Genomic DNA, 72089 nt, shown 5'->3' with positions numbered 1-72089 from the left:
AATAAGGACAAATCCATGCAGTAGTGGATACACAGTATCAATAGAATCTTAAGCTAAACTAAACCAAATAGGTATGTAGGAATATTCATCTCAAAAAGGTATTAATAAAATTCACATTATAACATTAAACAATTCATAGTGTAAAATTTAAAAATATTTTGGCTATTTTGGAGTAACGTGCATAATTGCATACTTAAGCCTCCGCCACACATAAAGCGTTTTGATGGCGTAGCGTTAGCGGAGCGTCAGCGGAGCGCAATGATAGCGGTGCGCCGTCGGAACGCTGGCGTTCCGCTCGCAATCCGCGCTCGTTAGTTCCCGCCGGCGTCCGCTGGGCGCAACGCCAGCGTTCGTCCGGCGCACCGCTATCGTTGCGCTCCGCTACCGCTCCGCCTACGCTATCAAAACGTTCATGTGTGGCCGAGCTTTTATTCCCTATTGTAAGCTGCAACGCATGCAACTGTAAAGCAAATTCGAGTCGTCTTTTGCAGAGCGACATTGCCTAAATTTGATAACGGAAAATGCATATTTCCCGCACGCCACGGGTTGACGCAGTAAAAATAGTGTCAGCTGTCATGTCTGCGTGACAGCTGGCGCAAGTGTGGTTGCATACAAATGTACCAAAATGTGTCTACTTTCCTACGTACATACATATATGTGTTTTACCTACTGTAAAAGCGTAGGTGTAGCTTTTTCATTTCAATATTTTATGTTCCATTAATGAAGTTCTATAATAAAATACCAATATTGTAAGACATGTATAGATACAATTTTTTTTTTAAAGTGGAAAATGTCTGCCTTGGGTGAGACTTGAACTCAAGAGTTCAAGTCTCACCCAAGGCAGACATTTTCCACTTTTAAATTTATTCTAAGCCTAACGGCATCGATTGCAGACGTTTCTGCTAATCAGAAGTTAAAATGTATAGATACATTTTTATAAATATACCACTCTTTAGAAATCGCACTGATCATGTTTATACATATACGGATCACTTTCATATTTTAATTTTTAACTCAATTAAAACTTATAAATTCACATCATATAATGTAATATCATCGGGAAAATCATGAAAATGTATGCCCGTGTAGGCCGGCACCAATTTTATTAGATTAATTTAATACTCAGTTAGATTGCTACACTAATTTAAGTATACATATTTACCAATCTTACACGAAGCCTGCGCTGCTGATCACGATCTATTTTGTTTATATTGTATGGGTTTTGGGTTTAGTTTTAATTTAGGTTTTTTTTATTGTATTTATTTTGAAATTTGAAATGAATAAATTAATTTAAAATTCATAATACATTTTACACATATAAGTGAAATATTACGGATCAAATTGACAAGTGACATTCTAAAAGTTTAAATACTTTGTCGAAACTTAACTGTAACTGACAATGAATCGAATGACTAGGTATAAAATTCAAATTTCCTTCATTCTACTTATAGCACAATATTATTATGTCATCGTGATCATCTAAAAATCATAAATACTTCCTTCCATGTCTGTATTTCGAACGAGAGGAAAACAAAAAAACGAATTTGCGATATTCGCCTCTAGATTGGGAATAAAGAGAACTCGCTAGGCGCGACGATTAAGTGGGAACGGATTGAATGATTGATTCATTCGGATGGTACTCGTATGCTGCCATCTGTTATACGGCACATGCATCAACCTTATTACAAGCGAATGAATTACATTATGTACTGTCAATAGGCTACTTGACCCTTTTTTTAAGTTTGACTTAGGTATATGATTAAGTACTGTCCAATTAACCGAAATAAAATATTACCATATTTTATTATGATCTAAAAACAGCAAAAAATATTTTTAAAGTATACTTTTACGTAATCAGGCAAAAACAACACAGTCATGTTAATCTATATCTGACGTGATTATCTGTGCATATTAAAACACAACATTTTCTGACTTTTAAGTATGAGGCATACAGTTCATTATATCAGTGATTGTTTTGACATGAAGTAAGTACAAATTCGATGACGTCACTACATCGCTGACAGCGTTTTCGGTGACCAAAATGAATAAAAAATTACACACATTTTTAATCGAAAATACGTAAGGTAACGGACCCAATCATGGACAGTTTAAGACAAAATTTTCCCTATTTTTGATATTTCACTGATACATGTAAAAATTCTACCGCTACGCGTGTTAAAATCTGAATGTCGTATCCTTCTTTTACATTTCAAGCGTATTGCAGAATATATACTCCTATTGGTTTCTTCATAGTTAACAAATTAAAACGAGGTGTTTTTTCTCCAATCATGGACAGCAGTTCTCCAGTAATGGATCCCCAATTATGGACAGTGAAATAAGTTTAAAATTTTACTTTGAAAGCCAACTGATACTCAATGAGCCAATTTTATATACCCCAAAAAAAATTTGTTTGTACATTTTGGTTTCGTAAATTGTTCCTTGTCCATCATAGGAGGTACGCAGTTTCCCGGTTCCAGTAATAGACAGTCGCAAAAGAACACTATTTCTTCTTATTTCTGGAGTAACAAACTAATAGTATGTTTTATACCTTATCTTATGGTTAATGCAGTAAGTAAAACTCATTCAAGTTTACATCGAGTATTATTTTTTTATTGTTTTATACATGAACTCAACTCTCTTTAGCAACATTATCATTACTAAGAATTCGTCCTGATATTTTTTTCAGTAAACTGATGACTTTTATCTTGCTGCCAAATCTTTCAGAAATAACCGAATTAAATGAAACTTCAAAATTAAGCAGATCTACGACTCTTGTTTATGGTACAATGCCGTCAGCTTTTAGAAACTTATTTAAAATACTTATTTTTAAGCATTTGTTTTTTTTTTCGATAATGGCATCACCGTCCATTATAGGGTATTTTACCATAGTCATCATACACTTTTGATACCCAAAATCTATAAATATTGGTTTTTTATATCAAATACAGACATGAAGACAATCATTTGTTGTGCCAATTTCGATATGAGTCTAGTAGCCTATTCATTACATGATTTAACTGTTGATTGCGATTGTCATAAAACTGAATTTCGTGTTTCAGGCAGGTTAGGAATGTAGAGAGTTTGAGACATAAAAAATCGTCATCCTATTATTCGGATTTACTTTTATATCCTATGTTACATGTACAGTATAAAGAAAAAATATATAAACTCAATCTCTACACAGAGGCGCGTCATTGTTACTCGTATAAATCAAAAGATGCCGACTTGAGGGGTGCAACCCTCTCCCTCCAAAATCTTGAAACGAAGAAAACTCGTATTTTTTCACCAAAAGTTTCGAACCCCTGCTGTAACCGACGTCGTTTGTCCCATATGTCCTCTACCATAATACCTTCTTATAAATTTAGGAAGTATCTGAGCCTCCAGTGCATGTGCGGACACTGTGACTCTCGGGTGAATCCAGCTTCGTTCAACTGAGCATTGCTACAGAACAATTATAACAATTATAAGAGGTGGACTTGACGTCCCTTTGCGTGCGCTACCACATATAAGAGAGTGCTACATCTTGACTTATTTTTAAGTTCTAATCAGGCCGTGATGTGACTCACAACTTGTGATACAAAACTACGAGTACGACCGTGAAATGCCCGCACGCTACAGTCGACCTCAAAAGGCACCGAACAAATTTAGCTTCGAATGAACTTATTTAAACCGCTGCGGCATTTTGCCCTTCAATGTATCAGTACCTGAAGCAATATTCCATTCACATAAAACGTCTCTTACTATCAAATCTAATATAATTATGTTTTTACCGATTTCTCATTTTGCGCCAAAAAAATAGTATATATAATAAACGAACCTATCATAAACTAAGTAGAGAATGAGGGTGAAAGTAGGAATAAATAAAATTGGAGGTAAACTGTTACGTAAATCTGCAAAATTGTCTAAGGTCAGTTGGCAAGCTCCAGTAAGGAAGAAGAAAAATCGGCCCCGGACGGACCTCTCTATCCTGTAATCTAACCCTTTACTTGTAACTGCCTTTTATAAAAGGCTCCAACACATGAATGCCCATACAACAACTGTTAAAATAAGACAACTTTATTAATATAATTTACTGACATCATTGTTTTATCTAAAAAAAATATAAATAGGTAAAAACTTTACGCTTTTTCAATTCAACGGCTTTATTACTCTTTTTTTATAAGCCATACAATAAACACCTGTAACGCGAACCACTTTTTCAGCATAAAAATAAAAATAAAACATGACTATTTTGTCACATTTAGCTGCATTCCATCACGGAATTCATAAACCTAAGTAACTATTAGCAATTAGTAATGAAAACTTTTTCCAATAGTTGAGCTTAATCGAGACCGACTTTTGTGTAGACTCTGCTGGCGGAAAATAAATTGATATTACCTATAGTATTTTAGGATTTCAAAAAAAAGAGGCATTTTTAAGCTCTTTTTTTAGAGTTCCGTAGCCAAAATGGCATAAATGGAGCCTTTATTGTTTCATCATGTTATCAAGCTTCTTTTAACTTAATTTATACATATATTTCATCCACAGAACATATATTATGTGCGTGTTTGCCTGTTTTAGTTTTTGTTCAAAAGGAACTGTCTAGTACAAACGATAAACCGATGTGCCCAATCAATTTTATTTAAATTTGTTCCCTAATTGAGCACCGGGACGTCAGCCATCTGGTAAATATTATCCTTAATATTGACAACTAGCCTGGCCAAGGGAGCAGTTACCTTTAACCAATGTTTGACCACGCGTCCCCTGGGATACAATTACGGCCCGAATCACGGTATAATCGATTGTTAATCGGTACAGAGATATATTGCACCTAATTGGCATTAAATTATTAGTTTCGCACATGTGCCACATCTGGGTATCATTAAATTCATGAATTGCTTATGTTTATTAGGTTATGTTGATTACAGCGTGGTAGTGAAAACGTAATTATAGCAGTGATTAAAGTAGAGTAAAAATACGCATAATCAATAATCATATCATTATCCATGGAGGAATATTTAAATAAGAATATTACTGCATCAAAAATATAGGTACCAATAATTTGATCCAGATTCGACAATCTTGATGCAACGCTTGTTACCTACTCGTACTAAAATTATGCAAATAATATTCAAATCCACCCTAAATACATGAGCTCAGAAACTGTCATCCGCACTGTTCTCAAAGATTTATTCCTGGTACTTATTCGTCATGATAAATTCATCCTCGCAGACAAAACCTTCACCAAAGAGGTCGGCGAAGCGTGACCAGTTCAGCGACGCGCACCGGACGGTAAAGCCCGCGTCTTGCCAACATCACTACCCCTTAGCAGACCCTATCTCTTTACAATAAGACTTAAGATAGCAAAACGACTTTGTCGATTATAGAAGCAGACGTCAAAGAATTAAAAGATACGTTTACAGCTTTGAGCCTTATATAATTGTAATAAAGGTGAAAAATGTAATTTCGAAACATGGATTCCTATAACTCGTCCTCACAATTCCCAGTATTATTACGCGAGATTTTATACCTCAAACCCTACCTAATGGTCGTCCGGCGAAGCACCTAAATGTATATTAAGTATGTGTAGTACTATATTAGATTACCATAATGGGTTTTCGTATTTAGGTCCTAAATATCAGTCCTATACAAGGTGACAGACTGAATCTGTAGGTGTGTCAAATTAAGCCTCATTTTGTCCAGGGGCAGGTCCTTTTGAAGACTCCCAGACTTCAAGGTACGTAGAACCACAGAATATATAATAGTACAAGTACAGAAGGCCCACTGCTTTGATGTTCACGAAATGCCGCCTTTTTAAATACCTACAAAATTCTTACAAAGAAACGAGCCGCACGTGCGCGGCGCCCGGCGATAGGGAACCACCAATGGATTCAAACGAATTAATACTCACATAAAATGTTATACTATTATATTTAAGTCTTGGGTACTTTCTAGGTATACGTACTGTATTTATAGATTTTTGTTCAAGTTCCAACATCACAAGTCTTATTAAACTTTTCCGTGGGACTTAATCAGTAGTAGATCTGTGTAAGAATGTCCTATGGTATTTATTTTATTCAATATGTCTATTTAACTAAATATTATTAGCATTCCACACGCGGACATCGCTTGCAAAAACCTCGCGACGTATTTAAAGTAACAATAGAAAGTGCGAACGTTCATTCCGTGAGAACGCCCGCCACCCCTGAGGAGGCCGCGAACTCGCGGCCGCCAGGATGTACTTGTAGCGCGGTGATAGTATCGCGGAGTGAGCCGCCCCTGGTAGAACCTTAAATCGACCTCTTGAATTAATTGTGTCATATTCTGATTATATTACCTGCAATACGAATAATTGATACTCTTTTACAGTAGGATCGTGCAGGATACATATATACCCCACTATCAGATATACCTCAATCGGTCTGCAGCATGTGCCTCTTCATTAATTCTCTTGACGACCGGTCTGGCCTAACGCGTAATGACCCTGCCTGCTACGCCACGGTCCCAGGTTCGAATCCCGGTAAGGGCATTTTTTTGTGTGATGAGCACAGATATTTGTTCCTGAATCATGGATGTTTTCTATGTATTATATATAAGTATTTGTATATTATATATATCGTTGTCTGAGTACCTGCAACACAAGCCTTCTTGAGCTTACCGTTGGATTCAGTCAATCTGTGTAATAATGTCCTATAATATTTATTTATTTATTATTTATTAATTATCAAGGCACATTTGATAATTAATGTTTACGTTATCAACTGCGTGAACTATTATCGCACATTTCACAGATGCACAGATGGTTTGGTGGGATACAAAGTAACTTCTATGGACTCCACGGAGTCTCCAACCTTAAATGTCAAGCGTCAACTTGTGATACGGCCACTAAAGTGGAAAGAGTATGCCTCAGTTTTTTCTCTTCCATGTAACTCGTATTTGTACTTTGTAGTTCTAAAATATCTTAATCAAACTATAAATTAAAACTGATCTTTTCACTTTGCCTACATCTAATAACTGGTTACAATTGTAAAATAACGTCAATTACATGACAATAATACATTATTTTACTCCAACACATTAGGTAATACCTACCTAGACAGAAAATTTCTATAAGTGCTGCACAAACTCCGCAGCACAACAAAAAGTTATAAATATAAATATTACTTTTATAAGACAAAACTCTATAGTAGACAGTGTATGATATAAATTATTATTATTCTAAACGCTTGATAATTTGGGGTACAGTCAGCCAAAACAGTGGTTTAACACTTTTCGACCTTATGTGTTTAACATAGAGTCGAAAAGTGGTAAACCACTTACTTGGCTGACCGTACATACGACAACTCACGACGTTTCTAAGGTTACAAGCGATCAAAAAGGTTACCGTCGAAACTCCCATCTCCGGTCTCCGGGCTTTACTAAACTAAGTTCGGACACGGAAGATTTTCCACTTGAATTCTGTCCACCGGAGAGTAAAAAAGGTTTCGAAAACATAGTTGTTTTTAGAAAACTTTAAATTAAAGTGCTCGCTAATCCAGCGCGCTTTCAGAATGGTTTACAATTTACATTTTATCAAAATATCAAAACAAAGCACAAACAGTGGCGGCAAAATTACGACGGAGAGAGCCTTACACGCAGATATCTCTACGGCTATTAATTCCACACTATCTAACGTAAACGAAAGTTAACCGCAAGCAAAGCGAAAGGTAGATCTCAAGTTATGCTTACTCGCGACGAGTTGGGGTAAAGCTATTTTGGTTTAGCTGAGGAACTTCGGTTAGTAATGGGAATACAGTTCTCAGTGACTACTCACCACAAACTCCGCAGCACAACAAAAAGTTATAAATATAATCAAATATTGACGAGTGGCGGCAAACAGGGGAGGCCTTTGCCCAGCAGTGGAACACATTATAGCCTATTAAAAAAAAAACTTAATAGGACAACTATTATAGGACATTTTCCAAGCAGATAAGACTAATATCACTAGTACAATTTTTTTCACTCAAACGAAGTTACTGTTCACCAGTTCGTTAGACGATAATATCAGCCTGCCTTTACCTTTTGCGATTTAGTGACAGGCTGATATCGTCCGGTGAACTAATATTCTGTGGACTCTAGGCCGTCATACATGTGGGCTCAGGATTGGTGCCTATGGACTGGTGTATTTGTTTTTAATGATATAGGTAGTAAACGAGCAGACGAGCCAGCTCATAATAAGCAGTCATCGCCGTCCATGGACATTAACAATACCAGGGGAGCCACTAATGCGTTTCCGACTTTTGAGAATTCTAAATACCTGGGGGCCGATTTTTGAATGTCACGGCGTTCGAATTCAGAAAATTGTCACTGAAAATAATAGGCAATTCATGAATTCACCGTTTTCAACCGGTATTTTAGTGACAGTGAGACTCAAAAATCGGCCCCCTGCTTCATGAAGAACCCGATGTCATAGCGCAAGGGAAACACCTCAGAAGGTAGCTCATTCCACAACATACAAGTTTTGAGCAAAAACGAGCGAGAGGCCTTATATTACCTAACAGGAAAATGGTCTGTGACAAAGCAAGAATGGCTTTACGCTTTCTTGTCGTAACGTTCCCTCTGTAACGGACTTTCGCTGACGAAGTAATGTTTCCCCAAACAATGGGCCCTCGAGTACCGATCTTGATAGTTAAAATAAATATTTGAATTGTATTTAGCTCCTCCATAAGCTCGCGATAAGTTTGTTCTGAAGAACCTCTTTATCTTCGCTGGCATTTATTCAATAGCTTTAGAAAGAGCCACACTGAGTCTTCAAGAGTTCTGTTGCTTATTGAAAATATTTCACTTTTAGGGACTGTACATCTAATCTTAATTATAAACCGAACCAGATGTCATAAACAATAAGAAACCAAGGCCACTGGAGAGAACCTGTGCCCCTTTGGGTGCAGAAACATAATTACTTAAAGTTTAAAATAGCTGAAAGGGTTGTCATGGGTTAAAAAAGGTAAAAACTTCGGTTTATTTTTTTATTTTTTTTTCTGCACTGGCTCAATGACGCCTCCAAAACACCATTCAACAGTGTTGACAGTTGACACCGCTGATGCCGTACTAGACTAGCTCTTACACGTCCGTTTCGACTTCAGCCTCCGCGACTGGATATTTTTGTTATTTTAGAGCTGTGAGATATTTTAATTTATACACACATTCATAACCAACCATTGACGTAATGTAACTAATTAACATCTCCTTTAATTTAATAATTCAAATTGTAACTGAACTGGAATTGAATAAATTTTTTGTGTTAATATTATGTATAGCTAAATAATTTAACGTGTAATATTTCGTAACATTATAAATAATTGACTATGACAATGATTAAATCAGGTTTTTGAAGTATTTAAGCTGACTACCTAAATTATAAAGTAGAGATTACTCGTACTTTAAAACGTAAACCAAATTTAAAATAAATAATAATGTGATTTGTTTCCTACTGTGTAACTGATTGAAATTATAGAAATATTTTAACTAATTTAGACTGTTTTATATACGTAGAAAATGTATTCAATCTCCTCAAAAACTAAACTAAACGAATATTAGGTAAAATTCTTAGGCTCAAAAGTAGTTGGTAAGTACTACTAGCGAGAAGTTGGACAATACTGTCAGCCAAACCATTTCGAAGTTAAAGTTAGAAGTGCCCAGTGTTGAATATTTCACGTTTAGTTCAATTAAACTAGCGAAATTTGCAGAGATTTTAAGAGCCTTTGTTTGTTCTTTCTGCGTTATGGTAACTTTTAATAAGCTTAGGTAACGGTTAATTATAACATAATTGTTGTAAAATTATTGTATAACCAACCCGTTATAAATTGACAGATAAATATGCACATATTGACCGGGATATAAACCGTGATTACGTTTTTGATTTTTGTCGAGCTCTGTGTGAAAACTGGACTATTCCTATGTAGCCTAGTTTACCCTCTGAGTTGGAAGGTGAGGAGTGTAACAGAAGTGTAATGACACCTACAATCATTTATTTACCGTCTTAGAATTGACTGAATCGATTAAGATTTAATTGCCGTTTTCCAATTTGCTCCTTTAATAATATGTGATAATAAATATATTTTTATCAGTTTTTATTAATTAGTTATGCGACTACTCAAAACATAAATTTAATAAAATAATTTCATTCGTTTCTATTTTGTCTTAAAAAACTTTGTTTTCAAATTTTGCTAAATAATTATTAAGTACTTTTTTTGTAATATCTGATTTTGATGACAAAGAAGCGGGGACGTGGCTGGCCTAGGCGAAGTTGGCGGGACGACTTGGACACTTTTATGAGTGACTGGCCGGAAAAAGCACATCAGAGGGAGTTGTGGAAATCAAGGGGAGAGGCCTCTGCCCAGCAAGTGGGACACTATAACGGGCGAATTAAAAAAAACACTGGTTTTAGTACCGACGGACCTCACATTCTTAGGTTTGAGGTTCCCTCTGAAAATACGGGCAACCTCTTACTTAAGTTGTGTTAAGAGTGGTACTTCATTAATTGTTATTCTGCTTACTTAGAACGTGTGAACTAATAAATAAATAAATCTCGCATTAAGCTGTAATTTATTGCCATGATGGACAAATTTATAAGAGAAGGGACAGTAAAATATAACGCCTCCATCTACAGGTACAGTTCCAAGGATCACTTTTTAATGTATGTGTTTTATTATCCTTTTCCTCCTTGCTTCGTTTTTCTCAGTGTACAAATTGTACCTATTTAGCCTCCTGACGACCTCAAAATTGGCAGTTTAATCCTCTGTCAAATTGACAAAAATTCAAAACTAAATTGGAGTAGGAGTAGTACATAAGGTACTACGTGTAGGACGCGGGTAGTCAGGAGGTTAGAGAAAAAATAGCGTCATTTCCATATATTCCATTCTTTCATCCTGTTATCATCTTACAAAGTCTACGAAAATAACGATGGGAGAGGACACTTTTTCTTGGTATCAATATTGAACTAGGTCCTCGTTGCATTAGAAACATTTAACACAAAATAAACCAACAGGTAAAAAGTGAAGAAATTTTGGATTAAATTAAATTTTATAAGCATATTTTTACGTTAAAACATAATATTTTCCAGCTTTTCGATCGTTCGGAGCAAACAATAACTATTATCCCACAGTTATTATCGTATCGGACGAGGACGGAAGCAAAAGTCACTATCAACTTTGACTGTCTGTCGATAAAAAGTTAAGGTGAAGTGAGTCGAGGACGATACGTCAAGAGTTTTCGATTAAATTTTCTTCCAGGTTTTGTAGTGTGTCAATTCAATATGGGCGAAGCATTTATCTGCAGTTAACAATATTGAAATTATCAATGACATTATACAGGGTGTTTAGCACATAAACCGACAAAAAAATTTTGGAGGGTTCGTGATGTCATTTCCTTCCATTCCGTCCTTCGAACCTTGGTCATAGGAGTCACGGTTCTGGAGATACGATTTTTTAATTTTTCTTCCTAAATCATTAAAATTCGAAGACCCATAACTTTTTTTGTAGTTGAGTAAATGCATAATTTCTTTGATAGTCTTACAAATTACAGCATAAAACAAACACATAGGCCATTACAAATATATAAAATAAAAATATAATATAAATATAAAAAATATAAAAATAAAAAGCCTTTTATTTCATGCAAATTCGTTACAATTTTTGTTAAACATAAGAGAAAGAAAAAAGTATAATTATATATATTATGGTAAAATGTTGTCGTGTTTGTGTATCTTAGCTATGTAAGGACTGTATCGTTAAGTATAAGGACAAAACAAACCTCGTCTAAATGTTGACATGTGCATAATTTTGTATTATTATGTTCCGAGAGTATGATCTGAAGGTATTGGTAAGCACTATTTGATATAAGAAGGTCTGATATTTTTTTTATTTTAGGGCCTTTATGGTACTTTCATTAAGGTCTAGCAAATAAATTTCGGACAACCCCTATCTGGCTGTGGAGTGCAGGACTGCGCTCGTTGACCGGCGTAGAAGCTTGTAGACGCGCTGACAGGAACCTCGTACCAATTACCATGCTACCAATACCAAGGCTACCAGGGTTACCAGGGCTACCAGGGTTAGTAAGGTAAAGACATGTTAAGATGTTATGCTCGTGAGCGTAGTGAGCGGAATGAGGGAGCGGAGGCGGCGTGGGTGCTTATGTAACAGCGCGCCCCTCCATGCCGTGTAGCTCCGCCCCTTTCACTTCGCGCGCTACACATCGCGAATGTATTTATTAATCCAAATAACCAATCATGATACAGTGTTAGATTTTAAGGTTTAATACAAAATGATTAACTTATTCTATGTTATTAAAACTAGTTGCATGCCAAAAAGACATTACAACAGACACAAAAATACAACACATAAGCAAAAATATAACACGAAGTAAACACAGACAAAATAAAACATACGAAACCTATTTCTATATACAACTACCTTAACCTATTCGCGACAATCTCCCCCACGTGTGCTAACACCGACATCATGGGAGCGTAGGTGAAGGTGTCTGGAAGCTGAGCGGCGAACATCAACGGTGGACGGGTGTACCATGGCTACTCTTATGTGGTCTTCTGGACCGTGAAAGAGTGATGCGTTTTCGCTTCTAGACCATGTACCGTATGGCACCGATCCGCTACGAAGAATTGCTTCGTCGCTGTCATGAGGTTTCTGGGTGTCTTCGTGCTTAGCTATCGCGGTGCAATAAGAGATATTCGTTCGAGGCCTTTCTAATGGTAAGTCGACGATCGGGACCGTGAGGTTGGTTCCGTCGTTAGTTCGACACCATCGGCACTTAAGAGTTCGATAACGAATAGCACCGCGCAGAGCGACTATGTGAAATTTGTGTTTCAACTCGTTAAGTAGTGACGAGTGATTGCCGTCACACAGAGCGTGAAAATGACGAATCAGCAGCCGGGTGAAGTCTTCGCTGGCGTGCAGAACGGGTACTCTTCGGCTTCCGTCGTTCGACACGATGACTCCATATTCATCCAGTTCCACTGTGATTCTTGACAAAGGAGAGTTCTTAGATGGCGCTCGCCCAGCTTCCAGGGACTTCATCTCTTCCGGAAAGGCGGCTAGTTGGCTCCGTCTGATTAGCGATATCTCTGCTAAAATCAGATTTCCCTTATTCATTTCCGTTTCTGTGTTCTCGTATGGCAATATGGCGTTTTCAACCTCAGCGGCAACCAGAACTTCGGCCGTGGACCTAACTAACTGAGCGAATTCGGAAAAATGCTTTGCCTTCGGTAGGCACTCAAATCCGTTAGTTGGTACGAAAGAGCTTACGGGCTTAGGATCACGCGGTCGCTTATGACCTTTCGCGGCGGTGATGTCGACGGGTGATGCACGCGTCGTCGGCGATCGCGGCTCGCGTTCGTGATCGAGTTCGGGTTCTATTATCCATCGCGTGGTTGACGCAACGCTAGCGGGTTTGTCGCGGTCGAACGAGGTATTGACTGACCGCTCCGTCGGTACTGTCGTGATAGCGGGTACGTCCCTAGGCGTAACCGGAGAGCTCTCGCTCCCCCACGTAAGGGGCGTATATGCACTCTCGCTACTATTCAAAAGCGACAGCACTGAGGGTTCGTTCGGCGCGAAACTAATTGTATTTATGGCGTACGTAGGACTACTAACGTTCGCGGCCGCGACCGCGCTTCTTCCGTGTAATAGCCTATGGTGGCGGGCTTCGCATTGACCTTCGCCGCATGCCACGTACCTACACTTAAACGACCTAGCGTGCGCGTTTAGGCATAGTATACAAAGCCGTGCTTCCTTTACCAACTCCCATCGCTCAGAAATCGATGCCTCCGTAAATTGAATGCACGTGCTGACTAAATGGTTCCCTCTACATATGGGACACGTGTCACGGGACGACATTAACTCTGCGGATTTCTGGCCGAGTTTAGATTCGGAAGGCGCGGGTTCCCTACTTTCGCGGCGTTCCGCATGCGCGATAGTGGGAAGACTAATTCGCGGTTTTACTTTGATAACGCTGGTATGCACCACGCGTTTGTCGGGCTCGTTATCTTCCGACTTTGGACTTCGATCGCGGGCAAGTGCGGGGGCGTGAGATCGCGGGAGAGCTTCATTCGATCGCCGAGATTCGCGCGCAGTAACTGCCGCATTTGCTTTCTGTCGTGACCTAATTCCTGCTTGATGAGCGTCGTAATTAAAATCGGACGAATTTGATGACTCCGAACCGGTACTACGATCGCGCGCGGACTCGGGAGCATAATGCCTAGACGGTCTAGACTTGCGCTCTACGAAAACCGTGTCGGCGGCGTTTCGAAGTTTATGCGTCGGCCTTCGGATAATGCGTTTCGCGGCTATGCTAATCTCGTTTAAAAACTCAGAGACCGCGACGAGGTCTGGGGAACTGGGATTAGCACGTCTGTATTTCGACCACTCATATCGCACTATCAAATTTAATTTGTCAACGATTCTATTTACTAATTCCGGCGCGTGTAGATACTTGTCCTGCCCGAGTGATTTTATTGTAGCCACGGCGTTTGCTACGTGCGCTGCGAACGACGCAATGTTACTATTGTCTTCTGCCAAACGTGGCATACGTTTAACACTATGCAATTCGGTTAACACTATTTCGTCCGGATCGCCGAACTGACGCTCTAACGCGTCCATTATCACTCGCGGGTCTTGAACAGTATACATAATCGATTTCACTGCCGTTCGTGCGTCTCCTTTGAGAGCACGCCTAATCCTACTCACGTTGTTTACGTCACTGAACATAGGCGAAGTGTCGTTGAATTCCGCGCGGAAAGCTATCCATTCTGTTACGTTGCCGTCGAAGCTAGGCAACTCAGGAGGTTTGTGGACTATCGGCGCGAAATGACTACCGTACGGTTTAGGACGCTCGGGCTTAACTTCAATTTTGCTAGTCGGCGCGGGAATGACATTCTCGGTTTTCGCGAGCTCCGTATGCCTAGCCTGTCGTTCTACCCAACTCTTGGTGCGCTCGTGAGCAGCCGACGAAACGCTCGCACAGTCAGATTGCGCTTCACATTGCGCAATCTGCAACTTAATCTGTGCGGTTTCGTTCTGCCTCTGAGCAACAACCAAGGCGGCTTTACGAACTTCGAGCTCGGCCATTAGAACTGCTAACTTACTATCCCTTTGCGACGCGGCGCAACTACCTTTCGCGGACGCGGCGCGACTACCTTTCGCGGACGCGGCGCGACTACCTTTCGCGGGCGCGGCGCGGCTTTTACTCGCGATTGGTTGCCCGACCAATGTGCCTTCACGACTCCTAACCGTGTGGTCGAATTCTACGGATTCGCTATCACTGACTACACGCTCTTCGTCTGGGTTGCCGCCGGTGCCTTTGCTCCACGTATTTGTCTCCGCCGAGGTGGTGAGACCCGACGACGGAGTCGGATTTGACGACGCGGGGGCAACCGTGCCCGGTTTATTGCGGGGACGAAGGTTTCTTCCTGCTTCGGACATCTTTTTCTTCTCGTACTCTTGCTGTCTTCTTTTTAGCACACGCGGGGGTCCCTAACTATCACTGACCTACCTATCGCCTATGTGCGGACGCTACAGAACGCAGCGTCGACACCCCTAAGCGTAGATCCCACGATGCGCCGAATCTCCCGTAATGGCGAGGTGCAATGCCTATTACGTTCGAAAGCGGCGTGATGACGTCACCATGTGACGCATGCAACTAAAGTTGCCAGGATACGTGAGCGGAGGACGAGCCTACAACGCAGCACGATCCGACCAGCAAGCTGGTAAAGGTAAGGTGAGGATACTGAGCCGAGGTGGGACAACCTCAAGGCGTCAGCGCGTACTTGTTTCTTTTTTCTGATCCGGCTCTCGAAGGACCACGATGTGGAGTGCAGGACTGCGCTCGTTGACCGGCGTAGAAGCTTGTAGACGCGCTGACAGGAACCTCGTACCAATTACCATGCTACCAATACCAAGGCTACCAGGGTTACCAGGGCTACCAGGGTTAGTAAGGTAAAGACATGTTAAGATGTTATGCTCGTGAGCGTAGTGAGCGGAATGAGGGAGCGAACGAACGAACGAGTCTTCATCGATCTTCCTCAGATGAGGATATCGGTGGCCTTTCCATCCTTGGTTTTGGATTTTTGGCGGTTTCTGCCGCCGCCCACGACAGTGGGCGGGTCTTTTCATTGCCCTTGTGAAGGGCTCAGGTAGCGTTAAGCTTCTTCAGGCCAGGGGTGGCCTTTCATGGCTTATGTTTCTTCTTTTTCTTCTGTCTCTACTCCTCGTACTCTTCTTCAGGCATCGCCAGGCTCCTGGGGAGTGGGCGCTGCCGGCAGCGGTACTGGAACTCCGGTGGGCGGGCGTGTAGAGGCGCGATCCCTTGCAGATGTGGGTGCCGAGAGATGTCAGCGCGCGCGAACATCTTTCTGGATAGGCTGCGTATGAAGGCATCCAGGCTTTGCCAGTTTAGTCCCCGGCTGATGTCAACGTTACGCACGTAGCGGGGGGCCTTTACTATCATGCGTAGGGTCACGTTCTCCTGCGCACGCAGACGCTTTTTCTGGGATTCTGCCACCAGCGCGTACCAGGCGGGCGCCGCGTACGTCAGGTGGGACCGTATGTATGTCTTCGCTATCCCCAGCTTCGTGCGGCGAGGGAGGTTGCTCAGGAATATGGGTTTCAGCTTGGCTCTGGCAGTTTTCGCACGGCTGATCACGTCGTCGATGTGGGGCTTCATGGATAGGCGCCGATCGATACTGACTCCCAGGTATTTTATCTTCGGCGCCCATTCTATGTTCTCTCCATTGAGTCGGAGACGTGGCGGCGGTTTGTTGGTGTTGCCGGTGAGTAGCGCCTGGGTCTTTCCCACATTGATCGATAACCTCCACCTGGATAGCCAGTCGGGCAGTGCGTCAAGGGACCTCTGAATTTTCTTGGCCGCTTGCTTAGGGTTCATTGACGTGGCAAAGAGTGCCGCGTCATCAGCATAGAGGCCCAGCTTGACTCCTGGTTCGACTGGCAGGTCATCGGTGTAGAGGGCGTAACAGGTCGGTGATAGTACGCTGCCCTGTGGAACTCCCGCGTGGATCGGGTGTTCTTCCGAGATGGCGTCCTCCACTGCTACTTGGAAGCGGCGGTTTGTCAAGAAGGAGGCCACCACCTTGACAATTCGCCTGGGTGCTTCGGTCTTCGACAGCTTGTAGGTAAGTCCCTCGTGCCACACTCTGTCGAAGGCCTTTTCCATATCAAGGCATACGGCTGCGGTGAACTCCTTCTTGTTCATGGCCTCGGTCATAATGTGTATGACCCTGGTCAGCTGGAGCGTCGTGGAGTGTCCTTCCCGGAAGCCGAATTGTTCTGGGCGGGGCTCTACATAGGGCTGGAGTTTGCCCAGTAGTAGTCTCTCGAACACTTTGGAGAGGGTGCTCAGCAGGGTGATCGGACGATAGCTCTCCGGTCTTCCTCTTTCCTTTCCGGGTTTTGGGAGCATGATGACCCGACCAAGTTTCCACGGTGTCGGGTAGTGGCTCGAGCGCATGATCCCGTTAAACAGGCGCGTCACCGCCACAACAGTGTGTTGCGGCAGGTGTCTGAGCGCCATGTTTGGGATCTCGTCGGGGCCCGGGGCTTTCCTGGGGTTACAGCGGTGGAGAGCTCGCTGCACTTGGCCGGGGGTGAAGAAGACCGGATTGTCTTCTGCTGCCAGCGGCTGCTGGAAGTATCTCTCCAAGTGTTCGGTGACCTCTGCGACGTGCTGGTGATCTCGGGCTGGGTTCGGCTGGAACTGTCGGCTTAGGCATTCGGCGAAGATTTCTGCCCTATCTTCTGCCTTGTATTTTGGGTGTCCTTGGGAGTCCTTGAGTGGGCGAATCGAGTCTTGCGTCGTGCCGAGTTGACGGCATAGACGGTGAATGGAGGGAACATCACCGTCTATGGACGCAATGTGATTCTCCCAGCTCGTTGCTGCGTGGTCGCTCAGCTCCTTCTGAACTCTCTTCACCAGGGAGTTCAGTTCGGTCTTGAGTGTAGGGCATCTAGTCACCTGCCATCTTCTTCTCAGGACGTGTTTGCGCTTTATGAGGTCCAGCACCCTTTGAGGCAGGGGAGATATTCTCCTGCTTCGCCGGGTGGTGTGCGCTGCGGTGTTGAGTGCGTCCTGGATGTCGCTGGTGATGGCTGTGGCTGCGGTTTCCACTTCTTCTGCTGAGGAGACCGCCATGGTCTGGGGTTTCCCCTCCATGGCTTGGACGTAAGTCTCCCAGCAGATGCGGCGTCCGGGTCGTGGGTTGATTTGGACTGGGAGGTCCTCCAGCGTCAGCAGGATCGGGCGATGGTCCGATGGCAGGTCGGGGAGGGCCTCTTGTCGAATGGTGGCTGTGATGTCTTTGTAGACCGCAAAATCAAGGATGTCTGCCCCGTGCGCGTCGTAGTGCGTCGGCTCCTCGGGTCCAGACACCTCGAAGTTGTGGTCCACTGCTACGTTGTAGATAGCACGGCCAGCGGAGCACTGCCTCGACGCGTGCCATGCCGTGTGCTTGGCGTTCCAGTCCCCCGCCAGGAGGATCGGCATTGGGGGACTTAGAAGCTTCAGCAGGTCTCGTTGGAGGTGGCGAGGGGGCCGCCTGGTCTGTAGACGGCGTACAGTCGGAGGTCGTGGCCCGAGACTCTGATGTCGACTCCCAGGGCGTAGAGAGAGTCGAGGGGCTGGTATTCCACCGGCTGGTGGATGATGGACCTCCGAACTAGTACTGCCAGGCCACGGTACGCTGTGCCGTTCTGTTGCGTCTCCTCCTTCCTGTACACAACGTAGCCGGGGATCTTCAGAGGGGCGTCGGCGCGCAGGAAAGTTTCGCTCAGCAGCATCACGTCCACGTTCTGCGCCAAGACGAAACGGCGTACGAGTCCTATCTTGGACTTCAGCCCCTGCGCATTCCAGTGGATCACACGTAAGTTTTGTGCAATTACTGTGATTGCGTATGGGCGAGGGCATCTGTGAGCGCCTTGGCCACTTGCGCAAGTTGGGCCGCTATTGCGGCGAGCTCGGGCATGGCGGTGGGCGGTGAGGTGGAAGCCAGTGCATGGCTTGGTTTTTTCTGCTGGGCTGGTCCTGGCTTGGCAGAGGGGGCTTCAGGCGGAGAGGTCTTCTTCTTCTTATTGTTTCTTGGCTTTTTGGAGCCCTTTGCAGCTGTTGGTTGTGCTGCTGGTGCCCCCCTTTGGGTGGGGGGGTTGGCCGGGGCCATCAATGAAGCTGGCGCCGATTCTTCCACCGTGGGAGTAGGGACCGAAGCTCTGGTGGTGGGGCCCGGGCGTAGGGGGGCCAGGAGGGCAGTCTTCCCGGCCTTCCACAGCCTGAAGGCCTTTTTGTAGGCTGGGCAATTTCGATGGTTGCCTGGGTGAGGGCCCCCGCAGTTCTTGCAGGTGGCCTTCTGGTCGCGGGGTCTGGTGCACTGGTTCGCCAGGTGAGGCTCGGCGCAGCGGACGCAGGCGAGTTCGCGATGGCAGCCGTGGGAGGAGTGGCCAAAACCTTGGCAGTTGTGGCACTGAGGGGGCCCCTTCTTCCCCCTCCATGCCTCCACCTTGATCCCCTGGATGTGGAGAAGCTCGTTGACTCCGTAGATACCCGCGTGTTCCTTGGCGGAGCCCTTGAGCTGCACGAAGTAGATGCAGCCCGAGCGCCCCGCCCTGGCGTTGATCTGCTTCGCGTACTCCACGGGATATCCGAGCTTCTCCAGGGCTGCGCTTAGGGTCTCGATCGGAGTCTTCACTGGGAGGCCTCTGATGGCCACCTTGAACCGCTTCTCTTCCTCCAGCCCGTAGATATTGAAAAGCGGCTTGGTGACGTCAGAGGCTTTCCCCTCTTTTTTGGCGGCTTTGATGGCGGCAATCGACTCGTTCTCCAGCTTCGTTAGATGCCGGATGATGAGTCGGTACTCGGTGTCGGAGTGCGGGGTGAAAATCACCCCTTCCCCTTCGGCTTCGCGTTCGCTGACTCTCCCAGCTCCGCGGCGATGTCCGCCAGGACCGTCGGCCAGTTCGGGAGTACGTCGGCGACGATGGGTGGGTATTTGAGTTTTTTGGGAACTCTGCTACCCTCCATGTCGCCGTCGCTGCAAGGCTGCGTGCTGTCATTGCTCTTTTTGACAGCTTGTGTATTATTTTTTTGGGTGCTGTTATCTTTTTTTTGTGTGTTGTTGTTTTTTTTTTGATTGCATGCAGCCTTGCTTTCGACGGGCCTGGCGGTCGTCGTGGAGCCTGGGGCCGAAGGGATGGCCGCGGCTGAGGCGTAGCTGGTGCTGGGGGCTGCTGCAGATGGGAGTGTGGGCTGCTGGGCGGCTCCTTGGCGTGCGCGGAGCCGCGGGTCGGTCGGCGGCGAAATGTTGTTGCAAGTCCTCTTCAAGGCCTGCGTGGCTGGGGGGCTGTCGTCCTGTTTCCTCTTCAGTTTTAGGGGCTTGAAGAAGTCCTGCGCTACAAGCTCGTCGAGGATTCGGTGCAGCGGGGCGTCTTGGGGTTTCAGCTCAACCTCTTCGCCGATGACGAGGGCTTGGAGTCTTAGGAATGTGCACATCCATGTGAAAAATGGATGCCGCATATACCCCAACTCCCCTAGTCTCGATACCAGAATACTAGCGTGATTCAGTATCTCGACGGGTGAGGCCTCCATCGGGATCGGCGAAAAAGTGCGGCCGGGGGCCGTGTTGGTGGGCTCAGGTGAAGCGGCGCTGTTGATGATGTTGTGCATAACTTCCTCAACATGTTCCGTGGAGTCGTCTGCTTCTTGCGGTATGTCGGAAAAACCGCTCGCCTGGCTACCGTCCTTCTCCACATCGGCGGAGCGGTCGGCTGCCTTCGGCAATTTTTCCGTCGGTAGTTGACAAAACTCCCGTTTCGAACTACCCACCCTATCCGCGGGGACGGGGGGGTCGGGAGCTTCGTGTCGGCGGCTGCGGGTGGATCGGAAAACGATGCGAGCCGAGTACCCACCCGCCCCGCGGGGGCAGGGGGGGGCAACGGCCGATCGTCCGACATCGGGTTCAGTCGGTGTTAGTAGGCGGGCCGGGTGCGACGCATTGCCGCCGGTCGGGCCTAGCTTCCAGACCTAGTCCAGGTGACACCGTTTGAGCGGAACCTAAACCGGTGGTCTGGGGCTAAGTCGACAAGCGGGGCAGCGTGACGAGCAGCGGGCTTCCCCTCCGGCGAAGGCCGGGCGCGATCCGGCGAGTTTTTCACACAGGAAAGAACGGCTGGATGAGCTGGTGCTGGAGATGGGTGGAGCGTCCGAGCAGCAGTGAGGTCCGAGTGGCTTTCCAGTGAGGGAGCGGAGGCGGCGTGGGTGCTTATGTAACAGCGCGCCCCTCCATGCCGTGTAGCTCCGCCCCTTTCACTTCGCGCGCTACACATCGCGAATGTATTTATTAATCCAAATAACCAATCATGATACAGTGTTAGATTTTAAGGTTTAATACAAAATGATTAACTTATTCTATGTTATTAAAATTAGTTGCATGCCAAAAAGACATTACAACAGACACAAAAATACAACACATAAGCAAAAATATAACACGAAGTAAACACGGACAAAATAAAACATACGAAACCTATTCCTATATACAACTACCTTAACCTATTCGCGACACAGATAAAAAAATTTGCCATAGGCCAAAGTCTAATTGACATTCATGGTGTTAGAACAGTGCCTAAACCAGATCAATATAAACAGTGTATGGTAGTCAAATTCGACATCAAAGTCGGAGTTAGAGTAAGCACCATGCCACATTCTCTAAATGGCCGCCATACACAGATCCTGAACTTTATTTTTTTTAAATAACAGTGGCTAGACTATGTCCAGATATTCTGCTTTGTGGATCATGTGTCGTTGAGGTCCTCACCGTACAATTTTTTTTCGCAATCGTATCGTCTTTTACGCACTTTGTGAATTTTCTAGTACCATTTGTCCGGAATCGTAATTGGTACTCGGGAGGATTAAGTCAATACTGTCTAAACCATATGCTTTACGTCGAGCTTCTAGGACAAAATGTGTACCTTATTATGTGCCTTATTAAGCCAATGTCTTGTTATAAGAAAAAAATCTAATAGCAAATAAATACGGCTACTCAAAGTTGTCTTCATACTTAACGATACAGTCTTTAGATAATGTAGATATCTTTGATATGCACGAACCCCTCCTCAGGTGAAGGTGAAGGCCTCCAATAATTACAAATATACTGAATTTAAATTTAACCTCATTTTATTTGAGAGATTTTGTATGAATAAGGAAAAACGAATAAAAAATCGTATCTCTAGAACCGTGGCTCCTAGGACCAAGATTCCAAGGACGAAAAGGAAGAAAAGGATACCACAAACCCCCCAAAATGTTATCGTTTCATGTGCCAAACACCCTGTGTGTTTAATTGTTTTCTTTTGTAATTGTAAATAGCAAACGCATCATAATATCTACAATGAGTATCCTTACTAATATTATAAATGGGAAAGTGTGTGTGTCTGTTTGTTTGTCCGTCTTTCACGGCAAACCGGAGCGACGATATGACGTGATTTTTTAAGTGGAGATAGTTAAAGGGATGGAGAGTGACATAGGCTACTTTTTGTCTCTTTCTAACGCGAGCGAAGCCGCGGGCAAAAGCTAGTTGTGATATATTTTAGTATTGTGTTCCTGACCCATGGATATTTAGAATGTCATTTTTGTATTTGTATAGGTAGGTATTCTATGTATAAATAAGTTTGTATGTATACCGTTGCGAGAGTAGTATCATTGCCATTGTACCTCTATTTATACAGGGTGAATTTAAAAGGACCGTTCAAACTTTGCATAGTGACATTTGAGATCATAATAAACATCTTTTATTATGGGACCAATGCTGAAATCGCGAAGAGAAAATTGGTTGTTCCATAGAAATAAGCCTCATCATGTCAGTCGAAATGTATGAAACAACCAATGTTTTTGCGATTTCAGCATTGGTCCTATAAGAAATGTTGTTCATTACGAGGGCCAAACTGAAAGTTCTTAGACAATCAAAAACTAAGCAAACTAGCAAGTTATTAGTTTTATTACATCTTTTTAAAATAGTGTTCCTTCACATCAATACATCGCTGCATCCGATGGATGGGTCTCTGACAAATTATGAGGTATCCTATTGAAACAAATCCTCCTGACTACTAAACGTCCATGGAAGATTTTGTACCTAAGGTTGTCGGAATATGCCGGTAGGTCACTCTTTTGTCAGTCTCTATCATACGCCTCACAACACAACCGTGCCTCACGCTGATCATAAGTGAAATTAGTGCGACCACGTTCAATTTTATTAAACCTGTTGTAAACAGTGCCACGAGATGGGTCTTCATTGTGAATGCCAAACGATTATAACTTTTTTGTTGACTTAAATGACATCGAAAGTCATAGAAAATTATAGTACGAAAATTTTCTCTCGTTAAATACATACTGAAGTGAAACATACAATTTTGATTTTGCCGTTAAATCGTAAAACAAATGATAAATGAATGAAATGCACACACAATTATATTGACAAAAAGTTCTATTTTTTAAATGTAAACTTAATTTTTAACACGCTTTTATTAGGTCGTCGTGTATGTAACTAACTATGTAATGGAATCTGCGGAGGCTAATTTAACCATCTTCCAAGGATCGTAGCGTAATGAAAATTGGCAGCTATATGTAGTTCCGATGACAATACAATAATATGGTGCTGTTGAGCTGATCTGATGATGGAGTCGGAAGATATGAATTGGAACTACATGATGGAACATCGTATCATAGCCGTATTTGGGTTTCTTAGAAAAGTCTTGTAATGAACTTTGACTACAATTAGGTTTCAAGGTCTGATGATGAAGCCGAAAGATATGAACTGGAACTACATGATGGAACATCGTATCATAGCTGTTTTTGGGTTTCTTAGAAAAGTCTTGTAATAAACTTTGACTACGATTAGGTTTCAAGGTCTGATGGTTCCGGGTCTACCCGGAAGATATGAACTGGAACTACATGATGGAACATCGTATCATAGCTATTTTTGGGCTTCTTAGGAAAGTCTTGTAATGAACTTTGACTACAATTAGGTTTCAAGGTCTGATGATGGAGCCGGAAGATATGAGCTGGAACTACATGATGGAACATCGTGTCATAGCTGTTTTTGGGCTTCTTAGAAAAGTCTTGTAATGAACTTTGACTACGATTAGGTTTCAAGGTCTGATGATGGAGCCGGAAGATATGAACTGGAACTACATGATGGAACATCGTATCATAGCCGTTTTTGGGCTTCTTAGAAAAGTCTTGTAATGAACTTTGACTACGATTAGGTTTCAAGGTCTGATGATGGAGCCGGAAGATATGAACTGGAACTACATGATGGAACATCGTATCATAGCTGTTTTTGGGCTTCTTAGAAAAGTCTTGTAATGAACTATGACTACGATTAGGTTTCAAGGCCTGATGATGGTGCCGGAAGATAAGAACAGAAAAAGGGGCGGGGGGCTCGAGGGGGGACGCATGAAAGAAAGATCAACGTAGTATTTAAAAAAAGTTGGGTTAGCGTTTTCTTGTGACCTTTCAGAGTAAACAAAGGGGGGCTCAGGGGGCGAAGCCCCCGCATAAAAGAAAGATCAACGTTGTATTTAAAATAAGTTGGGTTTGCGTTTTCTTGTGACCTTTAAGAGCAAACAAAGGGGGGCTCGGGGGCGAAGCCCCCGCATGAAATAAAGATCAACGTAGTATTTAGAATAAATTGGTTTAGCGTTTTCTTGTGACCTTTAAGAGCAAACAAAGGGGCTCGGGGGCGAAGCCCCCGCATGAAAGAAAGATCAACGTAGTATTTAGAATAAATTGGTTTAGCGTTTTCTTGTGACCTTGAAGAGCAAACAAAGGGGGGCTCGGGGGCGAAGCCCCCCGCATGAAAGAAAGATCAACGTAGTATTTAAGATAAGTTGGGTTAGCGTTTTCTTGTGACCTTTAAGAGCAAACAAAGGGGGGCTTGGGGGGCGAAGCCCCCCGCATGAAAGAAAGATCAACGTAGTATTTAGAATAAGTTGGGTTAGCGTTTTCTTGTGACCTTTAAGAGCAAACAAAGGGGGGCTCGGGGGGCGAAGCCTCCCGCATGAAAGAAAGATCAACGTAGTATTTAGAATAAATTGGTTTAGCGTTTTCTTGTGACCTTTAAGAGCAAACAAAGGGGGTCTCGGGGGGCGAAGCCCCCCGCATGAAAGAAAGATCAACGTAGTATTTATGATAAGTTGGGTTAGCGTTTTCTTGTGACCTTTAAGAGCAAACAAAGGGGGGCTCGGGGGGCGGAAGCCCCCCGCATAAATGAAAGATTACCGTAGTATTTAAAATAAGTTTGGATAGCGTTTTCTTGTGACCTTTCAGAGCAAACAAAGGGGGCTCGGGGGCGAAGCCCCCTGCATAAAAGAAAGATAAACGTTGTATTTAAAATAAGTTGGGTTAGGGTTTTCTTGTTACCCTTAATAGTAACGAAAAGGAGGGCTCGGGGGGCGAATACCCCCGCATAAAATCAAGATTAACGTAGTATTTAAAATAAGTTGGGTTAGAGTTTTCTTGTGACCTTTAAGAGCAAACAAAGGGGGGCTCGGGGGGCGAAGCCCCCCGCATAAAAGAAAGATCAACGTAGTATTTAGAATAAATTGGTTTTGCGTTTTTTTGTGACCTTTTAGAGCAAACAAAGGGGGGCTCGGGGGGCGAAGCCTCCCGCATGAAAGAAAGATCAACGTAGTATTTAAGATAAGTTGGGTTAGCGTTTTCTTGTGACCTTTAAGAGCAAACAGAGGGGGGCTCGGGGGGCGAAGCCCCCGCGTGAAAGAAAGATCAACGTAGTATTTAAGATAAGTTGGCTTAGCGTTTTCTTGTGACCTTGAAAGAAAGATCAACGTAGTATTTAGAATAAATTGGTTTTGCGTTTTCTTGTGACCTTTAAGAGCAAACGAAGGGGGGCTCGGGGGGCGAAGCCCCCCGCGTGAAAGAAAGATCAACGTAGTATTTAAGATAAGTTGGCTTAGCGTTTTCTTGTGACCTTTAAGAGCAAACAAAGGGGGGCTCGGGGGGCGAAGCCCCCGCATGAAAGAAAGATCAACGTAGTATTAAGAATAAATTGGTTTAGCGTTTTCTTGTGACCTTTAAGAGCAAACAAAGGGGGGCTCGGGGGACGAAGCCCCCCGCATAAAATAAAGATTAACGTAGTATTTAAAATAAGTTGTGTAAGCGTTTTCTTGTGACCTTTAAGAGCAAACAAAGGGGGGCTCGGGGGGCGAAGCCCCCCGCATGAAAGAAAGATCAACGTAGTATTTAGAATAAGTTGGGTTAGCGTTTTCTTGGGACCTTTAAGAGCAAACAAAGGGGGGCTCGGGGGGCGAAGCCCCCCGCATGAAAGAAAGATCAATGTAGTATTAGATCAGTTGGGTTAGCGTTTTCTTGTGACCTTTAGGAGCAAACAAAGGGGGGCTCGGGGGGCGAAACCCCCCGCATGAAAGAAAGATCAATGTAGTATTAGATCAGTTGGGTTAGCGTTTTCTTGTGACCTTTAAGAGCAAACAAAGGGGGGCTCGGGGGGCGAAGCCCCCCGCATGAAAGAAAGATCAACGTAGTATTTAGAATATTTTTTTTTTGCGTTTTCTTGTGACTTTTAAGAGCAAACAAAGGGGGGCTCGGGGGGCGAAGCCCCCCGCATGAAAGAAAGATCAACGTAGTATTTAAGATAAGTTGGGTTAGCGTTTTCTTGTGACCTTTAAGAGCAAACAAAGGGGGCTCGAAGGGCGAAGCCCCCCGCATGAAAGAAAGATCAACGTAGTATTTAAGATAAGTTGGGTTAGCGTTTTCTTGTGACCTTTAAGAGCAAACAAAGGGGGCTCGGGGGCGAAGCCCCCGCATGAAAGAAAGATCAACGTAGTATTTAAGATAAGTTGGGTTAGCGTTTTCTTGTGACCTTTAAAAGCAAACAAAGGGGGGCTCGGGGGGCGAAGCCCCCCGCATGAAAGAAAGATCAACGTAGTATTTAAGATAAGTTGGGTTAGCGTTTTCTTGTGACCTTTAAGAGGAAACAAAGGGGGGCTCGGGGGCGAAGCCCCCGCATGAAAGAAAGATCAACGTAGTATTTAGAATAAATTGGTTTTGCGTTTTCTTGTGACCTTTAAGAGCAAACAAAGGGGGGCTCGGGGGGCGAAACCCCCCGCATGAAAGAAAGATCAACGTAGTATTTAAGATAAGTTGGGTTAGCGTTTTCTTGTGACCTTTAAGAGCAAACAAAGGGGGGCTCGGGGGGCGAAGCCCCCGCATAAAATAAAGATTAACGTAGTATTTAAAATAAGTTGGGTAAGCGTTTTCTTGTGACCTTTAAGAGCAAACAAAGGGGGGCTCGGGGGGCAAAGCCCCCCGCATGAAAGAAAGATCAACGTAGTATTTAGAATAATTTTTTTTTGCGTTTTCTTGTGACCTTTAAGAGCAAACAAAGGGGGGCTCGGGGGGCGAAGCCCCCCGCATGAAAGAAAGATCAACGTAGTATTTAGAATATTTTTTTGCGTTTTCTTGTGACCTTTAAGAGCAAACAAAGGGGGCTCGGGGGCGAAGCCCCCCGCATGAAAGAAAGATCAACGTAGTATTTAAGATAAGTTGGGTTAGCGTTTTCTTGTGACCTTTAAGAGCAAACAAAGGGGGGCTCGGGGGGCGAAGCCCCCCACATGAAAGAAAGATCAACGTAGTATTTAAGATAAGTTGGGTTAGCGTTTTCTTGTGACCTTTAAGAGGAAACAAAGGGGGGCTCGGGGGACGAAGACCCCCGCATGAAAGAAAGATCAACGTAGTATTTAAGATAAGTTGGGTTAGCGTTTTCTTGTGACCTTTAAGAGCAAACAAAGGGGGGCTCGGGGGGCGAAGCCCCCCGCATGAAAGAAAGATCAACGTAGTATTTAGAATAAATTGGTTTTGCGTTTTCTTGTGACCTTTAAGAGCAAACAAAGGGGGGCTCGGGGGGCGAAGCCCCCCGCGTGAAAGAAAGATCAACGTAGTATTTAAGATAAGTTGGGTTAGCGTTTTCTTGTGACCTGTAAGAGCAAACTAAGGGGGGCTCGGGGGGCGAAGCCCCCCGCTTGAAAGAAAGATCAACGTAGTATTTAGAATAAGTTGGGTAATGGTTTTCCTGTGACCCTTAAGAGCAAATAAAGGGGGTCTATCTTTTATGGATAACTTACTAGGTATAAACATTTTTATGATAATACCGTAATAAGAAGGTAGCCGCTGGTTATTATTAAGTAGCAATTAGCAATAAGTACACGTTAAGCCACAAATGGCATGTAAAATCCGCCTACTTGGAATAAATTTATGTATAAATGTTAAAAGTATTTCATTATTAATGACTATAAAGTATAAAATAAATTAATAGTTTAAAAAACACTATAAAACACGCTTTTATAAATGCACGTAAAAGCCAAAAATAAATTATGGATCGTTCAAGTTGTCTCTATTTGTGAGCTGAAGTTTAAAAACTATGTGCTTTTAATTATAATATTTGATTGTAAAAGCGTGGGGCGCTGGAACAGGAAAGACTTTCTTGTAAACAAATACTATTCCGAACTTCCTGGTGAATGAAGTTGCATAAGAACATAACGTTTACATATGCCGCCTAAGGGTTACCAAAAAGAACCAAAGATATCTCGTCCACGAACAAGAACTCTGCATCCTGTCACTGTAGACACTTTCCCCTTTTGTACTTTGATTACCGGAAAAAAGCGGCGTTCTAAGTGTCGGTGACTGTCGACTCTCCTCGCTACTAGCGCATATTTTGTCTGAGTTCGACAAACTGGTACCTACTTTGAACACTGACTTTTAATTGATTTGACTGTTTAATGTAGAACCTACTAGTCATCCTGCAACTCCAGTTAGCGCGTCAATCTGTGTAACCTCCTTCCCGTAGCATAGCATAATTTGATTTATCAGCAAGTTATACAAAAAGTCTTTCCTGATCCAGCGCCCCACGCTTTTACAATCAAATATTATAATTAAAAGCACATAGTTTTTAAACTTCAGCTCACAAATAGAGACAACTTGAACGATCCATAATTTATTTTTGGCTTTTACGTGCATTTATAAAAGCGTGTTTTATAGTGTTTTTTAAACTATTAATTTATTAATTATATTCTTTACAAGTGGCCAGTTCTAAAAACTTTCAGTGTCGCTCTCGGTCTCGTATGACCTCAAAAAACACTATGCAAAATTTGAACGGTCCTTTTTATATCTATACAAGTATGTGTATCTACAATACTATATTGTAAATGTAAGAATGAAAGGATTGCGAGTACTTTTCAATTCTACAAAACACTAAACTCGCCCTGCGAACTAAATAAATCCGACTTATTGCCCCTCCAATCTGACTCTGTATTGATTGAGGCCGCTTAAGCCTCGCTCCATTCAGTACAGGCCTGGTTCTCATAAAAAAATGAATTGAACGGAAATGAAATAAAGCTAACCGGTTTTCTTCCAAGAGCTCGGTGTGTTCGCGCCGCCGCTGCGAGCTTGAATATTTTATTTTAGTCTCTTAGTCGCAGGCTGGTTCCTATTTATTACTGAATTATTGAGCGAATTAAAAATTAACTAGCTACGTATCGATTTAATGGTGTGGTACCTATGTCTGACGCATTATTTTATGTGCTATGGATAGTATAAGGTACGTTACGTTTATAACCGCGAATCTCGTACACTCATGTTGAAGCTTAACCATCTACCAAAATAAATAATTATGATATATCTACATACGATTGTACCTAGGTATTTATAGTTATAAAAAGTACCGGCGCCTAAGATGGTCTATCGTTATCTTTATTTTTTTTAATAAACACGAAAGTGAAAAGTTATATTACTAAAAATTTTAGTAATCGGCTCTCCTGTAAAATTTCTAAAATTGCACTTTCAGTGTTATGCCTCTCAGGTACGGAAATTAAAAACAAACATTTATAATTTAAGCTCATTCACATTAATTACATACAAAATTGTGAAATGTTGTAAAAGGGAAAGCTTTAAAACCGGGTAATCTTAGGCGCCAGAGCCAGTACATTTAGAAAATTATAGAAAATAATATTTTGAGTATTTATGATAAAACATGTTTTTGCTACGTTTGCATAAAAAAGTTAGTAACTACATACATAAGTAAGTAATATACTTCAATTTTGCAACTCGATTTTCATCTACTTCGGAGCCCGGAATGATGTAAATCTTTGTATAAGGAAAAAAATAATCTTTAATATTTTGTGAAGGTCCACTGGTTACGGCTTAATTGTGCCCAAAATTCAAATATGAAACAGTAATTCATATTTACAACCTAGGAGCAGTACAAATTATTTTATTGTAAATATAAATGTTAATTGGCTCAAAATATATTTAAGCATTCAGTAACATGCAGCGAAATGGTGTAATGTTTCGCAAATAGAATTTAATTGATAGAAAATTATTGAATACATTTGTTTGTACACTGATTATTTTTGGACATTAAAAAGGAAAGCCACGTAGTTATTGCAATAGCTTACAAGTCTACATTTTAAATCTACAAGGCAAGCATAATAACTTGGCTTAGTTTGAAGTTTGTAATATACACAATAATATGCCTTATTCGCTGTTATTTGCTCTCCCCCTACCCCCTAATTAAGCCGCCATATTGACAGTTTACCCAAGACTGCTTGCACTAAGTAAATATAGAATAGCCATGTTTCTCACTTGCTTCCATTATGGTAACAAAACTAGATCAAAGACAATGGAAGCAGGCTTTCTACGCGGGGAAAATGGATTCCGCCATCTTGCCAATATCACACGTTCGCACTCGCTCGATATACCTCCGAAGAGAGCTTTGGAGTACCTACTCTTTAATATAAACTATATAAATAGATTTACAAGGTGTAGATACTTACTTTTTTCGTTCCACTATACTAAAAAGTTCAGCGATAATAATAAATACGATCCTTGTAGCTTCGTCATTTCCGTCTGGCCACCGGTAAGAATTTCAATGTTTCTTTTAATTAAGTACCTACAAAAAAGGAATAATCTCAAGTACTTATTGACATTAAAATGTATCGCCAACAATAAACTACTTAATAAACTGTTTGATTTCAACATGACCCTAGAAAACAAAAGAATCATTGCATATACGCATTCCATGACTCTTCTCGTTCCGCCCACACTCTAAATTAAAATAATGTCCGAACCTCTCCAGCTATTTCTACCTTATTCTACTCTGTGCGAGCTGTTATATCTTCGTTTCACCTCTTGAAAAACTTGGCAAACGCTCACGAAACACTCACGATAATCTCTTTCGTAGCTTTCTATCTCTATCGCTCGTGCGTATTGGCGTGACAGAGCCAGACTACCTTTCTGCGGCGTTTCGATTTCGTTTCGCGTCGCTGAAATGCCATTCGGCTTACAATATTACTGCAGAATGTGTTTGGATTTCACTACAGGGTATTTGTCAACCTTATGCCTACCATGATACCTACTTAAAACGGTCCACGAGTCACAGAAAATCACGAAAGGGTCTTTAGAAGTTGAGCAGCGGCACCAAACAGTTTACCGAGACGTTTACGCTATCAAGTACCGTGACAATAAATCATCACACAGGCCTAGCCTAGTTTGCAGTCCACCGGATATTGCCTGCGTGTAAAACTTTGTGTTTTTATTTAATTAATAAATTTACTTTACTTTATCATGGTATACACCGTGTTATTTTTGGTTTCCGTTAAATAAGACACGTCCTTAAGTTCATTTGCAGGAACCACTTGCACCGATAGCATGGTCGCGCGATAATGATATAACGTCAGGCCGTCCTTTTCGCACTATTTGTAAGTGCGATATGGACGGCCTGATGTTTTATCGTTTATCACGCGACCGTGCTTTCTTCTTCGTGCGTCCTTTTTATACTAATACCTAAATGAATTACATATTTATGTAAGTATGACAGAAATTTAAGAAAAACATAAAAGTTAGTGTCAGTATCTGACGGCACATCAAAATAAATAATAGTAGAAAGTAGCAATGGTTGTGATTCACTTGTTCAGTCATTAAATTAATTTTCTTAACATATCGATAACAGTAAGAGTTGATATACTTGGTACTTTACTTGGTATGTTCTTAGAGAAATTAATTGGCTTTGACCAAAAGAATCTTCCCTTAAAGTTAACGGAAATCAATTAAAACTGGTTGTATTCAATGGACAGTTTTACAAAAAGACATATTACCTATGTATGTATATGGTGAAGTTATGAGTCTCACTGCTTCTGTAAATGTATGGGATTCATGTCGGTTGAAAACATTCCGGTCGTGTTTTAATTTCTCGCCACTCGTTTCGAACTTCCTTTTTTACGCACTTGTATCGTAATGTACTATTTACACTATATAATTTATAAATGTATTAAAAAAAATTCTTTTTTCCATACAAACGCTCTCGACTATTTCCCCCCTGGTTTTGGAAGATAGAGCAATGATTTTTTCAACACAGATTATTATTTTATATTTATCTGTATCGGACCGTCTTGATTGTTTTGATATTAGAGCCTATCAAATATTTCCAAAAACGGCGTCATTGATTATGGCGTAAAAAAGGTATGGTATTCAAAATTGGTGACAATTAGCCAAGAAACCAAACGGTCCGACACAGCTTATTTCATTTTTATTCAGATTCTCAAACTTCGTTACGATTGATTAAGTTTTGAAGGAGGAAATAGTCGAGAGTGGAACCTCGATTCTATCGCAATATCTTTTAACTGAGTTGTTCTTAATCTAATTTTCTGTTTCGACACATCTAGTTAACAACAATAACATATACTAGTATATTAAACTAGAATTCCTAAATTGAAAGGAGCCCCCCTTTCCATCTTAGCATTTTTGCTCCTGTAGCGTCTTAAAAAAACTATATTATGTTTCCACAAACTTTTTAGTAATTAAATATGGTGTTGGCGTAGTTATTGGTTATTGGGCGTAATTTATTAGGTCTGTATTTCTGTAAGTATTGTTATATTTGTAACAGCCCAATTTACGGTAATAACACTAATAACACGAATTGAATAGTCAATTACTAGTTTCTAAATAAAACCACATTGCATTGTGTGTGTAGGTACTCATAGATAGTGCAGATTGTTGATCCCGATTCAGCATGGATCTATAAGTATTCCGACGCGGCAGAAAAAACAAAACTTAATTGGCAGGCATATAAGTTTTATGGTTATAAGAAAAAATAGAAGAAGAATCACGTCTCGCCGCGGAGTTAATGTTTTGACTATGTAGTTTGTGGTACTTGTAAATTTAGAAGCTTGGCTCTATACAGGGTGTAAACCTAATAGGGGTGAACCTCTTAACGGTGGTGAGTATAGGACATAAAAAATGGAATTAGATAACTTTTACTTAAAATTGAAATATTTTTTTATCCATACAAATTAATTCGGCCCGCAACGTAATGCAAACACACTCGCGTTAAACGCTCGTTGACAGTTGTCATTGTCTGTCATCGCAACCACGTTTACAGTACATTGCTGCTGGGAAATTTTTCAAAAATTAATTATGGGTTGAAAATTAAGAGTAACTCAAAAACACCTCTTAATTGATAATAACAATATTGAATTATATGCCTGGTTTCATTTATCGCCCTTATTAGGTTTACGCGCTGTTTTTTTTTCAACAGTGCGAGCGTTCTGATTTCGTCTTTGCAACATTTTACTTAAAGATGTTTTTGGTGACATTTTACTGAATTTTCATACGTCAGATAAAAACAAAATAAACTGTCATAGTCAATTTGAAAAAATAAACTAGAAAGGATGCTATTGAGAGCTTAGAAAAATGAAAATATTAAACAATGAAACAGACATAAATCACACGTAACATGGACGAAAATATTAAAGTGATTATTTACAACTTTACATACCTACCTAGTTTTTTTACGCGGTAAGCGGTAACTTTTATTGAAAATGAATTAATCAATTGATAGCTATATTTTGTTAAATAGGGACCTATATAAGGTAGGGTATGCCTTTATGGAATTCTCTATTGATATTAGTGCACTATTCAAATGTTAACATCTCATAAATTGAAACTAAACATTGAACTTATTGACTCTTCCTAAGGTGCATAATGAAACAAAAAAATAGTTTGACAGTCGCCCTGTTTATTATTTCCAGTTAGTATTTTTATTCTTTTCAACAAAAAATACACATATAATTATTATTGTACATCGAACAACATTCATCGTGTAATAACATTATTTTTACATTTATCTTGACAGGAGTTCAACATCTTTGGATAATAATAATGTCTGTGTGTTACACATATATTATACTGCTTTATGCAACTTCACCGGGCTTCGACTCAACAACGAAGAAATTTAATATTTAAACTTTATTTAATTATTTGGCGATCATAGTCAATACCATTCCATATCACGTTAATAATATATTACACTTAGATTCATCCTTCAACTAATCAGTCGCGGATCCTACGTCGGGACCCAAAGTAACTTTCCAAATACTTATTTATCTATCTATATAAATAAGTTATATCATACAAAAAATATTACACTAAGGCCTATTTAGGTATAGTTAATACATACCATTCTTAATTTACGTATGAATTTACAATTCTGTCGTCTCTTCCCTTAAACCGTAGATATGTAACATTGCAATATTTATAAAATCTATACATCAGTGGCACAGCCATCCTGAAAGCTCTCCTCCGAGGCGGGCCGCGTGATGGTGAGCACCCTCTTGAGGACCGGCGGCAGCACGGGCGGCGCGCGCTGCCACACGCGCAGCGTGCGCGCGCCCGTGCCTGCCACCGGCAGCCCGTAGTCCGCCGGGTACGGCGCGTCGCCCGCCGCCGCCGCCGGCGCCGGCGTCGTCGTCGCCGCGTGCGACCGAGGGAACGTCCGACTCATGTACCCCAGCTCCTCCTGAGACCCGTTCACGCTGCAGTTCTCAATTATAGGCGTCCGGTCGTTGTAGTACGCCGGAATAGCTGAGCTCACCGCTCGGGCTAGATTGCTGGCTTGCGTCATTTTCATTTGATCCCAGAGGCCAGACGGGTATAAGGATTCGGAACCCTCGCGTGTGTACTCGCCACTCCCCGGTCGGGTGGCACTGTCCGGCCTCGTGCCGTTGATAAGATCGGGATCGATACCGGCAGAAGCTGTCGGTGAGACCACTACCGGCCCGCCGGCAGTAACTAGACTCCCTCTGCCTTCATAGTGATTAGTGGTGTAAGGTATGTCGCTCACTCTCGGTGGTTTCAGAACCGGGTTGCATTTGGGGTCATTGTAATTCATATTCTCCTGCCTGTTCCCGAGCACTGCCCCGTGAGGCCGGTCGGCCACGGCCGGGTGCACTTCATTGCCCGACACCACTCTGTCCAGTGTATTAGGCGTTTTGCTTTCGCACGCGGGTGGCGGACGAAATCGCACAAATGTAATTAATAATGCCAATGAAATTATAACAATGAGTATGAATAATGCTGCGCCAAGACTCGCAATTTGAGCGTTTCCCAGGGTTGTTTGTAAACTGCTTTGACTGATATGTAATGTGAAATTTGCTTCCGCATTGCCACCGTTATTAGTAGCGACGCAGTAAAACTCGATGGGCTCGGAGATTTGCAGATTAGTTAATACTAACATAGATTTCTTTTTTGCATCACCTTCCTCGAAGATGTATGTTTTTTGGTGAGAGTTGAAATGACTTCCGTTTTGGAGTAAGCGGCCATTCCAATACCAGTTAATGTTAGCGCTCGGGACGGCTTCCGTCTTGCATGTGATAGTGGCGTTTCCTCCGGCTTCCGCCATGACATGTCGACTGACAGGCAATATTTCCGGCTTGCAGGCGAACTCTTCGATGGCTAGCTCCGAGAAGGGTCGGTGAGCGAGCCTCGCCGGCGCGGAGCAAGTCGGCGTCGACAGAAGTTTCCGCTTGCCTAGCCAAAGCTTGAGCTCACGAAGTCGACAGTCGCACGTCCAATGGTTATCTGACAGATCTATTGCTCTTAATTTTTCCAGTCTTTCTAAGGAAGTTAGCGGTAACTCTCTCAATTTATTAATGTTCAATTTTAGCGACTCCAAAGATTTCAAATTTCTAAACGAATCGGGAGCTATTTCTCTTATATCACATTTTGACAAATCGAGCTTCACGACGCTTCCCAAATTACTTAATGACTCGGAATGAACTTTTAATATTGGATTTTGAGCTATCGTAAGATCTCTCAGGAACGGGGCGTCCCTGAAGCTGTTGGAAGGTATTTGAGTGAGTAAATTATGAGAGAGATCTAATTCAACTAGATTAGTTAGGCCTTTGAAAGCTCTGTCGTGTATTTGGCCGATACTGCAACTGCGAAGGTAGATGCGCTGCAGGTTGACGAGGCCAGTGCGCGCGAAGGCGTCCTGCGGCAGGATCTGCAGGTTGTTGCCCGACAGGTCCAGCACCTGCGTCGCCGGGTCCACGGGCTGCGGCACCGTGATGAGCGCGCGCTCCACGCACTCCACCGTCTGCTTGCCACCCTTCCATTTGCACTCGCACACTGCGGGGCACGACCCGGCGGGGGCGATGCCGGCTAATACAGTTTTCCACATCACAACATTCACTGTCACTATAAACCACCTCATTTTCATATTTATCCAATTTACGGCTAATTGTCACTTTCACTGCATTTCCTCCGATCAATGTCTCGCGATATCGTGAGCACAATATCCTCTCGAGTCAGTCGAACCGAATGTATTGAGTCACTAGGTTCGTATACCGTATCACGTCACTACTCGAAAAAGTTGGTGAGGGACACATGACGGCACGGCACGCATCCGCGACGGCTGTAAATCAACTGAGGGAGAGAGGGATCGTCTGTGTAAAAAGAACGCAACGCATGCGCCACGGTGCCCCCGCGCCCCGCGCTGCGGCTTCGCGGCCCAGCGCGCCGAGTAGCTCCGCAACAGCCGAGTGTTGAAAGAATTCCAAAAGTGTAATTTTCTACCTGAGAGTGGCCGCGGCCGAGCGGTCCCCTGCGCCACCGCCGGCCCGTCACGTTCATTCACAAATACCTGAGCGGTGGTGGGGCGGTGCATTCAGTGCGCCTCGCCGCAGCCGCGCCGCCAAACCTCTTCAATTGTTATAAATTTTAAACTATTTGTTGAGATCACGTCGGGATAGGCCAGGTAGACGACTAATTATAAATAGCGACGCCAGGGACCGTCGCAGGTATCCCAAACAATATAACAGGATGTGGCGTTTAAGCGCATTTTCATTCATAAAAATGAATGAATATACGTAATAGTCGGAATCACGTTTTGTCGTAAAAAAAATAAACCGCTCAACTTCGTAAAAGCACGTAGCATGTTTAAATAAGTAACTTATGAATAGGACACCCGTACTGTACTTCTGTTATCAATGGGTAGGAACTTGGCATAGGTATAGATAGGTACTTAGGTAGATTTCTCGGTCGACGATATGTAGGTAGAGCGATGATTAGTGGAGTACTGAGACGCTTGGTTAACCACAGACTCGGGCACGGCCCGGCGGCCGGTCGGGAATCCGTGATAGCACCTAGCACCACAGCCGAAGCACTCAGCTCTGAATAGTGGCCAATCAAGTGTCATTGATAACGAGATTACGCCTCCTTGCCGTCCTTGCTCCTGAGCTGTTCAACTCAGTAATTGTGTAGGTAGAGCACATCCACTAGAGAAATAAAGTACATCTATTTATATTTATACCACATTGATTACCTACGTTCTTCGTTTAGTGACTCAGCAGAGTTACGAATTCCCGCACGTGGAGCGTACGAGATTTTTCAGTACATAATTATGGCCCTCCGAAGTTTTACAAGACAAGAAATGTACTGCTCGTACCTAGGTAGCGGATCAAATGATTAGTTATGTACTTATGAACCTTGTGATGTACCTATTTAGTATAGATTTAAACATTTTAGTTAGATATTCTAAATAGGGACATACGTTGGTTTTCGTTTACACAATAAGACTTTCAATGCGTGAGAAAAGAAGGTTTATATTGAAAATCTACTGAAACTAACACAGTAGCCATGTATTTAATTATTCCGCGTTTAAATATTTCAACTACATATTATACAATCATATTAGGTACGTTAAGTACTTATGCTAATAAGTTCAGTTCATGCGTCCAGTAATACTTCATTCAGTTGTTAGTAAGTAGGTATCTAAAGACTGAATAATAAATTTATGCATGCGTAAGCAATAAAGTTTCTTAAAATATTTGTATAGCCTCGAGGTGAAACGAAGTGTTATTTCTATATCCAACTATGCACTAAGTTTAGGAGATGCTTAGGTAAATGCTATCTTTGGTGTTTAAATTTAGGGTCATTATTTGTTTCTAAGAATCCAAGAACATTTTAAGGAAACTCTTTATTAAGTTTGGTACAGGGACCAAAAACCCCCCTGTTTAAAAAAATCAGAGTTTGTTTGATACTAGTAGATAATTGTTGGATATTTTGTCATTCAATTTGTGATAGGATACAAGTAACAATGTGCTCACTTCGTCTTATTTTTTCATAATCCATACTAATATTATAAATGGGAAAGTGTGTGTGTCTGTTTGTTTCTCCGTTTTCACGGCAAAACAGAGCGACGAATTGACATGATTTTATAAGTGGAGATAGTTAAAGGGATGGAGGAGGGTGACATAGGCTACTTTTCGCCTCTTTCTAACGCGAGCGAAGCCGCGGGCAACAGCTAGTAAGTTCATATATTCAAATTCAAAAACGTTGATTGAGCCACATTTGCGCAAATAAGTAGAACCGAATTCCGGCAAGAAACAAGGCTTACCTAATTCCGCTGATAATATGCAAACAGCTTTGTTTTCGCGGCTCGAACCGCGATTTTAATTCCGCGCTCACCGATGGCTCTGAACCCTGTCAGGAACAAAGGGCTTCATAATGAGTAAATAATTAGCGAGCGGCAGCCGGCTGGCGGCTGGCGGCAGGCGGCAGGCGAGCGGCTGCGCCGCCGGGCGCGGCGCGGCAGCGGCACGCGGCCCGCACGCTCGCGACGTTTTTTGGCACCGTCATCTGCCAACACACCTGGCTTAGCGATAACACAGTCGCTCCCGCTTAGAGCTTGGGGGCCTTGGGGCTAGTATAATTTGACCCCAATACACATAATATTCTACTAGGAAACGCCTTTTATTAGCGATAACTCAGAAAATCATTATTCACTACCTATGACGTTTGGATGGTGGAAACAGCAACACACACAGACAGACAGACAAACAGACAGACAGACAGACACGTCAAACTTATAATACCCCGTCGTTTTTGCGTCGGGGGTTAAAAATGGGTTTGCTTACTGTATTTTTTGAGTGCTTTCAAATGCCTTTATCGGATATCACACTTTACTGGTTGAGAGGGACGATAAGTGTTGTGAATCACCCAGGGCCGTACAATGTACATGCACGACTGCCGCCCATATGTTCCCCGTTAGTAAGGTTTCCAAGGCTTAACTTTCTAATCCAGTAAAACATTTCACTTTCGCGGTAAACGATAGAAAGCCTCGCACGGAAGAAAGAACACTAAAATTTGGACGGATGCTTCACGGTCATTAAATACAAACAGAATTGTTTGATGTCCGCTCGTGCGTGCAGTACGTACGTGACATGTGTGCGAGTCCTCCGAGCCGCGTTGGTCTGATGTTCACCTTAAACATTTCCAAGTACAGCTCCTGTCAATGAAAGTAGGTACTTAACTACCTTGTTGGTGTCTTTTCGATCGGATAATTTAATGAGTAGCACTATATTAAAATACGGAACCCTAATGAAGCAGCGCAGTAGCAATTGTACTTAGTTCCTTCGATGACCTCTCATAGAAATGTATGGGATGTCCCTCCTATATTCCTATTTCTGCAACTGTGTCGTGTCACGCCCTATCATTTGGGACGATCATGCATCGTCGTTGAATGAAATGAACAACTACCTGGGTAATGTATTAAAATGTCAACTGATTGCTTATTCATATTAATACAATCATTATTCTGAACTGCATCAAGGAGCATAAAACGGAAATCGTTCATCATTCACGCGGACCTTGTTTATTCGAAATAAATGCACCATCCATTATAAAAGAAGACGAAACATCTAAAGCACACATTCAACATTCGGAGAATCTCAAAACTGGCCCGATTGTTATGACAACATGGGATGAGCGAACGCGAACGTAAACGGAAGAAGGCCCGATATTTGTCAGTGGCATTGTAATCACCCTTTGTATTCGGAATTTTAAATTCCAAATATTATTACAGTCGAAAAGCTTTGTTTTAAGAACTTCATTATTGTATTAGGGAGCGTTTGTAAAGTTTATTGTTGTATAATTTGCTCAACAATTGAGCGCAGGTCTCTATATTTTTGTTGAATACTTGAATAGTAAACAGGTTCTAAAATAGAATTTATCTACAAAGTTTACAGCTGTCTCAGGTGAGAGGTTTCCATTTAGCGTGTATTCACTTGCGCATTTTAATTAAGTTGGCTTTAACTTCATGAAAAAAAGGTTTGCTGGAGGAACAAGGGAATCGACATAAATAACTAAGACACCAGTATGTTAAATGGAATACATACACATATTTTAATTATTGCGTGTCGTGTGTTAGGTATCTACCCAAGTTAGTCTGGAATAATTAAACAATGAGGCATAAGTTACCAGCACCTGTGTGCCTCAAATAATTGGGTGCAAATAACTTTTGTGTTAAAACACCTATACGAACATAGCGCGTTGAATAACCTCAATACAGTACGACGACAAATTATAGAAATTAAAATGTGGCATCATTGTAGAGTCGTCGTGGTTTCCTACTTAGGTACTATTGATTTGAGCTACAGTGTTGCTTCTTCTTATTTGCTACAATGTCCAACAGCACTACATCATATTGAAGAATATAAATAACAATGGAATTGTTGCCATGATAACGAGCGTCAGTCGTCTTCAATATTTTTGATATACTTAAGTGTTAACAGCCAGATTATATTTTCACACGTAGGTCTCAATATATTTACTAATGTACTATGAGGTTTCAAAGGAATTTCCTCTCGCGAACGCTCCGACTGTGGGATTAATGCGCTTGTCCTTGGACGAGTGTCGCGACGGTATATCGCACACGTGACGCATAATCAACCCGTCATTTTCTAACTGCATTAATTACAGGGGGATTGATTAATCCATGATAGATTTATCACGCGGGCAAGATACTGTCACGGGGTTTCTGAGCTGGGTTGTATCTATAAACAAATGCAATTTGCAAATTTCTTTCATCAGTTTTATGGTTATAATTTTAAATGGAAATATATTGCTATAGTATTATGTACTGTAAGTAGCATTGTAAGCACTGGTGGGATAATTCACACGATTTCGAATTGAGCAAGTGTTACTTGCAAGAGCTAACGGTGAGTCGCCTTTGTTACACAATTCGTTTCTCGCATGTATGCGTCACACAGGACATTCTGAGTAATAATTGTTGTGCAAAATTAAAATTACATCTAGAACTTGACCTCTCTCAAGATGACGATCAGCCATTGCAATTGCGAGAAAGGAAACATTGGAATTGGGAGAAAGTAGGTACGAGTATTCGGATTAAAACTGCACTAGAGCTACTTTTCAGCGTTGTTATCTACCTACTTGTTATGGACTCCATTTCATCGTTTTCAAGCGTTTCTGTGTGATAAAAAATTTAGTTTATTATTATATCAGTCATTTTCAAATAGCGTCCGATATATTTTCATGACAATTTATTTATTAGTAAAAACATGTTTACATGACATTACAGTAAAACCAATGCGTCACGAAACTTAGATAACAAAAAAGAGAGGAAATTAAGAGAACAAAATTAAAAATAAAATTAAACAATTGATTTGGGCGACGACGTCACAGCGTGGCTCCGTTGCGTCGTTTGCCCCGGTGTGGGATTTGGCAGGTTGCCCCGGAACCGCCGAAAAACCACACCTTTCGGCCAGAAGTCTGCGCTCGCGATGGTGTCCTGCAGCGGCCGCGGCACGCGCACAACGAACGAGCTGAAGTGCACGTAGTGACGCGACTGCAGAGCTGTTGCACCCTCAGCGTGTAGCTTCACGTTGGTTAATTAACCTATAATAATGTATGTATTTAATTATAACATATCGTCGTCCTTTCTATATACCTAGTGTTCAATGATTACAGCAAGATTGCATTAGCGAGCTTCTAAGAGCAGCTAAGCTAAACCCGAGCCCGTAGCCAAGAGTATAATCGCTCCGCCGCGTATCGTAGTTATCTGTCACTATTGCTCACAGACCAACCCCTATAGACATCTATTACAAGACGACTCGCAGTGGCCAGCCTTCCTAGTATTTGCACTGATATAAGCGCGGGCGCTCGCCGTGCCCGATCAGTATCGACCAAGTAACAGACCCGAAAGCAGCGCGTGTTTTTCGCACAAAAAAATTGGAAAAGGGTATTTTGATGCCTTAAAGATGTCCACCTGTAGTGTGAAATGGTGTGGAAAGGTAACAAGAAGCTCAAATTTAAAAACAGACGGCATTACATTCCACAAATAAGTCATATTTATAATTTATTCAGAGCCGGCATAGGTCAACTTACATTGGCCACTTACGCGTCAGTAGAGGGACAGTCATACTTCTGTCTCTTTTCATCTGGCGCGACTGCCCGCCGTCCTTGAAACGGCCAATCACAGCGCGCTTAACACATTCCCCGCCCGCTCCTCGCACCCCAAACACTGGCGACTCGTATCGCGCACAAAATATACAAGATTTCTACTCTATAGGAGGTTCTCTGTGCTATTGCTCCTTCATACTGACGCGACACGCGACATAGACAATTGTGAAACTTGTGATACGGTTGTACGTAGCTTTTGGCTGCGGGCCTATGTCCTCCTCGCTAATCAATCCATTAAGTACTTTGGCTGCTGCAGCTTTGATCCTATTTTAACAAGTATGTTGGGCTTGGGAGCTAGCTACCTCATAACACGAATATCAAGAGACGAAACACCATGAAGTTTGTGTTAACATGAGACTCACCTAAGGTCTTATAAACGTTCTTCTTAAACCTTTTTGTTGACTTTCAAGAGGTTTATTTTTTATTTAAAAAAAAACTTCGAAATAAAGAGGATAATACAATTCGAGATAAAACAATTTGACATTTTTAGAGGCAGAAAATGTGAACTCCACTTGCCGCTCGCTGGTTATTCCAGCCCAATGAAGTTAAATATTTCAAGTTATGGAGCTTTGGGCTTTTAAGATAAGTGAGTAGCATTTTATTGTGATCGATGAATTATTTGTATATAATTTATAACTACTTAATAAAAAAAAACACATACATAATTAGCTTTCCTAAAACACACGTTTATATCGAGTGAATCGTACAAATATCAAACTTATAGGATTATTAGCAATAGCAAACACTAGATAACAATTTAATAATAATAACAAACAATGAAACAAACGAAAACCTCTCCCATCTCCTTCCTCATTAGGCCAACCATAATTGCTCGCGAGCCATTCGAGCCAAACTTGTTTATCCATTATTCAAGAATAGGAATGTCCGAGTTGAAACTTTAGGCACTCGCGTCGCGGGCCGGAACTACTAATAACAATATAAATTAGGGTGTCCGCTTAATTGACGATTATTACCGGACCGTCTACGCTTGTTAAGGAGTCTGGGAAAAAACAATGACACCCGATTCTGAATTAGAAACTTGGTAGTAACGATCGTGTTTTGATACGTACAACTACGAGTATGAAGATTGCGCACTCTGATTGGTTTCCGAGAAACGAACTAACGGCTTGATTGGACCGAGATAATATTACGTCAAAAGTTTGCTCTAAACACGATAGTAATCGAATGTTATTGTAAAATTGTGAATTATGAGCATTCCAACCAAAAAACGTAACATCAATATGCACATGCGATCCATGTCTTTATCTAGTTTTTGACGTTTATTAATGGTTCGAATCGGGCCAGGAAAGTCTTACCTGAGTTACCAGCCAATCACTTTCATATTACGGTCGAATCGTCCAAAGTCGTGTCAAAACCAATCAATAACTTAACAAATTGTAAAATGAACTATTTAAATATTGACAATATTTTAGTTTTTTTAAGATTTTGATAATAATTAGATAAATTTGTAAAATTACGCTTCCGCCAAATTATTACTACGAGTATTATAAAGGACTACGAAATATTAAATACCCAGCTCAAATCTGAATCGTGCTCCAAGTGCCTCGTTTGGACACTTCGCATTAAGTGCCCAATAAATAAGCGACCTTGAAAACAGTTACGGACTAAAAATATCATATATCAAACGAAAATTGCTAGATGATGGCCATAACAGAAGAGAAATTATCATGGCTCGGGCGTTCATGGCATGGCTTTGCGGCGCGGCGGCGGCGGCAATATCGTGTCGATAAAGAGGTGGTTACATTTTCAGGACATTTTCTGCTAAGAAGGCCATATACTTAATGGCCCAGCCACGACATTGGTCTAAGCGCGATAGCGGTGAACGGCAGCCATACGTGCGAATGAAAAGTCCCATCGCTGTGTCTCGCTCCAATGTATGGCCGCCGCTCACCGCTGTCGCGCTTTTAGACCAATGTCGTGGCTGAGCCGTATAAGTTGTTCAAGTGTCCCCACTTAAGAAACTGTGCCTCATACCTGCTGCACAGTGGCTCAAATAGGTTTTAATGGGTACAGTGACCTGCGAAATTGCATAAAGAAATTATAATTGAATTCATTGACAAATTCGCCTTGCACTTTTGCAGTTCACTGTACATTATAACTACGCTATAAATTGTGAAATTATTGTACTAAAATCTATTTTAAGTCCTCTACATATAGGTATTATAGATAACTTATTGGGTCTAATAATGACCTTGTTACCCTTTTAGTCTATATTTCGAGTATTGAAATGGCCTGACATTACGCCTTCTCTTAAAATAACTCTGTAGTAGGTACGTGTAGTTAACATAAAGTCGATTAACATTTGGCTGCTATGAATAATTACACGGGTTACTATGTTTAACTTTTTAAATGGTCCTGTGCTTCGACGCCTATTAATGACCTTTACTAAATAGTCTAATAGGTACGGTCAGCATCAGTAAATAGTAGCGGATAAAACAATGCACCTACTTAGGCTTAGGTATTGTGTGTATTTGTTATCCTGAATACCTAACTTTTCTAAATATAGATATCTAAATCTGTACAGATCGTGGTCAGAAATGTCAAAGTTTAAGTAGACTTTCTCAGTATATGTAGACATATTTTTATACATATTTGTCTGTAGTTGATGAAATGATCAACCTACGTAATCCAACCAAACGTAAGTGGCTTCCCGTTTACTTTCGACGGTCGCTTACCTAAAAACCTAAAGTCTAGTCTACGACACTCAACAGCATTAGGTCGCTTAGCGAGGTACTTCAAGCGCGATTAGGAACACGTTAAGACTTAAGATAAGAAGGAGCACTAAGAAAATTGTTAGTAATTCTTGGCAAGGCATTAACCTAAATATAATAGTTGTTTATGCTTCCTTAATGTGTTGTTGTTGATTTATTCTGTCAATATAATTGTAAACAGTAATATGAAGTCACAATAGGCGTCAAGTTTGACGCATCGGTACGCGTCAGATTCTGTTGATGCAAGATTCTCAGTCAAATACAATATAAGTACATACCTACTGTAGGTACGTTAAAAAATAAATTATCTGTAATCTTTTTTTGTCTACTTGTAAAAAACATATATATATTTTTTTATCTTTTAATAAATAAATAAATAAATATTATAGGACACACAGATTGACTGAGTCCCACGGTAAGCTCAAGATGGCTTGTGTTGCAGGTACTCAGACAACGATATATATAGTAATATACAAATAATATAGAGGTAGAATCATCATCACATCCATCACTCAGGAACAAATATCTGTGCTTATTACACAAATAAATGCCCTTACCGGGATCCGAACCCGGCACCGCGGCGAAGCAGGCAGGGTCACTACGCGCTAGGCCAGACCGGTCGTCAAAATAAGCACGATATGGTTGTAAGACTTCGAAGTCTGCTTTTCAATACCTATAACATTAAGCCTATTGCGGATAATATAAGCGAGGCCATTTCAGGGGCGTATTTAAGATCTGGGAGCAAGCGGCGCGATAACGGCGTAATGGCATAGGTCGCTGGGTAAATTAAAAAGCACGGAGCAACTTCGCCCGCCTCGCCGCCCGCTCCGCCCCATGGCTATTTTTTAAGTATACTCCCGGTACACACTACCAAGTTGTCCACGTACGCATCTACGTGAAAAGTAACTAGTTAACTACCCATTATCTAACTCTATATAATAATTACCGGCCTGACTACATTACATACTTGAAGACGTGCGATATTGTAGAGACGAGAGTGAGAGCGCAACTCACGCTAAGTCGGAAATGAAAACCTTTTTACTACGAGCTACTACATTATGAATGTATGATATACTAACCTACTTTACAGTTTGATGTACTTTACCAACTGACACTCTATTTTTTTTTAACTCACCACAATTCAAAACAGGCGCATCTGAATATAGAAAGCACATGTATTGTATAATAATGACTTGTCTTTCGTCGCAATAAATTATCTCTAAAAAGTCATTTCCTGCACGGGAAGCATGGTCGCGCGATAGACGATAAAATATCAGGCCGTCCCTATCGCACTTACAAATACATAGTTCGATAGTGACGGCCTGCTATTTTATCACTTATCGCGCGACCATAATTGCCTGCCTGGCTTTCCACTCCTCTCAAATACTTAGAAAATGTTCATAACCACAGATTGTATAATTAATCCAAGGAAATGTAAATGAATATTTTTTTGCATTTTCTACCTATATAATTTTAGGTAAGGTGCACTAGGGTATTTCCGAATGATTTTTGCACTAGTTGATAAGGTGTATGTGTTTCCATGAACCAGTCAGTATAACAAAGTTTTTAGACGGAAATACTGAATAACACACTTACTAGATGAAATAGGATTACAGAATTTTTCATAAATAATGTAAGATTTTTAAAATACAAGCATTTCAAATCTAGTTTGTTTTTTCGTTGCAAAGGTGCAATTCCGAATTGGTTCGGGTAAATCCGAATACACTTGAAAACGAGTTTTATGTGTATGTTGCATAAGAAACATATTACTTTTTTGATTGAAATTACCCTCCCTATACGCCAAATCGAGTAAAAAGAAGCCTTTTTACTCGATTTGGCGTATAGGAGTACTTATACATGTGTTTGTCAAGCTTTTATTTCGGATTTACCCGATCAGGTATCTGTGGTACTCAAACTTTAATGACACATTTATATCCACCATCAATAGTTTCCAAGGGGTCGCCTTATGATAATGTACCTACTTAATAAAAATCCACATAGGCTTAGTCTTTAACCTTTAAAAAAACGCAAGTAATGCACATAAACTTAGGTGGAAGACCTCCTAGGCCTTTATCAATCCATGTTGATGACACACGTGCTTCGTTGAAATTCACCGAACGGACCTGAAGGCAAATGTACATATTTTAGAATCGTTATATCCGAATAACAAAAGAACTTAATTTTGTTTGTTTGAGAACCACTGGCTATTACTTAGAGAAAACAAGGTCGGGTAATTCCGGTACACTATGTGACACGGAATTCCCCACTTCGGGTAAATCTAAAAATGTAATAAAATTCAAGCTAGAATAGTTTAAGCCGATTTAAAATGGCTAAAAAACGAAAATCTCTCAAACACAAAGGCAGTCAATTCATTTGCTCACCAAAGTACGGAGTTAGCGATGGTCGTCTAATTCCGAATGACAAAAAAGCGGGAATTTTTCACTCGCTCACTAATCTGATGCGCCACAAGCGTAGTTTCGCCGCTAGCGTCTCGAGCCAACTTACGCTGGGAGGGAGATACTTGAACGTCATAGGGTGCGTTGCCAGAGCAAATTATGTAGCCGCTAGCCGCGTTTAGTAGATATTAGTAATTTTCGGAATATCCCGAATTTCGGAATTAGCCAAATAAACCTTACACCTACCTAACCTATAAAATATTGTATTTTATAAGTTAGGTTAGTGTATCTACAAACTAAAGCCTGTGACCAGAAATATATGATTAAGCTCTATGTTCCGTAACTGCATTAGAACTATAGTCTTCATAATATACTGAACTGCACCACTTACATCAGAATAACAGCGCCCCTTTGACAATTAGTCATATATTTCTGATCGCTTTACATAAGTACAAAAAATCGGCAACACAACTCAGTGGCCACTATCGGGAATAGACCGCCATTTGCATTTTCCTGCATGGGATGGGAAATGTCTTTTTTCCAATTCTGAATTAAGCTAGTCTAGTGTCGTTCCCTTGTGCGCCAATCCAGATATAATTGGCGGGTTCAAAGCGCTTTCCACTTTGACGAGTTTAACAAGACGAGTGCGATGAACCTTTTATCAAAGTTCAGTGTTTTCTGCCATCGAATTATAAGTACGTTTATACATAGGACTAATACAATTTCCGGTAAAATATTAAAACCACTTGTAAATTATTTCACTATGTACTTTTGCAGGCCAATGTACATTGTACATATTACGGCTATTAGTTCTATTACTAATATTGTATCTTTGAGGTCATATATCGTATCGATTGATATGCTTATTTATATCCCATCAAGTGCTAATTTATGACGTACATACAATTCGAATCCCGCTGAATACCTGTATCAATATTTTCTCTAATATCAGTCACTGAATACGAGTACAAATACCGAACCCCGTTCGTTATTTTTGATCTAAAAATGCAGACACGCGTTGATATGAATATAAATACCGAAGTATCCGCGTTTGTAACAAATACATTCCTGCATAACGTCTGTACGTAAGTAGTTGTAAATATTGTAGGATCCACTTGCTTAGTTACTCAGTTTGTTAGCTGCGACACTATAGATACTTCTCTATTTAGGAATTACCCACGTCTCTAAGCAAGGGTTGCTGTATTTGTTCTTATTTAAGCCTTTACGTTCTGGAAATAATTATATTGGTTATAACTCGTTATAAAACCACCGATAAAAAGTGTCGAACTTGCCACTTTTTTTTGTATTTTCCTCGATTTAATATTTTCTTTCACACTGCGCGCTCAATTTTGACAATTTAGCTTTATGGTACTTTATCAAAAGAACGTCAAAAACCATGCAACTATTAAGAGTGCTGCCGACACAACTATTCCCTGATTATGGACGGCTACCTGCAAAGGGCCACTTAAACGTTTGACGTTCCCGTCGGCTGCGCGGCTGCCCGTGTGGAATCAATGCTCGGAACTGCAAACAGTTGTCAAAAACCGCAACAAAGCGACATTTTTTAATTCAGTCGAACGACACTCTGATGCTGAGCTTACTTTGAAATATAGATACCTACCCTAGTAGTTTTGACCGGATACCGAATATAGGCTCCCTCACTTGGTCGAATATTCGGCATACATTCATACATTTTGTGTCACATTTACAATGAATACTTTCCGCCAGCATAGCACAGCGTTTGATCAGTTTGAGATTTTAATTATTTTTAAATTGGGACTTAATTGCGTATGACTACATTTTAAACTGACCTCCGACGTTAAAAAATAATAAAAATAATAATTATGTGTAACTAGTTTTTGCCCGCGGCTTCACTCGAGTTAAATTCGAAAATTTCGGAATGCTCCATAAAAGCTTCCACCCCCCATTTTAGGGAACTGGGGGGTTAGAAAGAGACAAAAGTAGCCTAATATGTCACTCTCCAATCCATTCAACTATCTCCACTTGAAATATGAAATCAATTCGTCGCTCCGTTTTGCCGAGAAAGACGGACAAACAAACAAACGCACACACTTTCCCATTTATAATATTAGTATGGATATGAATAATCGTGAAGTGTCGTGAAAGTTTAAATCAGTTTGAGATTTTGTTTCTCAGAAGCTCAAAACTGGTGAATGTAGTCGATCAAATCGCCGCCGTGATAAATAATAATATAAACTTATTTGTAAACAACAAATACTCAATAAAGGTATTTCGTATTTCACAACTTTTCAAGAATATTATAGTATATAATAGTAGAATACGATTTAGGATATTCTTGCTGATTTTTTTTTAGTTAAGGTGTAACAACTTTATCCAATATTCGGCAAAAGTAGACGAATAGGTACGGAATAGTTGCCGAATACTCGAGGCATTTCATCCTCTGCCGGTATTTAGGGCAAGTTGTCCAATAATATTGCCTTTTACGCCTGTATCGACTGTATCATATCTTATCTTATTATCTATGACCGGTTGGCGGGGTTGTGCTCAATGTATGGAGTCTGTGAGCAAGTCATGCCAGGTTGTATGATATCATTTAGCGTTCATTCACGGGTGTGGTTTACCCGTACTGTCCGTACCGAATGATAAAATGATTCATCACTTTGGTGAATGTTTTAAGTTTGACATCAGCCGTTCTCGAAAAGTTTGTACAAAAATTAAGGAAAAAGTTAAATTTGTTTTTATTATTCCTATTTTGTTACCAAGATTTTTTTGATGAATTGAGATTTTAGTAAGTTTTATTTCGTCATTAAGATTCTCTAGTATCTATATTTTCTTAATTATAACAATTATCCTGTACCTATATATCTTACGAAAGTCGACTTATATTACTAAATGTTGGTAACAAAAATTTAAATTTTGAAAACAACCCCGACTAGGACATAGTAGACCGATTTTCATGAAATATGGCTAAGAACACTCCCGACTAACTCAGCTTTCAGACAATAAAAACTAAATCTAAATCGGTTCATCCGTTCGGGAGCTACGATGCCACAGACAGGCACACACACAGACAGACAAACAGACAGACAGACAGACAGACAGACAGACAGACAGACAGACGGACGGACGGACGGACAGACACGTCAAACTTATAACACCCCGTCGTTTTTGCATCGGGGGTTAAAAATAGGATCAATTAAAATTTGCTGACGTGGCTATGTAGGTACGAAGTATTCGCGGGAAATGCTCACATGGTCTCCACCACAGGGTCTCCAAATATAGCGCTGAAACTGAGAAGCATATTAATATGTGAACAAGTGTACACTGGTCGTGTTACGTTACAAAATAATTTTACTCTTTCATTCGCTTTTCAGGGTGTCCGATGTGTAAAAGCCGTATATCAGTGGAAGATAAAATGCACTGAAACACTACACGTATTGCATTCATCTGCCATTCATATGCGATTGATATTAATGAATATCTGAGCAAACACGGATGCAGCTTTCCATTATGGCGTCTGATGGTATACGTATGTCTGTCTTAATTTATTTTAAAAGCATTTGACCAAGGCTCATATATATTTTCGGGGGTATTATAAACGATATACAAGCATGAATGCTTCTTTGGTACCCTCTTAGACATGGTGCATCGTGCAACAATTAAGGATATTCAGTGTGTCAATACCTACCTAGAGAATCCATTTTAAAACTCATAAAATATTACAATGCATTATAATTTAATTTGAATTCAAAACTAACTTGTAATAAATCTTATTCTGAAAAATGCAATTTTTTTCTTATAAGCTCAACATGAAGAAACACTGTGAAGTATGCAACCGAAAATTAATGTACACCGCAAACCTCCCAACATTAATAGTATTTTATACAATCATGATATAATACAAAGCTTTTCAGTCGAGTACCATATTTAGGCCATGAAGCTTGCTGAGTGGCCTAATAGTAAGGTACGAGAGTGAAAAGCTTAATTATATCACTATTGTATACAATGCTTTTTCTACGAGTCATCATCTTCATCATCAATGGACAGAAATATCATCATTCATTCAAGTTATAATTAATGTGTTATTAAGTTAAAATTAATGTTAATAGCGTCGTTCATCGTTGTATCAACATCGAATTACCTAGCAACCAATTGTTTGTAATAACCGTCTCTGATTGGCCGATAACGCCACAGATAAAAAAAAATGTGTTTCAGATGCAGAAAAATTTGCCAGGTATCGCAAATTAGTATAGAAATTGTATGAAGTTCTATTTTTGAAATTATTATAGTTAACTAAAGTAAACTATAATAAGATTATTATAGTTGAGTTGGAGCTGCCATAGAGTATCCAACACTGAAAAGTTAGCACTTATAGTTTAGTCTGTGGTGTCCTAATTGACATATTACCGTCGACGAGTAGAAAAAATAAACTATGGAAATAATACTTTGAGCAGCAGTTGAGGTAAAAGTGGGAATCGCAATTGCTCTTCATTTCGGGGAAACGCGAGGCATGAGGTTAGTCGCAATTTTAATTAAAATGGTGTAATAATTACATGGCTAGAGCCCGACCGGCGCTACGTCAAGGAGCTGCTTACTTAACTTACACTAGCGATGTTTTACACCTTTATTTTTCAAAAGAATCTAAAGTAAGTAGGTAAACCACTGACATTTTCAGCTAATTTTTTCACAAAAAAGGTACTTACTACTTCATACCTTTTACATCCACGAAATAAGCAGTTGAAGATGATAAAAACCTTATGCACAATTGTAAGTACTAAAATTACGGAATAAACTGTGTTTAAAGTGCCAAAGTTGGCTCTAAAACTGCAGAAAACTTGTCCAGTTTTTATGCTTGAGAAATATCTCATTACGGCTTTGCGGAGAGTAGACAAAATTGTACTTTATGGTTCTGTTCTAGGATAGTGGACGGTATAGAATTTTATCCGGACCTCACATTTGACAAAACTAAACTTTGACACATTTCGTGCACGTGCCAGCTTAGATACACATAATATAATATAAACCAATAATTATAGTTCATTACGTTACTGGTGTATTATAAATATTACTTATAATTTTCATTTAGGAAATGAAATGTAGAAAGCTAAGCTATATCAGTTTATGTACCTACCGACTACACGATATGTCTTATCTAGTAAATGATACTTATCCACTCGTACTGACACACAACTGCTACATTATTTTATTTTTTTCTGTTTTTGTACATACCTGCATACAATATCATAATCCAAAATGAAGGGTAACAAACCATTTCTTTTGCATTGAATTCTTCTTTTTAACTTCTTGTAAAACTTTATTTGCATTAGTTGTTTTCGTACATTTTAAGCAACTATTACCATATGCGAGATATCATAATACAAGAATACAGCCCACGTAACAGCGTTTCGTGGACGGTGAGAGAATTAGGAGTAGATGATACCTACCAAATAAATAGTATGTTTCTTGCTGTCGCTATGCTACCAGACCATCACCTCCAATGGCATACCATGCTCCCGTAGACGACATTTGACAGGACCGATTCCAGTAGGTACCTATGACAAACCCAAACCAATATTAAAATCAGTTCCTATTAAAATATGTATTAGGTTCAATGACAGGTCCAGCTTTTTGTATTCTATAACGAGTTGGAGTGAAACCGAGCAAAGTTGTTGCGAACTCGGCGTCTTCCCGAATCGATACTTGAGAACATTGCGCTTTGTTTCCAGCCCGAGAGTTTGTTTATACCGGAAACTGATCTGACGGCCTAGCCGAAATGACAATCGTTGACGTTACGTGCCGATAAAAACGCAGTTCGGCTCTATCGCGCCACTATAGAAGAGCGATAGGGAAAGTTAGCTACGATTACGAGATTGTGACGTTTTGGCTAGGTACCCTGCAGCCGTCGGTTCCGATCTATGCGCATTCAGAACATATAACGTTCTCCAATATTGAACTTGTATTTCTTACTGCGACTGATAACTTGAATTGATTTGGCTGTTTATTCAATAGGTACTCGTCGTGAGCGAGTAATGACAGACTTCATTGTTTTACAAGTCGTAAGTATTTCATATGGGTTAAAATGTGTTGAAATGTAGTCAATATTTCAAGAAATTACTTTTACATGCAATAATATTTTTGTACCTACATACATTGCGAGTTCACAACATACACAAGGCGGCGATATGGTTTATTTTTAGATGAAACTTTCGTGAAGCGCAGTGCACGGAGCCGCCTGACGAAGACTCACCGATTGACTCGTATCATGTTGCCAACAGCGATTATTATAATAAACGTTAGTAGAACCATTATTCAGTAGGATCATTTCCAGTATAACGATAACCTAAACCTCGTCATACTTTTTCGTAAGTAATTGCCAGTAAGTAATCATTGCAATTACCCTATCCCAGTTCATTTCCTACACCCGCTGTGACGTCATTAACCCTTCCAAACCCTTAGCCTAATGAATTGCGTTCACGTCATGTGACGTCACAGCCATCGCTGATTGACATGTCGCGCTCGCGAGTTTCCCAACACGCTTCACACCCAATTTTCTTCATTATCACTGATGACTTTGTGTAATTTAATTCCAACCAAATTACATCGATTAACATTGATTACTTCAGTCACGCGTACGAGTGTAATCACTGTACGAATTTGGAGTGCTTTTAACACCACTTTGGGACAGTAATTGAGATAATGTTTGTGATAAAAAAGATACATACTGTTTCGCGGTGATGACCGGTGTTGTGCTTTCACGCTTATACATACACACTTACACCGTACCAATGCTTATAACGACGGTTTCCTGGAATTTATTGAATAAAAATTGTATTTCATTATACTTTAAGTAGGAGTCCTGTCACGGAAGAACTTAGAGGTTTGTGTACGATATTCACAATCCATGTATAAGCTAACGTGCAGCCTGATATTAATCGCATATTTAATACGAGTAGGTATGTCGAGTAACATCACATTTCAGCTGAAACTAAGAGAACATTTTGCTATGCGTATTAACATTCGCAGTTTAATATAATATTTAGCTCGGCTGACCGGAACATCTCCGCCCGCGCCGGCGCGGCGCCGGCAGGTGCGCACTGCACTGCACATAGGGCTTGCATTCCGGAATTCCGGAATCTCGAAATTCCGGAATTTCGGACAATTTTTCCGATATTACAGTTCCGGAATTGAAACACATAATCTCGAAAATTCCGGAATTGAAAAAAGATATATTTTTGGACGAAAACGTGTAATATCAGCCTGGTTATTTTACAAAACTACCACCGCGTCTATAAAAGATCCTCGGATTCAGGTAGTGCCTATTTTATGACCAAAGGGTTGCATCCAGGGCTAGTTAGAGCGAGATAGTGTAGTTTTAACCCGCTAATATTATACCATTGTCACTTTCTGGTTTTGCTCTCAATTGTTGTAGCTAATAAGTGAAATATATAATCATTTTAAAGTAAATATTTGTTGTAGAAAGTTTTGTTTTGTGATAATTAAAAATTACTAGCCGGGAGTTGAGTGTTATGCTCGAATACTGAAGGACAATTAAACATAAATAAATAACATTAGGTACATTATTAATATTATTATTATATTGGCGTTATTTATGCTCAATTTATTAGATCGAACTTAAATTTCAGTAATAATCTAAATTAATCGGTATTAAAGCAGCATAAACTCAAAATTTTACTTCTTTTCTCATAGCACTGAATATTTTAGGCTTAAAGTCTTAAGTTCAGAAGCAAATCGTAGTATTTGGTATTACATTCATTCACAAGCATAACATCGTAGTTACTTTATACATTTCTCACAAAGACGTGTGCATATTTTACTAAACTCTATCTAAGTCTATTACCACTTACCACAAAATCAAAAGATTTGAGAAGAAAATGTATGGAAAATTATGTATATAAAAGAATGATTTATTTTTTTACAAAAAATTAGGGTGTAGGTACATGTAGGTACCTAGGAATAAATCATAAAATCTGCCTTTTTGGGCTAGCTTGGATATCTTTTGTCCCTACTCGAGTCTGATAAAGGTAATTCAATATTTCTTTTATTACAGTTATGTGAACAAGACGTTATGCAATTCTTGTAAATTATTACTTTTATATTATTTCGATGTTCAATGGATAAAAAAATAACTTTAACGTTGACCACTATCAGAAAACTGGCACTAAAACCTCGTTTGTATCGTTAACTGTAGTTCGAAATACCTTGCAAGACCGATTTTGACGCAAAATGGGCTTTCCTGTAAAATTACTAAAATGAAAATTTCAGTGATATATGCCTTTCAGGTACGGAGTTATTGTCTTAAACGTCGATTTATAACAAATTTCAGTTTAAAATTGTATTATTTCATCAAAAATCCACCAGAAAACAAAACCAAAAAAAACTGTTCAATTCCGGAACTAGTTCCGGAATTCCGGAATTGAAGTCCAATCTCGAAAACCAGTTCCGGAATTGAAAACCGTCCGATATTGCAAGCCCTAACTGCACAGGTGCATCCGCCGTGCGTGCGCGATAAAGGTCGCGCCGATATTACCGGTATTCATAATACACGACCAATGTTATGGCACGCCGTCTTAATACAAACCACTCATTTGCAATAGTTATAAATACATGCTATGCAAAGTATTAATAGAGGTAGTTTAATAAGTAACTAAAAACTAAGATAACATTATAATAATGTGTTATGATTGCGTTTAGATTATTTTAAACATGTTCACATGGGACCTTCCTGAAGCTATGCAGATTAAAACCTTATTGATGATACAAATCTCGGTACTTTGTCGTATTACCGTGGTGGGTGGTGTGTGGGTGTTTTTAATATAGTTACATACCTAAAGATAATTTAGAGGTGGGTGTCATGTCACCTGTCTAGGGAGTGTTTAATTTTATTTTATTACAATGCATCCTGTTTTTACCTAGTATACGGCTATAGAGTAAAATAAATCTGAAGATTGATAATGCAATTCTAGTTGGTTGACTGTTTTGTTCTTTAAAAAAATGTCCTATCTAAACACTTTAGTAATCAGGTGTTAACTCATATTATTGGTCACAAGTAAATATGTGGCACAAACTTACTGCCTTCTTAGTACGTATGCTCTATAGCTGTGAGCTCTATAGTTTGTGGTAAAAAGATAAACAAGGAGATGTGGTTGTGGTACCTACTGGTTTCATACTGAAGTGCGCTATGTTCTGGTGCTCGGGGAGAGTGGAATATGCTAATTCAATGCGACAGTATTTCGACTAGATCCTATTCAACAACATCACTTCATATCACTATATAAGAGTACCTACTTATTACCTCAACTGCTAACTTTCCTGTCGCGTCGAAAAGAGCACTGTAAGATGAAAGGAAGCCAAGCATGGCCGTTTTATCAAAATTTCGTTCGCGCAATATCATGAAAGTTGCGCGGCTCTGAAAATATAATATGCTGCGGTGAAAGCTTATAAACCGGCAACTAACTCATGGTGAGCATAAATAAATATGACATAATATTAATGTTTAGGTACATAATATTGAGATTCCTGAATACAAGTTAATAATTATATGTCTTTACAGGATTCCTAGGCAGGATACTGTAAAAGATTTTTTGGCTAAACTGGAGGAACTTTTACATAAATTACATAATCGTTTCTCACATAAAATAATTTTGACAGGAGACTTCAATATAAATACTCTAATTGACTCCAAAGATTCACGTGAACTGAAAAATATTGTTTTAAATTTTAATTACCATCTACATGTCACAATACCTACCAGGCAAAAAACCTGCATTGATCACATTATCAGCAACATTCCTGATGCTGTAGTAATGGTGCACGAATTAGGTCTCTCAGACCACAATACAGGCCAGACACTCAGTTTTAAAATCCAAAGTAAAGGCACGCCTCAACACCAAGAAAAATGGTTTATAATGAAGAGAGATTTCGGGCCAGATAATATCAACAAATTTCGTGATTGTCTGAAATCAATACATTGGGGAAACGTATACTCCCAATCTGATTTAAATAGCGCTTTTAATGAGTTTCATAATACTTTGTCATTTTTTTACGGACTTTGTTTCCCGCTTAATAGAACAGTAATTGGTAAAAAAATAAAAACTAGCTGGATTACAAAAGGAATAAAAAAAGCTAGCATAACAAAACGGAAATTACGTTTCCAATACTATAAAACAAAAACTCCCCAGGCAAAACTGTCGTACCTTAAATATTCCAAAATTCTTAGAGCATGTATAAATAACTCGCAAAAAAGACAAAATCAATCTTACCTAGGTAAAGCGACGAATAAATGTAAGGCTGCATGGAATCTAGTAAAAAATAAGGCGTATTGCAATTTTAAACCGAATCATTTAGACAAGATTGTAAAAGAGGACAAAGAAATTACTGAGCCTAAAGAAATAGCAGACGTCTTTAATGAGTATTATACTAACTTAACTAGTAACGAATACAACACTAAACAACATGGCCTGGGTAATATCTCGTCACATAACAAAACTATGTTCTTATATGCGTGCGATGACTATGAGGTAACTAAAACAATTAAATCATTAAATTCTACTAGTGCTGTAGGATATGATGAAATATCTACCAAGGTTGTTAAGGACTGTGCGTCATTAATTGCACCGGTCTTGAGTTTTCTGATAAATCTTTCTTTTACAAGTGGCACTTTTCCTGATAAACTTAAGATGTCTATTGTAAAGCCATTGTATAAGAAGGGTAAAAAGGAAAACTTAAATAATTACCGACCCATTACTTTGGTCCCTATTCTATCGAAAATATTTGAAAAAATTATGCATTATAGAATCACTACTTTTTGTGACAAATATGGAATAATAAATAAAGAACAAAATGGTTTTCAGAAAGGGAAAAGTACTGTACTCGCTGCATTCACTTTACTAAAAAAAATAACTGACGAAATCGATAAGAGACAACCAGTGTGTGCCATTTTCTTTGACATGAGCAAAGCTTTTGACTTTGTCTCACACCAACGTCTTCTTGAGAAATGTTATAAATATGGCATTAGGGGTAAAGCACTAGACTGGATAAGTAGTTACCTGCATAACCGCAAACAGTGTGTCCAAATTGAAAATATTGACGATGGTAATACCATAGGCTATGTTAGATCAGATATTGCAGTGAATAGTGTTGGTGTTCCACAAGGGAGTGTTCTGGGCCCTTTATTATTTCTGCTGTATATTAATGATTTACCGAACATTACAGATAACCAATGTATCCTATTTGCCGATGACATTTCCCTAGTAATAACATGTAATAATATTGATACTTATAATGATGACATAAATACTGAAGTTACGAGAGTAATTGAATGGCTAGAAGCAAATAATTTGAATGTTAACTTTGATAAAACCAATTTCGTACAATTTTGTAATAGAAAAGAAGTGCCTGAATTAAATGTCAAATATAATGATCAAACTATACACGAAACTGATGTAGTAACGTTTCTAGGTATAGTTGTAGATAAAAATTGCTCATGGAAACCCCAAATTGAAAAGAAATGCAAAAGCTTAAATAGTTTTGTTTATCCGCTCCGGCGACTTGCAACTTGTGTAAACAGGGAAACTGCTCTACTTGCATATCATGGCTATATTGCGTCCTTGCTAAGATATGGAGTCGTACTCTGGGGAAACTGTTGTGAAATAGAACGACTCTTTATCTGTCAAAAAAAGTGCATTAAGGCGATTTGTAGGAAACCCTCAAGAACATCTTGCAGGAATCTCTTCGCTGAACTAAAACTGTTAACCTTACCATCCTTATACATTCTGGAAGTCACCAAATTTGTCAAGTCAAATCAATCCTTGTTTACGAAATTGGAAGACATATGTAGCTTTAATACGAGATATCCATTAAGACTAGTAAAACCTAAGGCGACAACGAAACTGTGTGACAGGAACAGTTACAGCATGGCAATAAAAATTTACAATCAGGTCCCTGAAGACATAAAATCCCTGCCTTATAAAGCATGTATATCAAAACTGAGTAACTGGTTGTTAGAAAAAAGATTTTATTCAATTAATGAATTTTTGACATCATAAAATAGATAGGCGCATTACTTTAAATTTATTGAATTATTTCTTGTAATTTTATTATAATCATGACATTTTAATTAAGTATGAATTGTGTGGGTAAATTATTAAATTTGAAATGTTTGTATTTTTCTTACTATTCTAATTTAAATATTATAATTAGTAACGTAGTGAAATGTATGATATGCATGTTAATTGTAAAGCTATATAGATTAATAAAATTGATACTATATGTATGTTCCTAGATTAGTTAAATCATATTTGCACGCTTTTTATAGGCAAAATAGTTGAACGAAATTGTACCTCTTGACCATCTTACTGTACACTATTTTATGCAAATAAATTACTTACTTACTTACTTACTTTAACTGCGAGAATCCAATATACTTATATTAAAGCAGAGACGGGACGAAAAAATATACTCGTACGTGATAATATAGAGTTATTTTGAGGTTCGATTATATTTCATTAGTAGGTATGACTAATAACTAGAACTAGATTAAAATGTATTTTTTCTACTCGTCGACTTTAATCTGTCAATTAGGACACCACAAACTAAACTGTAAGTGCTGACTTTTCAGTGTTGGATAGTCTTTGACACTTAGTCAACTATAATATTTCATTACAGTTCACTAGTTCACTTTAGTTAACTGTAATAATTTCAAAAATAGAACTTCATACAAGTTCTATACAAATTTGCGATACCTGGCAAATTTTTCTGCATCCGAAACACATATTTTTTTCGCGTTATCGACCAATCATCGACAGTTATTACAAACAATTGGTTGCCAGAAAATTCGGCGATGTTGATACAACAGTGAACGACGCTATTTGGTGATATTGTTCGTCCTTTGATGATGATGCTGACTCATAGAAAAAGTATTGTGTACGATATAATTAAGCTTTTCACTCTCGTATGCCTATGAAAAGATCTGTATTAATATCACGATTGTATAAAATACTATTTGGTTTATATTACGGATTATGAGCCGTATCACACTTTTTTAAATATAGATGCTATTAGAACCCATCCAAGTGAAAATTAGACCGTATCCAATCGTCTTTGTGTCACATTTCCATTTAAAGCACGAATTATCCGTTAAAATCGTTCTCAAGATCACAGTAAGATGAAACAACTTTATTCCGACGCAGGAACGACTACGGCTCTAGTAGGTACAATCGAAAGCAGGAACAAAGGCTGGGGACCTCCGAAGGGTCCGGGAGACGGGACCATCGGGACAAAATCAACATCCTTCGCCAAACACGGCACGTATTTATAATCCGCACCGCTTCCTGCTTTTTGTTGATTGTCGGGGAATTTTGCATTCGCTGGGAAATCTTTTGTACTTACTGCGCAGTGTTCGAATAATATTAGTCCTTGCTAAGGGTCCGAAACGAGCCCGGTTCACTTTACAAACGTAGTAAATTTCTCATCTATAACGACTAGAAATCACTTTTAAACTTAAAATTGGAATGACTAGTCCGCGAGCCCCACATCAACGGCCATGTGGAGAGGATAGGAGAGGATCGTGCGGCCAAAAGAGCTTACCTGTGTCGATCTACTGAGGGAGGCTCAGGTACCGATGGATCAGTGAGGTCCGAGAAAGACCTTTTTGACCTTAAAGTGACCAGAGTGGCGTCAGATCGCACAGGATAGGAGTGTATGGCGGAGTCCAAGATCTACTTCGGGCCGCGGAGCCAGGCGCAGTAGTAGTAGTACCTAATAGAAATAACTTTTTGTAATATGTACATACATACATGTTTTTTTTCCAATATGCATAAATACATAGTTTTAAAATGACGAATCTTTATTTGTATATGGAGGTGGAAATCGGCCGATCTCGTCGGGGAACACTAAGATTTGACGTTTTCAGTAAACTTTTCTGTGAAACATCTTTGCAGTGCCTAAAATATTTCACTAGATAAAAATAAATACATTTGTTTTTGTTAATTGTAAAGTAGGTATTTGCTGGGAAAACTTAGTTTAGGAGTGCCCCAAATTGAATTATAATTTTTTTATAAATTGAGTTATAAATTTGGTACGGCTGTTTGTAATGGGTAATTGTGGATTGCATTTTTGCTTATTTACCTAAGTAGTTTTTGTGCATCGATAATCGATACTCGCCACCCATTGACACTCGAAACACCAGACGGATTGCAGGTGCGATGCCGGCATTTAAGATTGAAGTACGGTCTTTTTAGGGTTCCGTAGTCAACTAGGAACCCTTATAGTTTCGCCATGTCTGTCTGTCCGTCCGTCCGTCCGTCCGTCCGTCCGTCCGTCCGTCCGTCCGTCCGTCCGTCCGTCCGTCCGTCCGTCCGTCCGTCCGTCCGTCCGTCCGTCCGTCCGTCCGCGGATAATCTCAGTAACCGTTAGCACTAGTAAGCTGAAATTTGGTAACAATATGTATATCAATCACGCCAACAAAGTGCAAAAATAAAAAATGGAAAAAAATGTTTTATTAGGGTACCCCCCTTACATGTAAAGTGGGGGCTGATTTTTCTTTTCATTCCAACCCCAACGTGTGATATATTGTTGGATAGGTCGCTCCTAAAGGAAAAAAAGTGCGTCCCCCCCCCCTCTAACTTTTGAACCACATGTTTAAAAAATATGAAAAAATTCACAAAAGTAGAACTTTATAAAGACTTTCTAGGAAAATTGTTTTGAACTTGACAGGTTCAGTAGTTTTTGAGAAAAATACGGAAAACTACGGAACCCTACACTGAGCGTGGCCCGACACGCTCTTGGCCGGTTTTTATTATTAAATACTAATCACCAATGTTTTTGGTAAAAAAAATTGGCACTCAAGTTAAATAACTACAGGTACAAAAAGTGAAATTTAGGACAACCTAAATACATTTTAAAAAGGGTTTGAAAATGAAGTTCCCGCCCATGAATATATTTTAGTCGATCTCAAAGGCCGGATGGAGGTAAACGACCTCGATTGTACCTACCTTCGCCACGTACGTGTTTATTTTGAACAAACCCTATTTTAACTCCATTGAATAATATGTCGCTTAAATGCCAAATCAAATGGCTAAACCCTCGCGTGTTTAAATATTTGGTACAATAGAAATGGTAGCGGCTTAACAAAATCTTTGTATGAATGTTTGATACAAAAACGATAACATCTAACTGATCGGCTATAATTTGCACATGAATTTCACTCGGATATTTGTGCGTTAATTTAATAATCGTTCTTCCTGTCTAGTACAATTAATGCTCTTAAACGCGTTCAATTTATTGTTTTATGTCCTGAAATATGTAACTTCGAAATTGTGCCGTCGAAAAGACCGGCATATAAGGGCCTCATTTACGGGACATATGACGGTCTTGCCTTATAAATAGTAAAATGCTGATATGTTGAAAATATCAACGTTATTTGTTTTAATATCTATCACATTACTCCCTGTTATTACAGAATATAACAATGAACATGATTTTGATACTTATTTCCACATGAAATTACAAACGCGACAACGAGCACTAGACGGTCTTTCCTTGCTCAGCGCGTGGGGACGGTCAACCCGCCGAGCCTTAAAAAAGTGATTTTTATCACATAAGTTTACTTTAATTCACCAAAGTATTATAAAATCTGTGTAGAATATAAAATTTGCTAGCCCATAGGACCATGCGGATCACTCCAGACTACTTTAATAGTCTAGTTTTATCCACTCAAACTTTATTTCAAATAAAGTATGCCGGTCTTGCCCGCACTGACCTTATATGGATTATTTAAATTAATATCTGGTAACCCCAATAAAGACAAGGAAGGAGTCAGACACAATTGATACAAGCTCTGAGGGCACGAAACTACGTGTGAAACATTTTGCTCGATAAAGCCGATAACTTTATAATTATGGCCATGTAATGTGGAGTAAGGTTTGTAGCCGATTTGTACTACACCAGACTTTGATAATACGTAGAATGTTGATTATACGTATACGTAACGTAAACGTAAATTAAAAATAATAGTTATTTAGTGATGCGTCATTTTTATGCTTTAGAGCTTAATTCGAATCTTATAGGCTTCGAGGCAGAAAGAAAGTTTGCAAAAACTTGCGAAATTCACAACTCAAATAAAATAAATCAACAAAGCGTGTTTCTTCATAACACTCTCGTCAAAATACCTATTAAATACTAGTAACAAAAGAAAGGTGATTATTATAATTGACGCGGCAAAGCCGATCTTTATTATGTAATAGGTAATATAAGTATGTCAGTTGCTTTACACCCAACCGCTTTTGAAAATACATTATTTAAAAAAAATACATAATAAGTTGGTTCTCACACTATTTTTCAATAAATTTGTTACTTTTCTAAATGAAAAACATGTATAGCATGCTAAGTACCTACCAAATACCTTTAATCGTTTTTGGGTCTAGTACATCACTAGTTTTCGGGAAAAATATCTTACAAGAAGTGGTTTATATTAAAAACAGGGAACAATATTAATATGAAAGAAGACTGCTGCATCGCTGCAGTGGTAAGGAATTCAATATTGATTATGATGTGTCTGACATAGTTTAACGTTGAGCTCAATCAAGACATCGCACAACGGCATCGTTCAATATTACTTTAGCTGGTATATCGTAAATGAACAATAATATAACTGTATATTGATTTAGACTAGCACGATTTGCACTCATAATTTTAGAACAAAACGGGACTTAATGAACCACGAACATAATGTGATGTTCGAAACGTCGGGCCAAATATAAATGTAATATAATAACTGTGACTAAAATATTTTCAGTGTTCATTGTTATATTGTTTTCAATTGATCCCGTGAGATATATGTATATGTTTTGAATAATTAATGAATATATGTTTTATTATTTTATAATTTACAATAAACATGTCTGCAATAAGCATTTCATAAAAGTATGTTATCCGCTTATTCACAATAGAAATCAATAACACGTATGTTTTCCTTGATCCTTGAAGGTTTGAGCTCAAAAATCCACTGTCAAAATCCATAATATCAATAGAGAATGGAGCGGAATTGCATTATAATTTAGCTAATTACACTGGTTAACAAATTTTAAGGTTTTGTTAATCCATGAAATGAGTTGTGCTAATTGCGAAAGAATACCTCTAAATATACATTTTGATGTAAGTTTTAAGGTCGAGTTAGCTCGCGTTTTTTGTGGAATCAAATAAAAATCTTAAGATAACATTATATTCATAAATCACATATTATAAAATTTAAAAATGAGTTAATATATTGCTGTTCCGTTTGTAAATAATATCTACAGCCTCTCTCTTCAACGTCCAGCAGTAGTCTGCTAACATAGCAGGACTCCATTTGCCCTGGTATCGCTGTTCCATGACTGAACTTTTTGCGCGTATTAAGCCCTTCTGTCTTATTTATTCAAAAATAACAATCTTAAATTGATCCTTTTAGGCAAACATGATCGGTGGCCGGATAGCCAATCTCGCAAGTGTTTACCACAACTCAAGCATATTACATGCGGAACCCAGGGCTTGTCTTGATTTTTCACTGGTATTCCGAAATAAAGTTCGTAAGCACGACAGATTCTCGGACTGAAGTTTTCGCTCGTATTTTTTGTAGTAATTTTACCACAAACGTAACAAAAAGTATTAGGATTACTTTCACAGGAACGAGGCATATCAAAAATATAAATTCACAAAGTTTTAGTTCAAACTTCACAATAAAAACTAAAAACAAAATTTGTTTGATACACTTAAGATGTTGCTGTATGTTACAGTGCTATTACCACGTCATACACTAATTGTATTTTCACGGTGTTTAGCGAACGCCAGCGCAATCTTAACGTTCTTTATGATGTATTAAATCTAGTAAAGTAAAGCTGTGCTATAATAACGAACAAGTCGAAACTTGCGAGAGTGCGGCGAACGCAATACAAGATTAAACTTGCAAAGCTCGATAACTCGAGCTAAGACACTTGTAATATTATAATTGATGATTAGTATTTGCCAAGTACTGTCTATTTTTGTATTTCATCATTCATGGGCAAAACCATTGTTAACCAGTGTTAACTACACACATTCCCATCTTTTCAAATAATACATTTCTGAGATTGATCTGATTCATATGTAACCTAAATGTGATTATTTATTACTTAAGGATAAAATAATAAAAATACATAATAAAATAATCAATAAAAACCACTCTGCTACTCCAACACGTCTCTTCCTATCGATAAGTAGGAACCCGGCGGCGCCGGCGGCGGGTGCAGACTGCGGAGTGATCCGCTGAAGGGGTATCTTGCGGCCGACCGCAGAAGGCCCGGGCTCCTCCGGGCCGCCCGTCGTCACCTACACTGCTAAATAATATTTCTTGCTGCTTTACCTTTATAGTATTGTGTAGGTATGCATAGCGAGTACATTAATATAGATCAATAATGAGTTCATGACACTTAAGAAATGAGTAATTTAACTACATATAAGTATTATGTCAATGCCTACAGAGTATAAGAAGTAGATAATCAAGACAACTCTAAAGTAAGTACATATATTAAACCAATCAATACTAAAATTAACAATGCCGGTTCACTGCAAGCAGCCTATACATAGGCTGCCCCCCCCCCCTCCCCCCCCGCTCATAAACTACGAAAATCGGAAAGGTCGGTATACATCTCGGGCGCGTCAATATATAACAGACTACCTAACCAAATAACAAATAATGCAACTTCTACGGTGGTCTTCAAAGCTAGATTACGGAAGTGGCTTCTCTGTCATAGTTTTTATTCCGTAAATGAGTTTTACGAACTGCCTACTGTATAATTTCTATTCAATTATTACTGTGTATGTGAATCAAATACTTCATTAATGTATTTTTAAACAATTATAATCAAATGTTTATACCTGACATCAACTGACATGTAACTTGGCGTTATCAATAAACTATTGTATTGTATTGTATTGTAATAGGTAACCTATGCAATATAAACGGTATAGGTAAATGCAATACCCATCTCGTCTGACTATTTCCAATTTTATTGTAAAAATTTGAACGTCTAACCCCGCGGGCTTATTTCAGTCCGAAGGGTACCTAATCCTCCACTTTACTCATCTTCAATAATAAATCAGCTTTTCTAGATCATGATAAATCTCTACAACACCAGTATTTACTAAATCCTGTAGTAAGTATATGTCTGTCTCTCAAACAAATCTATATTTAGTAGAGACTTTAAAAAATATGAGAAGGCGTTATACACTTCCCGTGTTTCACGAAAATGCCCGACCGCTCGACCTACATACATTTTCAATAAAGTGTCAATTTTAATCGTATAATTTTTCATTTGACGTATTTTGGAAAGTTCGTGGGTCGACACAGTATGCGTCTTATCTTATCAGAGCATCTAAATATTCTAAATATATAATTATTTATTATATGCGTTTATTTTTGATGTTTCACTAATACCTATATTTAAATTAAACATTAAATAAATGTCATATACAAAGAAAAAGGCCTCCAGTGTTCCGAGCTGGAATCGAACCAGCGTACTCCGCTTACCGGGCGAATGCCTGAACCACTCGGCCATCGGTACACGAAGGCAAGGGTCGAAATTTCCAAGTATATAGAATAGAATAGAATAGAATAAACGTTTATTCGTGAACACAGGTAAGACAAAATACACATGACATTCCCGAAGGCTCGTGACGCCCTCTGGATGGCATAAAAATGAAAATATATCTAAATACGGCCCCCGCCGCATTGTGCCAAAGATGCTGGCGGCATTCCCTCGCTGAATAGCAATGCTTATGCTTATGCGTTGCGAGAGAAAACCGCCAGCTCTCTGGTCACCGGTAGCGTCAATGAGCTTAGCGCTTAGCTCTTTAAAAAGGTTTTTATTATATAGGTACGCGTCACCATAATAATATTATGTATTTTAGTCCAAAATTAAAGTAGGTACTTAAGTCACAACCGGTAGATACGAAAATACATATTATGTGCTTACAACAATCGAGCTTTTTGCTAAAAAAAACGCTTTAACGAGGTTTCTATTTATTTATTTTTTAGTCACAAAGAAAACATAATATTCACATGTCTTGTCTGATGTGTCACTAAGAAAATATGCCAAGGTCTAACTAACACCTAACCTTAAACGAGTTGTAACTTGTCTACGCGCGCAACGGCTGCTCAGGTTACGTAGCCAAATGCACAAACGCTTACAATGTTATCATTTTCGTAACTATCTAACTGTATCACTCTACCGTATTGGCGCGACAGAACCAGACTGCGTGTCGCTTGGCGTCTAGCGTCAACAATTGTCACTTCGGCTAGGCTAGGTCGGCAGGATTCGCTTGCCTCTTATAATCTCGCGAGTAGAAATGATTCGTGGAAATAATGAATTGAATGAGCCATTTTATCTCTTACGACACCGGCATCTTTGACGCGGTTGTAATTCGTCGTATATGGGATTATATAAACTGAATATTTTTAATATTCAAAAAGTTCCGCCGCGCCGGATACACCCAATTACGCTCCGCTCATAAATATACCGAGATCACTTGCTTAATTTACAAGTACAGGTCAATGGATCTGAATCCTTAACACGGCGAGTCAGCAAGTTTTCGCCACCAGCTTGCCACTCTCGTAAATTAGCCTACAGAGCAAGTTTCTCGGCGTAAATGATATCGTGACTCCATAAGATTCCAGTTCAAAGACACTCACGTTATAACTGAGAAGATACTCTACAACGTCAAGCATACGGTTTAGTTCAAAGTGGTCGTGACAAACTGTTCTTGATTGTTACTCCCAGGTGATGTTTGTTCAGCGTCGAAGTAGACTTATCGCTGGCGTAAATAGAGATTAAGTTGAAAGGTATCTACTTTTCTTTGCTGTAGGCGAAGCTCGACGCGTATGTTCCCGGCGAAACGGGCACAGTTTTACAACACAAGCCTTCTACACAGCGATTTGAACTGTTATCTCGTTTCCCTTTGCGTTCATGTGACAAGTTTTATCATGTTCCTTCCTGTTTTGATTTTTTGTTCCGTCACGGTTAAACTTAGAGGAGGATAAAGAATAAGTACCTACCTAGCGACAAAGCGTGAAAATAAATTAATTTGATAGTAGGTAGTAGGAAATAATAACTTTTATCAAATAGGTACATATAGATATTTGTAGGTGGTAGGTGCATAGGTAGTTCAAATGTTTCAACATTCAATTTGCTTACTCACATGTGCATCGCACACAAAAAGATGGAATGGCTAAAAGGAATTTTGTAATTACTAATACTTACTTAATTAATTCGTCCATAAGTATCACCATATTAATACATCCATGACACTAATATTATAAATGGGAAAGTGTGCGTGTCTGTTTGTTTGTCGGTCTTTCACGGCAAAACGGATATTTTAAGTGGAGATAGTTGAAGGGATGGAGAGTGACATAGGCTACATTTGGTAGTTTTCAATTAAAACCAAAATCATTAGTGCAGGTATTATTTAGTAAGTAACTAGAGTTTCTTGTCAATTCCCAAAATGCAAAACTATTTCTCTCACAACAAGGTTCGGGTGATGAGGGCAAATTAAATTTATGAGCCCAGCATCGAATTAATGTAGGCACTTAACATATCTTAATTAACGTTGACGACCTTTTACACCCAAGGTTTCTAATTAGGTGTCAGGTAGATTAAGTTAAAAAACGCTGAATTTAAATTTCTGAAAAAAAGGTATAATGACGACCAACTTCAGAGCAATGTTAATTCCGTATATTGATAATATTATGTACATACTACCATTTAGATGTAATTGAAATAACAGAACTTACGGCCCTGATTATTTAAATTACATTTTATCACTTTCTCACAAATACGTGTACATAGGTAAGTCAATACGAAGATAAACAATTACGAGTATTATCTAATTTGGATATAGTTTAAGAACGGCATCCATTGTGGTGTAAGTTCATACTAGTTTAAGTTATAATTTATTTCTTTCTTTCTAATGGGCATTCCGTAGTATCTTTAATTATACCGATATTCATCAAAATTTCATTGACCTACCTACGAAATGCCATGACATAATAATACTGTAATTAACATTACTAATGGATGAACAGAATGTAATATCCGGGCAACAAGATACAGCAATCGTATGTACATATATTCCAATAAACGCTATTGAAATCAACAAAATGAGTAGGCACTGACAGTGAACAATGTAAATATCGGCATAATTTTCATTTCTGTTTCAGAATAAGCCGCATAGTTTCGAAATAGGAGGCTTAACGGGGTATCCTAAGGCAGTATGTTCTTAAAAGCCAAGCAAATGAGATAGGAGAGTTGGAAAATGATGGAGGATATGCCTTTTACAGTAGCAGTTCGCCGCTTGCGGTTTCGCATTTCAGGAATAATCTACGCGCCGCCAGACCCGCTTCGCCGCAACTTTAAAACTACTTATCCGATTTAAGGCTATATTATTTGGCCGTAATAACTGCCACTTGAATGTTCCTTTCACTGAAACAACATGCGATATCGCGGCTTATTGTTAGGTTGCGCGGAAATTTATTAAGTAAGTAAATTTATGAATTAAAAACACAAAGTTTTATAATTATATTACACCAGCTACGTCCGGTAGACTCCAAACTAGGCTAGGCCTGTATCTTGGTGCCCATCAGCGTGTGGAGAGTTAAAAGTTTAGGTTTTTGATATTGGACCAGGATTTGAACCCGGGACTATATCGCATTCGTAGGCAGTCACACATCATCAGGCCAAACCAGTTTTCAAAACGTGTCAGTAAAATTGCAGGCGAAAAAGCCCGCTGACAGACCTCGATAGCCAGGTAATGTAGGCTTAGCAATATCAATAGCCAAATTGTAGCTATCACTACCCTAAAACGATTAAAACTAAATGAACGACGACGGTCGACGACTACACATCATTAAGGAAATCGATATGTTATTTGATATAAGCGATATTGATGATTTGATGGCAATTACCATTGTACCTGCTAGGATAACCTATGGTACATACAATCACGCCTGTATCCCATGAAGGGGTAGGCAGAACACATGAAACTACTAAAGCTTCAGTGCCACTCTTGAAATTGACAATGTAGGTGCATATGAATAAGACAATTTGAGCAACTTGAGTTCTCTTGGGTTCAATTTTTAACCCCCCACGCAAAAACGACGGGGTGCATTATAAGTTTGACGTGTCTGTCTGAGTGTGTGTCTGTCTGTCTGTCTGTCTGTTTGTCTGTCTGTCTGTGTGTATGTCTGTCTGTGGCATCGTAGCTCCCGAACGGATGAACCGATTTGGATTTAGTTTTTTTGTCTAGAAGCTGAGTAAATCGGGAGAGATCTTAGCCATATTTCATGAAAATCGGTCCACTATGTCGCAGTCGGGGGTTTTTCAAAATTTAATTTTTGTGGTTAGGTTATAAAAGAATTAGTTTGCCCGAGATATACAGGGGTAAACCTGTAGGCCTCAAATAGTAAAATAAAGATGTGGTTTAATTTTCATACCAATGACTTCTGAGATTGAGAAATCCTTCCATCTATATTACATTCTTAGTAGGATTCGCTATTTTGGGTTTTTATAATGAGAAGACTAATATTAATAACATACACGATTGGTGTGTGTAAAGTCTCTAATCTGCGTCAGGCTCTCGTGGCTGCCCACAGGCCACGTGCAGTGGGTCCTAAGACTCGTAAGTTTCAAATACATATTTGTAATGATGATCCAATAGTTGTTTACTTGATAAAAAAAGTCTAATTTTAAGAATTTTCGATTGATTGTTCTCGATATATAACCAGTATGATGGATTTTTTTCCGCTAATGTAGGTATGTAAATTAATAGGTATCATACCAACAGAATATTTACTTCAATAATATGTTTAAAACCCAGAAAAAAAAATATCTTGATTTAAAATAAAACTTTACGTTGTTGATATAGGATAAATAAAGTATACGTATATCCTGATACTTAATATACTTCATGAAGCAAAAACAGTTACGTAATTTGGCTAACATAATATAATATAGTCTACAATTTTTTCACTATATCATAGAATGAACCTTTGGGTGGATGTTTTAACTTGACGCGGGGCATGTTGATCCCTGTGTCAGTTCTTTTTATACGGACTTACAAGGAAAGGTACCCTACTGTCCCCCTCCGATTTGATTGATTTTTATATGTGTTATAGAGTACTCAAAAATAACAGAACGTATCTTTTATAGCGGCCCAAACTCATCCTGTTAGAAGAAATTGTCCTACAAAGTCCTGAAAAGTGACAAAACCTTCTAATTTTTTCAGGGAGATTTGTTCAATCATATTGATA

The 72089-nt window shown here is 39.8% G+C and overlaps 1 protein-coding gene across 2 annotated transcripts; it reads right to left on the bottom strand.

The window, feature by feature from the left end:
* Positions 1 to 34103: 34103 nt before the first annotated feature.
* Positions 34104 to 36898, bottom strand: LOC125231986 (leucine-rich repeat-containing protein 24). Of its 2 annotated transcripts, XM_048137602.1 has the most exons (2): positions 34798 to 36898; positions 34104 to 34737 (listed from the first exon to the last, which is right to left on the bottom strand). In XM_048137602.1, the coding sequence occupies exons 1-2, from the start codon at positions 36602 to 36604 to the stop codon at positions 34649 to 34651; spliced, it is 1896 nt and encodes a 631-aa protein (XP_047993559.1). In that variant the 5' UTR covers positions 36605 to 36898; the 3' UTR covers positions 34104 to 34648. The 2 variants fall into 2 exon arrangements, with proteins under 2 accessions (XP_047993559.1, XP_047993554.1); XM_048137597.1 differs by having other exon boundaries at positions 34104 to 36896.
* Between the last annotated feature and the right edge of the window lie 35191 nt (positions 36899 to 72089).

Source organism: Leguminivora glycinivorella, chromosome 1 (assembly GCF_023078275.1).
Source record: "Leguminivora glycinivorella isolate SPB_JAAS2020 chromosome 1, LegGlyc_1.1, whole genome shotgun sequence".
Lineage (NCBI taxonomy): Eukaryota > Metazoa > Arthropoda > Insecta > Lepidoptera > Tortricidae > Leguminivora > Leguminivora glycinivorella.
Note: the sequence above shows the minus strand (reverse complement) of the source record. Positions and strands in the feature narration are given on the sequence as shown.

Excerpts from the sequence above, each read along its gene's own strand:
- LOC125231986 (XM_048137597.1), bottom strand. The coding sequence starts at position 36,604 with ATGAAAATGAGGTGGTTTATAGTGACAGTGAATGTTGTGATGTGGAAA.